Raw genomic sequence first — 72,089 nt, 5'->3', positions numbered from 1 at the left:
GCGGAATCCCTGCGTAGGTAGATACGAGTGTAGAGTATGTAGAGATCGAACACACAAGCAATAAACCAAACACGTTATATTGATAACAAACACGTGACCCGAGGTCACTATTACAGACAATGACACGTAACACACGAAGTGAACAGCTGAAACGAAAACCCTAAACGACCAACACTAACTGTTTCGGCTGAAACAGTATATAAACATGACAACTTCGCCATAGGCGAAGTTGTCAATAACTTCGCTGATTCAACAAGTTCGCCAGAGCGAACTTGTTGACAACTTCGCGTGTTACAAATATAAACATAATCAAAACATAATTGCATTACAGACTCGATTACAAATGCTAGACTATGAACTACTGACACACATGTACCAACAAAGTGTACCTATCATATATGTAGAATAGTATTGGTAAGAACCAAGTATCGATCCATAGACACGAATGATTTCTAATAAATCTTTGTGCTAAATTAACCGGAAGTTATAATCATTAAAGGTTGTTTTTAGACTAATTGTAGTAAAGTAAAATAGGTGAAGAAGTTGAGGAATTTTAGTCAAGAAAATCAATAAATGAATGTTACCATCTAAATCAAGAATCCACTCAAATCTTCTTTGATGATTAATATGGTGAATATGTGATTAACTTGTTTTAAGAATATAAGATAGAATAATCCCTCATTCCTAAGTAAATTACCCTATGACATAAAAGAAAGTAGAATGCATAACTTCATGTCTACCACGAGAATGTCAATTTAAGTAAACAAGTAGTTTTTATGACGTATAAAGATTAGGATTGACTTCGATTTCTCAAATACCAATTCTAACAACTTCGAGTGATTATAGTTTATTCACATAACCTCTCCTTGGTTGATTTAAGTAGATTATAATTACACATTCCTTTAACATATGATTTTTTAATTAGCATGGCAACCTACTCAATTGTGTTAACAATATTATTTCAGAAATACCAAAACTAGAGAAATTGATCATAACTTGTATTTCATCATTTCTAAGTACAACACAAGGAAATATGTTTCGGATAAATTATCAAGATATTCTTTTTTATCATTCCTAGTTTCGAATAACATGAGTGAATCATGAATGAGTGTTAATCACCAATCTTCAATTAGTGAATTATGATAACAAAATATATCTCATCAAAGGATAATTGCAAAATAATCATGTACCTCGCAAAAACTAGATCACATATTCAAAATAATCATCAATTGGAATTAAGCTTCTTCATAAATTTAGATGGTAAATGGAGTTTTTAGCTCATAATGAGCATGATAGCGAACATCAAAGAAGATGAAGATAACAAATACATGATGATTAAACTAGGATAATCTAACCAAATTGGGAAATAATCTCCTTCTTCAATGATGATGATAGATAGATAGATAGATAGATAGATAGATAGATAGATAGATAGATAGATAGATAGATAGATAGATAGATAGATAGATAGATAGATAGATAGATAGATACCTCCAAGCCTTCAAACTCTCCAAAGGATCTTCAATTCAAGTATAAAGTGAGTGTTTTTAAGTGAGAAACTCGTCCTAACCCTCTCCAAGCACACCATTGAAATGAAACATGCAATCTATTTATAGACTGTCTGGGTGACTGGGCACGCCCCCGTGTCCAGCTATCCAAGTGCATTAATTTCTCGTCAGATCGTACATATGATACTTTAGCACGGGGGCGTGTTGGCACAGACACGGGGTGCGTTTTAGATGCCAGATTCTTATATTTTTTGTCTTTTTACTGGGGCATGTTTGATGAGGCATGGCCCCGTATCAACGTCATCAGATTTTGTCTTTTTCTCTTAAAGGTGACCATGGCCCTGTGCTAGGTGAGACACAGCCTCGTGTTAGCTTCATTAAATTTTTTTCTTTTCTTGGAAAAGTGACCATGGCCCCATGCTAGGTGAGACACGGCCCCGTGTTGGCTTCGTCAGATTTTGTCTTTTCTTGGAAATGCGACCACGGAGGTGTGCTAGGTAAGACACGGGGGTGTGTTGATTTGACTGGTACACAATTTCTTCATTTTTCTTCGTGTATCCACTCGTTTCTTCGTTTGAGGCTTGAATAAGCTTGAAAATAAAAATTAACATAATAAGTAGCTATTTGAACTAGATAATATGATAAAAGATGGTATTTTGGAGATTATTTGATTCTTAACAAATGTATATTTTTATATACATCACCTACCCCAAAGGCCGCTATTCACCGCCAAAAATCATTCGGAAGGTTGATGTGCTAGCTCCCTTCCACTTCGAGTGTTTTCTATGTGCTTACAAGGGTAACCACTAGATCCACATGGCTGAAAGCGACCAAGATAAATCCGCCTACCACACCAAAAAGGGAACGTTCCATTACAAGATTATGCCCTTTGACCTCAAGAACGCAGGAGCCAGTGTCAGAGCCAAATGGACCGAGAATTTGGTGGCTAGATTGGAAACAAACTCGAAGTATACATGGACGACCTAGTGATCAAAAGCTATGAGCAAGACCAGATGCTCAGGGATATTGAATATGCATTATGAAACTGAGAGAAATCAGTATGAAACACAACCCAAGAAAGTACTCATTCGGAATGGAAGATGGGAAAATTTTGGGGGTCATTGTTACGAAAGACGGCTTCAAGGCCAACCCCGAAAAGGTTCAAGCAATTGCACAGATGCCATCACCGGAAACTATCAAAGAAAAATTCAAACCTTAATAGCTACTTGGTAGCGCTTAACCCTTTCCTTGCCAACCATGCTTCAAGATCTTTCCCGTTCATATCAACCCTCAAAAACTGCCTCAAGATATAACATCCTGAAAATTTTGAACCGAGTATAACAAAATAGTAAAGATGAGGGATCAAAAATATTCTAAAGATAAGTATTGGGAAAATGAGATAAGGAAATAAAAGCATCCCATGTTAAGGAAATAAGAAAGTTCATCCCATTGAAAGAAAGAAGAAAGTGAAGTCATTACACATGGGTATTATTAGGAAAGAGAAATTCCTCCCACACTGATAAATTACAAAACTTGTTAGCTCTTTATAAGGAAAAGAGTTTCCATTATAATAATCTTATATGACAAAATGCATCCACTGGTCTTATCAAGGGTTCAAATCACCCGACGCGCACGGCACGAGCACGGGCTCGGTCGATGGGCGCAAGGTGGCCCTTTGATGGCGCACTTTGCACTTCGCACACTCGCGTCATCACGAGCAGCTTGAGAGCCGCCTTATTATTTTTGGAAAAATTAAGGATTAAAATGGAAAATTTAAGTTTCAAAACCCATCGCGCCACGCGATGGGAAATAGAATAGCCCATAGAAATAACGATGGAGCCTCACACAAATCGAGATTTTGGGTAGTGTCGTGCTACACGATGGACCAGCCCTAGAGTCCGTCGCGATACGCGACATAGCCTCCACGGCGAAGTGATGCTGTCCCACCACGTGACACGCGTGGCATGCCATATGTCAACACGTGGCAGCCTTTAAAGATAATGGCTCATCGCGCTACTCGATAACCATTTAGAAAGGTCATCGCGATACGCGACGGGTTGTAATTTCAGCCTATAAATAGGGGTGAACGGCATCTCACTTTCCTCACACCAAAACATCTCCACTCTCACACATTTAACCTCGGGAAGCGGGCCAAGTCTCAAAGTATGCGCCATGCTCCCTGTCACACCCCGACTAACAAATGCGGAAGCGTAAAACGGGAATGTAACAGATACCTATGGTATCAACCACATTGTATATAAAGAAACATTACAAACTAATTTACAATATCTTACATTGTACTATCTTCATTTACAAGCTAGGTGATACAATACAAAACCAGTTTGTTAAACTATTCCACTCCTTACTAGTACATTTGCGTCTATTCACAAAGCATCGACCACATTCTGTAACACGTAGAACATCATCATGTATTTTCCAATTTTGTTACACCTGAAAAGCAGGTTAAAACAAGTCAACTACAAATAGTTGATGAGTTTCACGAGTTTCTAGAAATCAGCTATGCCTAATCACAAGTCATAGTTTGTATATACGCATGTAACACTACAAAAAAAATGCCATTTAGTAGCACACTTTTTTTATGGAATTTAGCTATTGTGCCACTATTTTAGGTTTTAATGGCACTTTGCGTATGTCACATTTGCTTGTCACGCATTTTTAGTGGCATTTATGATTTATGCCACTAAATTTAGGTTTTAGTGACACTTTATGTATGTCACACTTGCTTCGTTTGTTTTGTTTATTAACAAAATTCTCGTTGAACAATTTACGAATAGTACTTGGTTAAGCATTCAGTACGTTTACCGGCCTAGAGACCTTACTAACTAATTCCTTATTTTACTACTATGTGGTTTGTACGTTGTTTTTTTTATTAACATGACATTAAAGGTTATATTAGTATGTTATAGTCATAATGTTGGAACTCAAATGAATAACTGATAAGTTTCAAAAACTAGTTATTTAATTTGGTGTGTATATATATATATATATATACATATATATATATATATATATATATATATATATATATAGGGAGAGGATCAAGAGAAAACTCACCTTTAGAGAGAAAACTTAAAAATTCCTAAATAATTATTTTTAATTAAAAATAAAAAAATATTTTCAAAATTTTATTTTAGCCATTATTCTTATATTTTGTTATATTTCACTCGAAAAATATAAAAAAAATAAAAAATAAATAAAAAAACTGCTGTAATGCACATATGTATTATTGTGCGATACCGTTGTATTACACATGTGTATTGCTATGTATTTTTGAGTTTAATAGTGTTTTATTGCATATATTCAATATTTGTGTATTGTATATGTGTAGTAGTGTTGTATTATATGGAAAAAATAATAATAAAATAAAAGTCGATGTGGTGCACATGTGCGTTAATGTTGTATTACACATACGTACTAATGTGTATTCGATGTGTGTATTAGTCTTATATTGCATATATACAATGGTGTGTATCAAATATGTTCAATAGTGTTGTATTCTATGCAATACAAACACTTTTGCATATATGCAATGCACACTATTACACATGCGCACTATACCGATGAGGTTACGGACAAGTTTTTTTTTTTTTTGGAACCAATAACAACATATAAGAATAATGGAAAAAAAGAAACTTTAAAAAAAAATTTAAAAGTTAAAAATAGTTTTTTAGAAGTTTTTAGGAGTTTTTAAGTTTTCTCTTTAAGATGAGTTTTCACTAGAACCCAACCCGGGAGAGGATCAAGAGAAAACTCACATTTAGAGAGAAAACTTAAAAACTCCTAAAGAATTATTTTTAATTAAAATAAAAAAATATTTTCAAAATTCTGTTTTAGCCATTATTCTTATATTTTCTTATATTTTACTCGAAAAATATAAAAAAAATAAAAAAAATAAAAAATAAATAAAAAAAACCGTTGTAATGCACATACGTATTACTGTGCGATACCGTTGTATTACACATGTGTATTACTATGTATTTTTGAGTTTAATAGTGTTTTATTGCATATATTCAATATTTGTGTATTGTATATGTGTAGTAGTGTTGTATTATATGGAAAAAATAATAATAAAACAAAAGTCGATGTGGTGCACATGTGCGCTAATGTTGTATTACACATACGTACTAATGCGTATTCGATGTGTGTATTAGTCTTATATTGCATATATACAACGGTGTGTATCAAATATGTGCAACAGTGTTGTATTTTATGCAATACAAACACTTTTGCATATATGCAATGCACACTATTACATATGCGCACTATACCGACGAGGTTACGGACAAGTTTTTTTTTTTTTTTTTTTTTTTGAACCAATAACAACATATAAGAATAATGGAAAAAAAAACTTCAAAAAAAAAATTTTAAAAAGTTAAAAATAGTGTTTTAGAAGTTTTAGGAGTTTTTAAGTTTTTCTCTTTAAGATGAGTTTTCACTAGAACCCACCTATATATATATATATATATATATAAGCGAAAAAACAAAAAAAAATAACCATAAAACCCAAATAACGTGCAAGAGCTGGATTATTTTTCAAGTTTTCTCACTGTTATATATTGAAAAATAACCATAATATAATAGCGATAAAACTTGAAAAATAACCATAAAACCGGAGGTAGGAAGAATTTGTGACATTCGAGTTAGCAACAAACAACGTGACCATTACATCACAAATAGCGGGTGCAAACGAGTCGAGCGAGCCTGAGCTCGACTAGGCTCGAGCGTGGCTCGTTTAACTTACGCAAAGCTCAAGCTCGGCCCATTTCGAGCTATATTTTCAAAGCTGGAGCTTTGCTCGTGAGTAGATTTTGAAGCTCGAGCTCGGCTCGTTACTATTTATCGTTTATTTTTTATAGAATTTTAATTAATTATATATATATATATTACAATTTGTGTATTGGATACATATTATTTAGTTACTTCTATTAATTTTTCATAAAATTATATATATTATTAAATATATATTTTAACTATTACATTCTCGAGTAGGTCGGCTCGTTTGCACCCCTAACCATAAGCAATACTGGCAAATATGTGTCTTTAATATGGTATATAGCAAAGATGGATATATTTGTTTTGAAAACTTAGAATGAAAAAAATAACATTAAAACAGACTGAAACTTAGAATGAAAAAAATAACATTAAAACAGACTGTTATAAGGTTCGAACTCTTGGCATTTGCTTTGGCAACCAATAACCTAACCATTACACCAAAAGTTGTAATTTGATAAAAGTCAAAAACTGATTATTTTTTAGTTCTTCATCTGTAGCAGGTTATTGATAAGTGGTAACTATTGATGCTTTTATATTATATAAACTTGTTTTTTATATATATCATGTTTATGGGTGGTTTGAGCTTTATGTTTCAGTTTACTTTCTTTGTCTAGTTTTTGTTTGTATTTCTCACTAAGGAAGTACGGAACAAAAGATAATTAGACTCAATTAGTGATCAGGGGCAATTTTGGAATAAGAAAAATAAAGCTAGGAATGTTTTTTTTGGTAATATGGAAGCCAGGGGCCATCTTTATTTATTTATGTATTTGGTTATTTTGAAACAGTTGACTTTTTCGTATTTTTGACCAAAAAGTCAGCAGTAGGGTCAACAGTCAGTTGTCGTTTCAGAAACTGGTATATTTGAAAATGGAGTTGATCATTTGATTGGAATTTGGAAATGGTTAAAGACCTGGATAATTTGAATATGACCGGCTTATTTGCTGCTGCAAACTGAAAATGGTTTATTTGCTGCTGCAAACTGGTTTATTTGACCTTTCGCCCCTAAGGAAATTGTCGTTTCAGAAACTGGTTTATTTGCTGCTTCAAACTGAAAATAGGGTTGAAAAACATGGTCCGGTTGATCATCAGATTCTCTGCTGCATGACACTCTCAATAATTGTACTTTCGCTGCTGCATGGACCGAAGCATAAGAATATTTTTTTCGCTGTTGCATGACACTCTCAAGGAAATTTTGTTTTCATAGTTATAATTGAACTTTATAATTTGTCTAGTTTGAATATGCATTTTGGTTTGACAAACTAAACCACTGTATGATTAAATTTTGTCTAGTTTGAACTCAATACTAATCATTTATTTTTGTTAAGCATGCGTATGGTTTGTTTATCTTTGTCAAAAATGGGGTTTAGTTCGTTTGTTTTTTGTTAAAAGAAGCGGTTAGCTTCGTTGATTTTTGCAAAAAAAAAAAAAAGTGTCCGGTTCACTTATTATCATTAAAAAACTGGTTTGTTTCTATTAAAAAAGTTGTTCGTAGTGTATGTCTTTGTTAAAAAAACATGGTCCGGTTCGCTTGTTCTTGTTAAAAAATGTGGTTTTCGTGTCGTTTATTTTTGTTAAAAATGCGTACGGTTTGTTTATCTTTGTCAAAAATGGGGTTCGGTTCGTTTAGTTTTTGTTAAAAGAAGCAGTTAGCTTCGTTGATTTTTGCTAAAAAAAGTGTCTGGTTCGCTTCTTATCGTTAAAAAACTGGTTCGTTTCGTCTATTTCGGTTAAAAAGTTGTTCGACGCGTATGTCTTTGTTAAAAAACGTGGTCCGGTTTGCTTGTTAAAACAATGTGGTTCTCGTGTCGTTTATTTTTGTTAAACGTGCGTACGGTTTGTTTAATTTTGTCAAAAATGGGGTTCAGTTCGTTTGTTTTTTGTTAAAAGAAGCGGTTAACTTCGTTGATTTTTGTAAAAAAAAAAAAGTGTCCGGTTCGCTTATTATTGTTAAAAAACTGGTCCGTTTCGTCTATTTCTGTTAAAAAGTTGTTCGATGCGTATGTCTTTGTTAAAAAAATGTGGTCCGGTTCGCTTGTTCTTGTTAAAAAAATGTGTGGTTCTCATGTCGTTTATTTTTGTTAAACAGGCGTACGGTTTGTTTAATTTTGTCAAAAATGGGGTTCGGATCATTTGTTTTTTGTTAAAAAAAGCGGTTAACTTCGTTGATTTTTGAAAAAAAAATAAAAGGTGTCCGGTTCGCTTATTATTGTTAAAAAACTGGTTCGCTTCGTCTATTTCTGTTAAAAAGTTGTTCGACGCGTATGTCTTTGTTAAAAAACATGGTCCGATCGCTTGTTCTTGTTAAAAAAATGTGCTTCTCGTGTCATTTATTTTTGTTAAAAATGTGTACGGTTTGTTTATCTTTGTCCGAAATGGGGTTCGGTTCGTTTGTTTTTTGTTAAAAGAAGCGGTTAGATTCATTGATTTTTGTAAAAAAAAAAAAAAAGTGTCCGGTTCGCTTATTATTGTTAAAAAACTGGTTCGTTTGGTCTATTTCTGTTAAAAAGTTGTTCGATGCGTATGTCTTTGTTAAAAAAATGTGGTCCGGTTCGCTTGTTCTTGTTAAAAAAATGTGTGGTTCTCATGTCGTTTATTTTTGTTAAACAGGCGTACGGTTTGTTTAATTTTGTCAAAAATGGGGTTCGGTTCATTTGTTTTTTGTTAAAAAAAGCGGTTAACTTCGTTGATTTTTGAAAAAAAAAAAGGTGTCCGGTTCGCTTATTATTGTTAAAAAACTGGTTCGCTTCGTCTATTTCTGTTAAAAGTTGTTCGACGCGTATGTCTTTGTTAAAAAACATGGTCCGATCGCTTGTTCTTGTTAAAAAAATGTGATTCTCGTGTCATTTATTTTTGTTAAAAATGTGTACGGTTTGTTTATCTTTGTCCGAAATGGGGTTCGTTTCGTTTGTTTTTTGTTAAAAGAAGCGGTTAGATTCGTTGATTTTTGTAAAATAAAAAAAAGTGTCCGGTTCGCTTATTATTGTTAAAAAACTGGTTCGTTTCGTCTATTTCTGTTAAAAAGTTGTTCGATGCGTATGTCTTTGTTAAAAAAATGTGGTCCGGTTCGCTTGTTCTTGTTAAAAAAATGTGTGGTTCTCATGTCGTTTATTTTTGTTAAACAGGCGTACGGTTTGTTTAATTTTGTCAAAAATGGGGTTCGGTTCATTTGTTTTTTGTTAAAAAAAGCGGTTAACTTCGTTGATTTTTGAAAAATAAAAAAAGGTGTCCGGTTCGCTTATTATTGTTAAAAAACTGGTTCGCTTCGTCTATTTCTGTTAAAAAGTTGTTCGACGCGTATGTCTTTGTTAAAAAACATGGTCCGATCGCTTGTTCTTGTTAAAAAAATGTGCTTCTCGTGTCATTTATTTTTGTTAAAAATGTGTACGGTTTGTTTATCTTTGTCCGAAATGGGGTTCGGTTCGTTAGTTTTTTGTTAAAAGAAGCGGTTAGATTCGTTGATTTTTGTAAAAAAAAAAAAAAAAAAAAAGTGTCCGGTTCGCTTATTATTGTTAAAAAACTTGTTCGTTTCGTCTATTTATGTTAAAAGGTTGTTCGACACGTATGTCTTTGTTAAAAAACGTGGTCCAGTTCGCTTATTTTTGTTAAAAAAATGTGGTTCTCGTGTCGTTTATTTTTGTTAAAAATACGTATTGTTTGTTTATCTTTGTCCAAAATGGGGTTCGCTTCGTTTATTTTTGTTAAAAGAAGTGGTTAGCTTCGTTGATTTTTGCCAAAAAAAAAGTGTCCGGTTCGCCTATTCTTGTTAAAAAAAAAGTTGTTCGGTTTGTTTATTTTTGTCCTTCATCAAGCACGTCATTATTCATGTCATCAAACCAACTGGCTAATGCCATTAGTTAATATTCTTGTTGGCGGCCAATAATTCAAAACTAGAGACTGTTGAGGTGCATTTTTTAAGTTTGGCTTAGCCACCGACAAATGGGATTATTAATTTTGTTATAACTATAAATAATATTATAATAATAAAAAATTAATAATATAGTTACAGCATTAATTTGTGAAAAAATTATAATAATAAAAAAATTAATAATAATAATAGGCCTGTTTAGGATCAAGCGTCAACTTTACTCGATAATTTAAGCTCGGGCTTGGCCTCATTTATTGAACAAGCTTATTTGAAAGGCTCGAGCTCGAGCACCAAACCTACTTGCTGTATCACTTTATAAAATATTAAAATCTATAGATTGAGGAGATATTATAATCATATATATTATAACATATTATTTCTTTGGAGAAAATTTCAAACTGGTTCAGGTTCGATTCAATTTTCCTGTCGGTTCAATTAACCAATCGAATTTAGTATACACAATGTGAGCAAAACGAATGAGTTGAGAAGTTGACTTGAATGTAAGCAAAACGAATTAGTTGAGAAGATGACTTGCATAGTTACAGCAACAGAGCAACTACAAGAAACATAGGGAAATAATTTATTTTAAGAAGATATTATTATGTATGTGATTTGTATATCCACCAAACCTACTTGGTGTATCACTTTATAAAATACTAAAATGTATAGGTCGGGGAGACATTGTAATCATATATTATAACATATTATTTCTTGAAAATTATAAATTTGTTAATTTTTAGCAAATGTAAAATACACACTTTTTTTTTTTTTTAAATATGGACACTATATTAATGGATTATATAGTAATCAAATATCATTTTTAATCCTTAATATATACAAGTTAATAGAACAAACCGGTTTAAAACTTAAAACTGGTTTGGATTGAAACCGGTTTGGTTTGGATTAAAACTTATAAGTATGTATGTATGTATGTGATGTAATTATGCTAAGCTACAGTGAAGCCTTGACTGTTCGTTCGTGCTGTGTGCCTCAATTTCCCACGCACAATCAACCGTTGTCGCCCCCTTTCCGCCCACAACATGTCCCAAGTAGCTATGTCTAACACTACATAGCATGTTTGTATTATTATGGTCATGTGCAAACGGGGTAAAGTCGTAGCAAACCATGCCGGCCCGTTTGGGTTTGTCAAACCAATAATACTATTCACAAGCCATCGGCTCGAAATTAATCATTGTGTTAGTGGGGACTTTTGTGTGTTAGCACTTAAATAATTCATATCATCATATGGTATCAGATATACAAGTATAAACAACATGCTTTTCACCCCAAAACTTTGTAAAACAATTTAGAAAAAGGGGTCAGGAAACTCACTGTTTAGTAGGCACTCAGTACTGTATCAGTTCGTGGTTCATCTCGCTCGCTATAACTTAGTCCCTATAATCAATATTATAATAATATTAATATTTCTATAATCAGCATACTAAACTGGGCTGTATATCTAGTCTAGGTATATCTGTCACATCCAGAACATGTCAATAGGCTTAAATTGTGACGTTGTTCCATGCCTAATTCTTAAAATCGAACTTGGCTCAGTTTCACCGTTTCACCTGCTAGGCCAGTTGATCGTTTAGACGCTTAGAAAACTGGTATGATCACATAAACTCGGGAAAACATGTCGGTTAATGAAATGATTAAATTTATAAAGAAAGATCATAGTTTAGATTTCTGGATTCGCTATAGGGCTCATTTCTGTTTATTCCGTCTGGTTTGGACAAAAACGCACACAATTCATCCAAATTGACTAGATTTCTCACAAAAAGTTTGATTTTATTCAATTAACCCAAAAATATTATATTTGATCACTCTTGATGTTCTGATATGCCAATAGGTTCGTCAATCTCAAACCTGTCGATTTTAATCAGAATTGAATTTGTTTAATTTTCAAATTAGCACAACTAATTATTTGTTTATCATTAAATTACGAAAATTTATACACTCACTAATTAAAATATGTAGATTTTTATAAAAATATTTCTGGAATTATTTATTTATTTATTTATAAAAATTCATTTTGTATGCTATATTTAACCCCTAATTCATCCATTAATGCCAAACGATTTCCGAAAAATATAATAAATTTTCTGAGTGATTCAAAACTCCCAAAATAGCCTGTAAAATTTCCAGAATTTAACAATTTTGCCAACATACCTTTTTGAGCCAAAAACGACAATAAAAACTCGAATAAACGCGAATCCAGAAACCATAATTAGGGTTCTCAAATTGACCCCATATTTTATATGTGGTCATAATTTGTCATACCTGAGTTCTCCATAAATTTTCATAATTTCAAACAGTTTAAGTATTTTTCCCAAATAAACGTCTCCTAAAGGTAATAAATTCGCCAAATATTCTCGGATTATCGAAAAATTACCAAATTTGGATAGGGAATCATTCATATGGTCCCTGATATCCCTGCAAAGTTTCATAGTCTAACAATAAGCACGTAACAATAGAATCTTAAGCATCTCCTAAACAAGTGTTTCAGTAATACCTTTGCGGTTTTCGATCGTTTCAACCTTTTTTTTCTCACTTTACCGGGTTCTTGGCCTTCTAGTTAATGTAACTACAGGTCCTATATCAGAAAACCAAGCATGTATCATCAAAATTCCAGCCTTGAAACATAGCGTTTCGGCTAGTGTGTTAAACCTAACTTTTGAACCGTAAAAGCACGATTTAAACCCCCTAATCCGTGTTTATGGCCAAAAAAAATTAGTAATTCTTATTCCTAACCATGTGTAGGATCAAAACATATTTTTGGACAATTTTTAGGGTTTTTGCATGGTTAGAAGTATTTTTTTTGTAATCAAACTATGTCTCTACGTGTTTAAACATGTTTAAACAATCCAATAATTGATCAAAAGAGATGTCTTCACCTTAGGGTGGGTTTGCTGGATTTTGATAGAGCAGATCTTAAGCAGCTGCAAGTGTTGATATTTATGTAAAATAACATGGTAAATAAGCTAGAATTGTTAGTATATAAAAGGAGGGTTTGATCCATTTTGGCAGCCGGACTATTTTGGGCTCCACTTTGGCCCATTAATCTTGTTTTGCATGACCAAACGCGAAATCCTAAGTCCAAGTTTATTTTAGGTTCGGTTTTTGACAAGAAAAATATATTGGGTACGACAAACAGTGCGAAAACGAGTGTTTTTTGGCCAAATTTTTGTAAATTTAGAAAAACATACCATTTTTTGTAAAATCTAAAATATTTTCACAAATCACTTAAAACATCTCAAGTAAGTGTTTTGCAGGTCTTTTTTTGGCTTAACGGATGATACAATGCTTGTTTTAGAAGTAACCTTCGCGTTTAAAGTCATAGCGGGTAGTTAAATGAGTATCTTTTTGTTTTACTGATTTGCTATTGTACTAAGGCCATAATATCAATATGTTAACTTATAATATACGTATATCACTTATAGATGATCCCCCCCCGCGCGCGCGCGTGCGGATATTCAGGTCATAACTAGACCGTTTGGTTGTTCGTTTGTTCTTTACGCAATAACCAGTTAATCGTTTATTCGATAAACAAATACTAAGGTGTACCTGATTTTTTCTCAAATGTCACACTCCAAAGTTACGACGGTTTTAACCATAGAACGCGATATAAAGTAGAAGTGTTGCTCGATCAGTCTTAGGCGTATAACTCCAAATACCCTTGTAAGGCAGAGGTTCCACTTAAGTATTACTTTATTGTTATTGTTGTTATTGTTGTTGTTGTTGTTGTTGTTGTTGTTGTTGTTATTATTATTATTATTATTATATGGATTAGACCATAGTCGAGGGTATAGTCCGAACCTTGATCACATTTAAGTATAATATAACTTTTCATAAGCAAAGGTTGTAGTCGAATACTGTTTCTTCATGATTAAGAAACGTAAGCTTATACACACACACGCAAGAGGTATAGTCAAAATAATATTTCTTGATGATTAAGAAATATAATACTAAATTCAAATGTTACAGTTAAATTAATGTTTCTTCATGAAGAAGAAATGTAACATATAAATGGTAAATAAGCAAATGGGCTAAAGGTCCAAATGTTTTATATAAACATATAAAGTATCAAGGTTTAAATCTATACAAAACAGACTAAAGGTCTGAATCTAGATCATTGATCTAGATATTTATAAAAAGGTTATTTTCGTACTATAGGTCCAGGGTAACAATCAAAATCAGAAATCAGTAGCAGAAACTAATCATAAACAGAAAGGTGGATACGCCCTAAACTTTTACAAACTCTTTAAGAGTCAAAATGTTAACATAGGATCTATGAATCCTTAAAACCAGGGTTCCCTAAGGCCATGCATATCATCAACAAGCCTCTGGAAGTCTACGGGACTATTCAGAGAAATGATATTGTGTATATGATTAATTGTACATATACTTAGGGTAATTTTATCCCAATTGAGTTGGGTGCGTAATGAGTGGTCACAAAGGTATTATTGTTGATTTCACAATGGTACTAAAAAGATTTTATAACATACTCAGTGTCATTCACCAGCTGTGTGTTGACGTATTTTCCAACCCATTTTACAGGGAATCAGAAAGGTTAGAACATATGTGAAGATTGGATTAGAAGATTAGAGATTTAATCAATAGATGCTATCTGATGGCTCAAATATTTTATTCAGAATATTATAATCATATTTTCAAAAAACATGTATTTGAGTTATCAATCGGGTATTCCATCCCGAGTTTTCAATATAATAATATTTATTTAAAGACTTCTACTAAAAAAACGTAACTCTGGTATATTTACAAAACTGGTACCAACTAATGGGTCACACGCCAAGGCCATAAGTCGGGGTGTGACACAAGAAAAATCAGTTTCACTGGACTCAATAGGAAGAACACGCTATCTAAGAAGTTAAGAAATTCTTGATGGAATTACTACCCTTATCGCCCAACGAATGGGAGAATGACTCACTCTATACCTTTCTGCGTCAGACAAAGAAGTAAGTGAAGACCTATTAGTAGATAGAAAGTCAGTGCAAACACCAATCTACTGCATGACCCTCACAGATGCAGAGACTAGGTATTCTATAATGGAAAGATTAGTATTAGCATTGGACTACGCATCCCGCTCCCTCCGATGATACTTCCAAGGACATCTGATCAACATCTTGACCGATTATAAGATTCAAAACGTCCTCTGCAAACATGAAATTTCAGGTAGATTGGCCAAGTGGGAAATTGAACTGGGAGGGCACACGCTACACTACAAATCCAAACCCGCAATCGAAGGCCAGGTCTTAGTAGATTTCGTCATGGAAGTACCAGCTTAAAAGGTTGAAGAATGCAAAGAAGAACAAGAGCCCGTCATTTAATAAGAGGAAAGCTAAGTTTGGGCCTTGTTCACTGACGGAGCCTCAAACGATGAGGGCTTCGGAGCAAGCTTGACATTGGTCAACCCTGATTACCAAGAATTCACATACGCTATCTGTCTAGTATTTGTAAAGCACAAACAACGAGGAATAATATGAAGCTTTTCTAGCAGGACTATGCATCAGAAACAAATTCAGTGCCCGCCACATTGAACCTAATGTGGATTCTATTCTTACAGCAGGCCAAGTGAATGGGACCTACGAAGCAAATGATGAAGTTATGGCTTCATACTTGGGATAAGCCAACCACCTGATGAGTCGCTTCTCCTCATGCAAGGTTATTAACATTAAGTAAAGCGAAACAAGTCCGTGGATGCCTGAAGAAAGCTAGCTTCTACCAATTTCAATCACTTGGCAAAAGAGGTCCACGTGGAAGTACTTGCTGAACCTTCAGTCACGCTACGACTAGTCTGCATCATCCAAACCAGTAATGAATTCTGGATGACACCTATCAAAGTTTATCTGTCATTAGAAATCTTAAAGGATAAGAAAGCAGAAGCCTAGAAGATACTTCATAAAGCAATACAGTGCCAACACTCAGATGGTGTACTATACAAGCGATCCATTTTAGGGCCACTGCTTAGATGTGTAGAGGCGGATGATAAAAACTACCTAATCAGAGAGGTTCATGAAGGCATTTGTAAACTTCACATTGTCCCGTAGATGGCCATGGCCAAAATCATGAATGTAGGGCACTACTGGAGAGGCATGTAACGCCAGTAAATTTTCGTTAAAAGGATTATGTCTTGTAGAGTTTGTATTTTTAACCGATACCCGATTTGGCATTCTTAAGGGACATCCTTGTCCTTCTCGTAAGTCAAATTATTCAAACTTTCATCCAAGTTATTAAATTTTACAAGTCTGGGGTCCTAGATGTAACAATTTATATTAATAAACACTAAAACTCCTTCCTTGTTCACTTGTCCGATCAGTGCCACACCCACAGCCCCCATCTTCAATTTTGTGCAGCTCCAGCCAAGTTCAAGCCATCCCTCATCGAATTCAAGGTCAGTCATACCCTAATACATGTCTTTTTTACCATTAAACCCTTTATTGAACCCTAGAGATTCCATAAACATGTTAGGGTTTGTGTTTTGTTGATAACACTTTGCTAACAGATTCGTATTTGTTTATTGTCTGGTCTATAAATCTATGATAATTCATTGTTTTTGATTGATTCTTGTTTCCATGATGTTCTACTTTGAGTCCAGTTTCCAGAAAGGTATAATTTGTAATTTTTGGACGAGATTTGAATGGTTTTTATGATTTTATAAAAATATGTGTCAAAGCTGATGCGGGGAGTCAAAGTCTGGTCCGTCTTCCCGACATCATAACCTTTTTTTGATAAGTCCAAATTGGTTGATTCCACTTCTGGAAATTAATATTTTGAGTCAAGATTCCAACCCAATTGGAATAGTTTAATTTTGTTTGGTATTGATTTTTAAACAAATAAAACCCTTTCGTTGCGCACTGAAATAGATGCACGTACCTTTCTTTGTTGGAGGAATTTTTATGATTTTTTTGTACACTATATTTTTATAAACCTAAGACATTTATTCAACTCTGGTAAAAATATCATAATTTATTTCTATGATTTTCCTATGTAATAAAATACATCTTTGCAAGCAAAAATCTGTGTATTAGACTCATTATTGATCGATTCTTTCGTTTTAGGGTGGCTGTCCAATTAATGTTCTTTCGGGGATGTATCAATTGAAGTTTTTGCTCCATCATCTTCCTAGGCATGTCATATGCATCATACTTTATTAGCGTGAGAAATGGAGCTCGTTTGGTTAGTCATTTGTTAATAGATTGAAAACTAGGATTTCAGTTGTCTAGCTTGTTGATGGTTGCGTTTAGCGCGTTGTTTAAGGGAATTAATAACCAATTCAAATTGTGTAGCCTTGATATGATATACGGGCTGTGAAAAACTTTATTTTTATGTTAATGAGGCTGAATTGGTTGTCAGTTACTCAAACGGGTCGGTACAACACAAATCCGAGTTTAATTGGTAGTTTATGCGTTGTACAAGCGAATTGCCGACCCATTCAACTCGTGTAGTGTTGTGTGGACTTGTTGGCTGTAATTACACTAAATTTGGTCCACTCGGATACTTTCTTTCATATAACCGTATGGTATACCATAACCTATTCTATCTTAAACATCACAGATATTATAAGGGTCTGGTCCCTAACATCACAGATATTATAAAGGTCTGTCCCTAACATCACAAATATTATAAGGGTCTGGTCCCTAACATCAAAGATATTATGAGGGTCTGGTCCCTAACATCTCAGATATTATAAGGGTCTGGTCCCTTCTGTCTCGAATAACCTTACCTTTATCATACGCGCATACTTTACATATCTTCTAGTTATAAATATATATACATAATCGTTCATAGAATCATTATGTAACAACACATTCAATACACAATCATACATGTATCATACACTCACGAATCAAGTAAGTGTATTATCTACAACATAGGAGTATGCACACAGCCCCGAAAACATAACAGATAAAGGAGCTAGAACTCACCTGGAGTCGGTTTCTCTCGCCGTTAATGGTAATGCCCCTCCTTAGTTGTGCACGGCTAACTGTACAATATATTACGCGTGTCAATTATCTATTACTAGTATCTCTTATATCTATGCTAATGAAACCCTCAACTAACGGGGGTCATGGAATTTCGCATGAAAGAATTTCTCATGAAAGAATTTCGCTTCTCATGGGAATTTCTCTTCTCATGGGAATTTCTCTTCCCATGAGAATTTCTCTTCTCATGGGAATTTCGCTTCTCGTGGGAATTTCTCTTCTCATGGAATTTCTTTTCTCATGGGAATTTCGCTTCTCATGGGAATTTCGCTTCTCATGGAACTTCTCTTCTCATGGAATTTCGCTTCTCATGGAATTTCTCTTCTCGTAGACCAAACATCATTTTTTTATCCTATAACATACCCATGAGGTTATAAATCACCAAGTTTATGTTTTTCTTACATTTCATAGTCCGATCTATCATCCTATTAGTTTGCATGTCGAAACCGACTAAAAACTTAACCATTTAAACCGAAACCTACCTTTTGCTTCGGGTTCAGTTCGGATCCGAGACGACTCGAGGATCTGGACGTGATTCTTGTTGTTCAAACGGTGTTCACACACGAGATTCTTCCTTTTTTTACACGGATTTGGATCCAGAATGTAGAGAGAAAGTGTGTGTTCTTGAGTGGGTGTTTGTGATGAAAGGAAAGAAAGTGGTGAAAGGAAGGATGGGTTGGATTATATATATATAGGGGCTATGGGCCCCACAACCCACTCACAATTCCAATTCTTATCCAAACACTTAACATACGACTAATTTAACGACACACAGTTAATAACTAAACTTTCTGTTATTTACTATTTAACAAAAGTTGGATATTACAAGTCTACCCTCCTTAAAAGAGGTTTCGTCCCCAAAACCTAACTATTACTACTGAACAAATGCGGGTAAAACTTGCGCATCTCTTCTTCAACTTCCCAAGTGGCATCCGATCCCTTACAATGCTTCCATATTACTTTCACCAAGGGAATAACCTTACGACGAAGCTGCTTTTCCTTGCGGTCAACTATCTCAATAGGCTGCCCAACATAATTCAGCTGCTCGTCTACCTCAATGTCTAGAAGAGGTACGTCACACGTATCATCAACGAGACACTTTCTCAAGTGAGAGACGTGAAACGTAGAGTGAATTCCGTCCAGCTCATCGGGTAGATCAAGCTTGTAAGCCATTTCACCCACACGGGCCACGATCTTGAATGTTCCAATGTACCTTGGACTCAACTTTCCCCTCTTTCTAAAATGAATAATCCCCTTCCAAGGCGAGACTTTAAGCATCACGTGGTATCCAACATTAAACTCAATCAGTCTTCGCCGCTTGTCTGCATATGACTTCTAACGGTCTTGAGCAGCTTTCATCCTGGCCTTAATCTGATCAAACTTCGAAGAGGTTTCTTGCACCACTTCCAAACATCCAATCTCCTTCTGACCAATCTCTTCCCAACATACAGGAGTCCTACAACATCTTCCATACAACATCTCGAACGACGGCATACCAATACTTGAATGGTAACTGTTGTTGTATGAGAATTCTGCCAAGTGAAGGTGATCATCCCAACTTCCTCCAAAGTCTAACACACAAGCACGTAGCATATCCTCAAGGGTTTGGATAGTCCTTTCAGACTGCCCATCTGTTTGAGGATGATACGCCGTGCTGATGTTTAGTCTTGTTCCCATGGCTTCGTGGAACTTCTTCCAGAATCTAGAAGTAAAACGGGTATCCCTGTCTGACACAATCGATAACGGCACCCCATGCTTTGTAACCACTTCCTTGACGAACACGTTTGCCAACGTTTCTGACGAGATGGCCTCTCGTATAGGCAGAAAATGAGCACTCTTTGTCAAATGGTCCACAATCACCCATATGGTATCATGATTTCTAGCTGTACGCGGTAGCTTAGTTATGAAATCCATGGTGATGTGTTCCCATTTCCATTCCGGTATCTCCAGTGGCTGCATATTCCCAAACGGTTCTGGTGCTCTACCTTGACCTGCAAGAAAGTCAAGCACTTACTGACATACCCTACTACTTCGTTCTTCATGCCCGGCCACCAGTAGTCCTTCTTCAAGTCTTGGTACATCTTGGTAGACCCTGGATGAATAGAATAACGGGACTTATGGGCCTCATCTAGGATTCGACCTCTAAGTTTCCCATGTCGTGGGATCCACATCCGGTCAAACGTGGTCTTTACACCATGAGTATTATCTATCAAATCGTTCTGCTGCCCAAAAATCCTCTCTTTCTTCATCAACCCTTCATCTACCAACACTTCTGACTGCACCATGCTGATTTCTTTGAAGAAATCCGAATTGATAACCAACTTGTAAGACTTGACCGTCGCGATAACTTCTGCGTTCTTCCGGCTCAAGGCGTCAGCGACTACATTAGCCTTTCTGGGATAGTACTTGATGTCACAGTCATAATCCTTTATCAGTTCTAACCACCTTCTCTGCCTCATGTTCAGCTCTTTCTGCTCAAAGAAGTATTTCAAACTCTTATGATCTGTATATATAGTACACTTGGTACCATACAAGTAGTGCCTTCAAATCTTGAGAGCATGCACCACAGCTTCTAACTCCAGGTCATGCATTGGGTACGTATGTTCATGAACCTTCAATTGCCTTGACGCATAAGCTATGACCTTCCCTCGTTGCATCAACACGCAACCTAACCCCTGATATGACGCATCAGTGCAAACTACCAAATCTTCTTCTCCATCGGGCAGAACAAGGATTGGAGCCTGAGTGAGTCTTTTCTTCAATTCTTCAAACGCCTCTTCCTGGAACCTACCCCAATCGAACACCACAGTCTTTCGGGTCATACTGATCAATGGTGCGGCTATCTTGGAGAAGCCCGGAATGAATCTCCTATAATAGCCAGCTAACCCTAGGAAACTGCGTATCTCGGTTGGGTTTCTCGGAGTCTTCCAATTTTTCATCGCTTCAATCTTGGCTGGGTCCATGGTAATCCCCTCGGGATTGATTATGTGACCTAAAAATTGTACCTCTCGTAACCAAAATGCACACTTCGAGAACTTTGCATACAATTTCTCCTTCTTCAAAACTTCTAATACTTTCCTCAGGTGCTCAGCATGGTCAGATTCGGTCTTTGAATAAATCAATATATCGTCAATGAAAACGAAAACCGTCTTGTCTAACATCGGCCGACATACCCTGTTCATCATGTCCATAAATGCCGCGGGAGCGTTGATTAAACCAAACGACATCACAAGAAACTCATAGTGTCCGTACCGCGTCCGAAACGCTGTCTTAGGGATGTCCACATTTTTCACCTTCAGCTGATGATAACCCGATCAGAGGTCTATTCGCGAGAACCAACTAGCACCATGCAGCTGATCAAACAAATCATCGATCCATGGCAACAGATACCTATTCTTCACAGTAAGCTTATTCAATTCCCTGTAGTAAATGCACATCCTCATGCTTCCGTCTTTCTTCTTAACGAACAACACCGGTGCGCCCCACGGGGAAACACTCGGTCTTATAAAACCTTTGTTGAGGATTTCTTGCAGTTGGGACATCAATTCCTTCATCTCAGACGGCGCCAAACGATAAGGTGCTTTCGCGATGGGCTATGCTCCTGGTATCAATTCTATCTGGAATTCTACTTCTCGCTCTGGTGGTAACCCCGGAAGGACCTCAGGGAACACTTCTGGGTAGTCAGACACTACAGGAACGTCTTTCACTTCCTTCGTCTCGGTCGCAGCTTTGAAAACAGACGCCAGGTAGGCATTGCACCCTCGTCTTAGCAAACCTTCGGCTTTTATCATCGAAATGACTTTAAGCCCTGAATTTTCTCTATCACCATAAACCGTTACTGTACCACCATCCGAAGACTTCAGTCTTACCAATCTACTCCTGCACACTATCTGAGCTTCGAATTCAGACAGCCAATCCATCCCCAATACTACATCAAATCCTCCTAAGGTTAAAACATACAGGGTAGCAGGGAATTCGTGTCCTTCCAATTCTATCTTACAATTATTAACCAATCTCATGATTTTAACTGAGGTCATTAGCAGTTTCCACCATAAAAGTTTCAGGCACACGACTGTTGGACTCGTTATGCCCAAGACACATATTTTTATTGATGTGGCTAGTACGTCATGATCCAAGTCGAGTCATACCCAATAACAAGCTAGACAAACACCAATAATATTTGTTTATATATGATATGATCATAACAAATGAATATTGGCTCCTTGGGTGGTGCCATTTGAAAGATTTTATTATCTTTCTTTCTTTGTTTTCTTCTCTCATAGACAACACAACAAAACATAAGTAACAAAAGCTAGAGAGGAAAAATCCTCTCAACTCTTCTTTCTCTCTTGGTGATTTCGGCCAAAGGAAGGAGCAATAAGGAAGTGCTTTCAAGTGTAAAATCCTAGCTTAATCAAGGTTTATTGTCGGAGGCTTGGGGTATGCAAGCTTGAGGACCTTCCCTTTGAAGTTCTTGCCTTCCACCATCCTCTCCTTCACCAGGATTTGTTATCTTAAAAGGTAGCTTTAACATACATGTACTTTTAGTGACATGCATGTGTTTGATAGTATGTATTTAGATCCGGGCTTGGGTTTTCCATATGTAAAATAGGTTTTATACATATCAAATTAACAAGATTTAAAACTTATTTCCGCTGCATTTTTGGTAAAATAGGGATTTTATCACTTTGATAATCTTGTTAAAACCCAATAATGGCATCAAGAGCCGCTTATACGGATGCATGCTTCATTAGACCCAAAAATTTTTGGGTTTATGGTGGGGTTTTACCATATGGCCGAAAATTTTGGGGGTTTTGGTAACCCCATGGTTTTTCAAGGTTATACTTTACATGCATGTGGTAATATTGAAAAATAAGTCATTTGGATTATTGATTGTGTTGTTTGGACAAAACCCGGAACTTTCGATTTTGTCAAGTTTGGCCGAAAGTTTTAGGGTCAAGGGGAACCATTTTGGGTCATTGTGTTATTACATATTTGGATGTGTAATAGATGTTCATAACCTAGCCATGGCCTTGTGTTTGGTTGAATGTTTGTGTTGTGTAATTTATTCATTCAATATGGTTGTAATATTTATTTGGGTTTGTAATCTATTTCTTTATTTCAATTGGTTTATAATAATAAGTAGATTAGATGCATTTCTTTTACTAGAGAAAAATGTATTAGGATATATTTTTGTAAAAGAAGATGCAAGGAAGGAGGCCCAAATAAAATGAAGGAGACCACAACACGGGGGTGAACACTTGGAGCATTTGGATGCGGGATCAAGTGGGAGTTCACCAACACAAGCTCATGTCCTTTTGAGTCCCTTAGAAGAGACCTTTTGACACACTTGTCTTCGGTCAACAAGTGGGGTCAACATTAGGAGGCTATGGTTATGAACTTGTGGTTGTATGTTTTATGCTTGCATGGTGGATTTACTTTTGTATTGTGTTATTACAATGTGGTTTGCTAAACAACTTAAAATCAACTGGCATAAAATTGGTTCCTTAGAAATCGTTAGGTAATAAAAATTGGTTTTATTAAAGGCTAATGATTTCATAATAAAATGGGTTTTATTAATAGGAACTTTGAAAATGGGTTTTTCAAATAAGTACCATACATTTGAATGCATGCAAATGAAAGGTACATAAAAAGTTTTCCAATCTAGAATTTTGAAAACTAAAATCCCTTTTATAAAATAAGTTGAACACCATCCTTTTATGATTGGCTCCTTGGGTGGTGCCATTTGAAAGATTTTATTATCTTTCTTTCTTTGTTTTCTTCTCTCATAGACAACACAACAAAACACAAGTAACAAAAGCTACAGAGGAAAAATCCTCTCAACTCTTCTTTCTCTCTTGGTGATTTCGGCCAAAGGAAGGAGCAAGAAGGAAGTGCTTTCAAGTGTAAAATCCTAGCTTAATCAAGGAGGATTGTCGGAGGCTTGGGGTATGCAAGCTTGAGGACCTTCCCTTTGAAGTTCTTGCCTTCCATCCATCCTCTCCTTCACACGGATTTGTTCTCTTGAAAGGTAGCTTTAACATGCATGTACTTTTAGTGACATGCATGTGTTTGATAGTATGTATTTCGTATTTGGATCGGGGCTTGGGTTTTGCATGTGTAAAATAGGTTTTATACATATCAAATTAACCAGCTTTAAAACTTATTTCCGTTGCGTTTTTGGTAAAATAGGGATTTTATCACTTTGATAATCTTGTTAAAACCCAACAACGACAACATTTTATCTTAGCTGTCTTACAAAACTGGGTAGATACAAAACTCCTGGTCGCACCTGAGTCAAACAATACGGAAGCGGAAATACCGTTTACTAGAAATGTACCTATCACAACCTCTAGGATTTGTTTGGCTTGTTCTTGTGTCAACATGTAGGCCCTGGTCCTTGGCCTAGCCTGCTCAGCTTCCTTTCTTCCGCTTCCCCCAGCTTCACCTTTAGTGCACTCCCTTGCCATATGATCCGTCTTTCCACATTTGTAACAGGCGGGTTTCGCGTTACATTCATTTGCGTAATGCCCCATATTTCCACACTTATAACAGGCATTTAACCCTAGCCAGCACTCCCCTCCATGGGATTTCCCACACTTGTTGCACACATCACTACTCTTGCCCCACTTGCACTCACCACCACGCATTTTCCCACAAGTCTTGCATGACTTTTTCTCCCACACCTTCTGTTTCTTATCCCTGGGGCTCCACATTTGAGTACCAGGTCGCTTGGCAGGAGCAACCCACTTCTTCTCCTTCTGCTCTTCCACCACCACATCATCCACAGCCAGGTCATCATAAACCATTTCTGCAAGTTCGACAGAAGAATCAAAAGTAGCAGGTTTACTAGCCCGGACAAAGGTGCGGATATTTTGTGGCAGTCCCCTCAAATAGCACTTGATCCTCTTCGCTTCTGTGTTCACCATGTCAGGGATAAGTCTAGAGATACGATTGAACTTGGTGGTGTACTCGCGGTGTGTCATTTTCCCCGCCTTCAAATCCAGGAACTTCATCTCCGCCCTCTCGACTTCAGCGTCTGCACAAAATTTCTTCATAACCATTTCCTTCAAATCTTCCCACGTCATAGCCTCAATCTCCGCAAGGGTCTTTCTTTGCTCAACCGTTTCCCACCAGAACATCGCTTCTTCCTCAAAAGACTGAGTAGCAAAACCCACGGCTTGGTTGGGGCGGCACTCGCTAATTCGAATAACCTTGTCCATTGCAGTTATCCATTGGAGAGTAGCGATTGCATCCCCTGTACCAGACAGCTTTGGCAGGTCACAACCCTTAAACAACCTGTAGCTGCACCCACCTCGGCCTCTCTTACCATTATTGACCTTCTCAGACCGATCTTCACTTGATCCCTCTTTCTCAGTCTCTTCGTCCTTCTTACTACCCTCCCCAGTCTCCTCGACAGTTTCACACGGCTCCCAGTTGGCTTTTCCTGATGAAGTTGTTGCACTGCAGTAGCTACTGCTTGGGCAATAGCAGCTTGAATCACTGGGTCGAGCTGATTTCCTTCGTCTCGCACAGTCACGCTCCTCTCTTCATCAGACTCGAAAATCGGTTGCTCGGGGGCTATTTGGGTAACACGTGGTCTACCATGTCGACTCGTGCGACTTCTTTGTCCAGCAGTCTTCTTAGCACCAACCATTCGTATTCTATAAGAAAAACGTCATCACTTCAGGAATTGTTTAGTACAGGGATAGTTAGGCTAACAGGTAATAACAGTGGCAAGTTGTGATTAGCTGATCACATTACTCTCCGTGTCTTACACACTTCCCTTTGTGAGTCCACTTGTGCTAGTTCCTATGTATAATAGTTGGTTGATCACACGTTTCACATCTTCACACATAAACAAGCAATTCTATATCTAGCTATTAAGTTAGCTTTCTTACTCATTCTTTACTATACACAAGATCATGATCAACATACACAATATGATTACTTCCTAAACTTTCTTGGGAGACACATGGCATTCTTGAACTGGCATCTTCTTTCTTTTCTTCCTTAAGTCCCATTCTCTATTCGAGTCTAAGCACGTGGGATGCTTATTTCTCTCGAACTTATGCTCTAATACCAACTTGTAAGGCCCCGTTCCCAATAACCCTACTTTGGTGTTGGATTTACTCATAAACACAATTCTAAAATCAGAGTTAATTAAAACTTTCGCGGAATAACTTAAAACTTCAAACATCACATTACAAAACGTTCATTTTTGTCTTAACATACAAATTGTCTTTCCATAACATTAATTAAAACAGTCATGACACTTCTTCGTAGATGCCGGTCTCTTCCATTCACGCCATGTGTCCCCCTCCTCAAGCCAGCTGCCTCAACCTATTTGCTTGCGTGCATATTAAAATTCAGCTACGCTAAGTGAGTTCTAGTTAATCAATCATACATTAAATTCATATCCTTACTCATACGTGTCCGAAGATACGTATTCATACCTTACCTGTTATTTCTTCTTTCATACATACTTTACATACATGCATACGTTCTTACATACTTTCTTTCATATAACCCTATGGTATACCATAAGCTATTCTATCTTAAACATCACAGATATTATAAGGGAACGGTCCCTAACATCACAGATATTATAAGGGTCTGGTCCCTAACATCACAGATATTATAAGGGTCTGGTCCCTAACATCACAGATATTATGAGGGTCTGGTCCCTATCATCACAGATATTATGAGGGTCTGGTCCCTAACATCTCAGATATTATAAGGGTCTGGTCCCTTGTGTCTCGAATAACCTTACCTTTATCATACATGCATACTTTACATATCTTCTAGTTATAAATATATATACATAATCGTTCATAGAATCATTATGTAACAACACATTCAATACACAATCATACACGTATAATACACTCATCAATCAAGTAAGTGTATTATCTACCACATAGGAGTATGCACAGAGCCCCGAAAACATAAAGATAAAGGAGCTAGAACTCACCTGGAGTCGGTTTCTCTCGCCATTAATGGTAATGTCCCTCCTTAGTTATGCACGGCTAACTGTACAATACATTACGCGTGTCAATTATCTATTACTAGTATCTCTTATATCTATGCTAATGAAACCCTCAACTAACGGGGGTCATGGAATTTCGCATAGAAGAATTTCGCTTCTCATGGGAATTTCTCTTCTCATGGAATTTCTCTTCTCATGGGAATTTCGCTTCTCATGGGTTTTTCTCTTCTCATGGAATTTCGCTTCTCATGGGAATTTCCCTTCTCATGGAATTTCTCTTCTCATAGACCAAACATCACCTTTTTTATCCTATAACATACCCATGAGGTTATAACTCACCAAGTTTATGTTTTTCTTACATTTCACAGCCCGATCTATCATCCTATCTGTTTGCATGTCGAAACTGACTAAAAACTTAACCATTTAAACCGAAACCTACCATTTTCTTCGGGTTCAGTTCCGATCCGAGACGACTCGAGGATCTGGACGTGATTCTTGTTGTTCAAACGGTGTTCACACACGAGATTCTTCCTTTTTTTTACACGGATTTGGATCTGGAATGTAGAGAGAAAGTGTGTGTTCTTGAGTGGGTGTGTGTGATGAAAGGAAAGAAAGTGGTGAAAGGAAGGATGGGTTGGATTATATATATATAGGGGCTATGGGCCCCACAACCCACTCACAATTCCAATTCTTATCCAAACACTTAACATACAACTAATTTAACGACAGACAGTTAATAACAAAACTTTCTGTTATTTACTATTTAACAAAAGTTGGATGTTACATTAAAACTTGAACTCACGCAGTTCTAGCTGACTTCGTGTGTATGTTAGTTTGATTTTTAGGTTAAGGACTAGAGATTGTCGTTTGGACATGCTGGAGACTACTCGGACGGTTGAAGGCATTCCTAGTCAAAGACTTCCAAATAAAACGAATATTTTTATTTTATATTTAACTTTGGCCACCTTTTCCCATTTTTGGGTATTTTGATACTTATTATTATGATGTTTATTACTCTGAACTGGTGTTAATAAAATGAACTTGTTTTTTGTTTTGAATTTTTGAGAATTTTGGGTATGATTACCAACTGTAAAATTCCCAGGTTTTGGGTCTTACAAGGCATGCACATAGATGCGATCAAAGAGACCCGTAAATTTGATTCGTATCAGCGCCATGTGCTGAATACTCCCTACCCTACGAATGATCTGGTGCCAATCATCACTGCTTGGTCGTTCAAACAATGGGCTCTTGGCATCGTCAGCCCATTTCCTGAAGCTCCCTGCCGAGTGAAATTATTGAACGTGGCAATCAATTATTTTACAAAGTCTGTGGAAGCCAAACCTTTGGCTTCCATCACATGTGCATGCATTAAGAAACTCATTTGGGATTTCATTATTTGCCGCTTCCGGTTGCCCCAAACAATAGTGGATGAAAACAAGACATACTTTGCCGGCAAGCATCTCCAGGAATGGCTTGAAGAATTCACGTCCACCAAGTCTTCACATTGGTGGCTCACCCGAAAAGAAATTGGCAAGTTGAACATGCCAATCGAATCATACTTGAGGGAATCAAGTCTAGGTTAGGAGCCAAAAGATCTAGATGGGTAGATGAGTTGCCTCATGTTTTATGGACTCATCGGACCCTTAAAAAGACGAGCAATTATGATACACCTGTCAATCTTGAATACGAATTTGAAGCCATGATTCATGCAGGGATCGGCTTACCATTCGCGAGGGTACATCTAGTTGATGTGGACAACAAGTCCAAACTGCAGCTTAACTTAGAACTTTTTGTAGAAAGATGCAAGTTAGCGGTCATCAAAGAAGAAAAATGTAGGCGCTAACTCGAAAAATAATATAACGAAAGGGTCAACGTTTGCAAGTTCAACGTTGGAGACTATGTCTAACGCAGCCGCAAGGCCTCCAACGAGGCGTCTCCATGGAAATTAGCTGGAAATTGAGAAGAAACCTAGATTGTCGAGGATGTCCTAGGCAAAGGAGATTACGCATAAAAGATGCTAGATGCCTAGATGACACATTGGTCCCGTGAACTTGGAGCGCGGCACAATTAAGAAAGTGTTACAATTAAGTCATGTATTAAGCGGGCCAAGGGACATCTCAATGTGATATGTGAATGTCATATTTCTTATTGTTCACATTGTAATGTTGCTTCCAACAAGAATGCTACACACACTCACACATACAACATGGGAAAGAAAATATGAAAATGTAAAGTTAGAACACTCACAATTAAAAAGAGTTCCATTCATAAAAACTATGAAGTACTTACAAAAGGCCGGGTACCAACACCCGCCTTAAAAAGTCATCCAAAAACAAAAGGAAGATAAGCGCGCAAGTCAGGGAAAACTAAGTATAATCTACTTCTTCTTTCCCCTCCTCCTCCTCTACACCCTCATCTTCAACTTCACCATTACCGCCACCTGCCCAGGAGGAAAATGTCACCTCCGTTTCTGGCTGGTCCGTAGGACCAAAAGTCATCTTCAATTGTTTAACCCCGTCGTCTTTCTCCACTAACTTAGCAACAACAGGAACCACAACGAAAGTTAGATCATCATACACTTGTTGCTGCTCTTGAATTCATTGTTGTAGTCGATGCCACGGGGCTCAAAAGTAGACAAAGGATGACCTTCTTCCACAAATCGAAGGTCCTCCAAAAAACCCTCCTGGCAACCAACCCACACAGTCACGGATAATAACTTTGCCACACACACAATCAATTCTGGACCATCCTTGATCCGCTCCACAACCTGTAAATAAAAACAAGAGTAAGTGACAAAATAAAGGAAAAACGAGGAAAGAAAACAGAGAAGGCTATTCGCCCCACAAACCCGCAGGTCATCAACCACTTCTTATCCTCCTTTAGCATGGCGTTGGCACCCGCATTCGCTACTAGATCAACCTTGGATTCATTGTATCCTTTGACAAGATTAACATTGTGAGCAGTAAGGTCTTCAATTAGCTTGTCTTTGGTAGCAGACACCACCTCTAATTCAGTAATTCAGGTATCCCGCCCTACCAACTCACTAGCATAACTTTCAACCTATTGCTGTCGGCATCTTCCCAACTCTTTTAGGCATGTGCCCTCCTCTTCTTGGCTTTCTCCAAAGCCTTTCAGGCACCCTCCAATTCCTACTAGGTGGTTTTTTCCTTCGTCCTTTACCTATCATCATCATCATCAACAACAACAACTTTTAAGACTTGCTTCTCATCCTCCATAGATCCCCAGTATGCTCTCATCGCTTGCCATTCTCAGGTGATCTCTTAACCAATGGTCATGACATTTAAAAAACTGTTGGCGTGATCATCAAACAGATCTCCTGGGGATGACCCCGTTGGAAAGCCCACTCACAAGGCGGAACAGCAACGCCCATGAACTGGTGGCAAGTGTCGATGCTACTAAAATTGAGCGCCCCGAGTCACATGCTAGTTAGGTAGGCAAATCAAGAAGTCCATAGAAGGGTTAGCCTGACCATAGAATTGGTCACCAGTCATCAAGACATCACCACTATCACCACCACCAAAACCGCCCCTACCACCACCGCTACCTTCACCAAAAACATCCCCACCACCAGAACCTATGTCACTCCCACCAGCATGGGCGGTAAAACAATCATTGAGGTTATCATGAGGAAACTCATGGGAGAGGTCAAAAAAACAACTTCAATGACAGTCAGAGATGCAACCTGGTCTCCTGTAAAACGGGAGAGGATGATATCTCCCCCTCTTATTCCACAAATAGTTCCGGCTCAACCCAAGTCCTCGGTTCCTGAATAGTTTTTTTTTTTTTTCTTTAGGTAAGGGATCGACAACAAATTGAGAAGCCTGCCTTTCTTTAAGAGGAAGATCGGTCGCTACCTCTTTCTCAACAGACCTGACGGACTTATTCGCTCTATCTGGAGAAAGTTAAACAGATAAACAAGGAAAGTCTCAATATGAAAAATAACGGGAAGAGTGTAAGTGTTACATGGCGAGGTCATAGTCTTTAACAAATCCTTCGAACTCGGTTTCTTCTAAAGGGGTTGCAGAATCCCCAAGTCAGTCATGGCTCTTGATGCAATGAGCTACACCAAAGGCCCTGTCTTACCGCCTGCAAGCAGGTCGGTCCCAAAAACGTCCACATAAACATCACTAGCGCACAGTTTTCTCTTTCCCTTACCTTTTCCTCCTCCCACAATTGTTTTCTTCCCGCCACCCTTTGTCTTCCGCCGACATTCCAAATTGAAAACAGCATATACAACCTCTGCAAATTCGTGAGCAGAGACAATGATTCAGTAGGAGCAAGTGATTCCTCACTTGAAGTAAAGATCACGTAAGCACGATTAGAATCTATTGCAGATAAGGGACATGGGTTAGGAATAGACGAAGCTATATCCGCCAGTTGGTTGTTAATAAAAAGCTGGCTCGCTTGACTCCCAACACGCAGAAACAGAAAGTTATCCCGAGTTTGATCGAAGATCGGGGCTTCTCCATCAGTAGGAGGATGCCTCGCCATCTCCCACTTGTACCTTCAACAAGGGTCAGCAAAATGCTTACAACCTCTATGCTCAAAGCATAATAAAAAAATGTATGCAATATATAACAAATAAGAAACACAAAACCGCTAGGGAGAAGAGACTCACCATCATCCTCTCAGTGGTAGTAAGGAATCTCGTTGGTATTCTTCCAAGCCCTAATCATATCGGTAGCCACCAGAGCCATTTTAGAAATAGGACACAAAGGGGGTAAACACCCGCTTCATGTGTTCAAACCATGGCTACCTAGAGTAGGGACCCGTGCGCACCTCTGGAAACTTGTCCCTGACATTGCAGAAGGTCATAGAAATAGGAATAACATCTGTACAAACATAGAAAAACTTTTATCTCCAGTAGTGGTGGCTCTGCGATGTCTCGCCCACGACCATATTCTCCTTGGATCGTCGAACACCATACCAATTGTCCTGGCCAACTAACTTGTAAAAAGACATTGAATCTGTCCAAGGTTGGAGCAATACCATGGGCGCGACACCAATACTCAAAGTAACAGACATGCATCATACACATAGCGTGGATCTGGGTGACGTGGATGTCGTGGGTGGACAACAAGGTCCCAAGAAACTTGGTGATCTGAAGCCTGAAATTTCCAGTGAGAGAAATCCGAGTACAAAGCGATTTTACCGGGAGGAGGAGCCATAGCCATCATACCGTCAGCTGAATACTCTGGTCCCACTCCGACAATATTCTGTAACCTCGAACTAAGACGTTGAAATCACCCAGATGCCATTAAATTCGGATCAAATCCATGGTTAAAGAAGAATGTTTCTCAGAGGTAGTAGACGCCAACATACAAAGATATCAAGCTAAAAGTTAAATGAACAGGAATATCAAAGAAATCAGAGAATTCAGGCAACAGAAATAGAAGCTATGAGAGGAAATTTGGATAGAAGGGAAGAAGATGTGAAAAGGATGAAACTAAAAACCCCTGAAGTGGCCTATTTATACCCATTGCAGTTAATGCGATGGGGAGACGCAAGTGGAGAGAGAAATGAACGGCCAACAGAAAGGCGTAACGTCAAGCGGCAATAACTGTAGCAGCAAATTTGCAAGACATGTAGCCGAACACGCCTGAAAAAGCAAAAAAGCGACTGCCATTGTGTACGTCACCAATTGTATTGCAGACGCCCTTTCAACTTTTCAAAAATCTTATCCACTTCCCTCCAAGAATTTAAAAAATGATTCCTTCTTTGAGAAGCCTCTAACAAACATCTACAAAAATACACACCTGCATGAAATTTCACCCGCATGAAATTCCACTCACGCACGCACCTTACTCGTCCAGAATTTTACCCGCTTATTGGTAACACATTAGAAACAAATGGACTGTGGGGCTTGAAGAGATAGGGTACCAAAGGCACCCACAAGCGCATTTGGACCATAGAATAAGCTCAGGTCACATTCGCTTATCTAACCCTATCAACTTACTAGTAGCCCTAAATTCATCTGCGGAGCCAAGTAAACCACTAGGTATTGAGACACACCCGCGGAAGGATCCTTTTCACAGGTTGCCAACATTGTATCTCCATAGGATTAACGTCTATATCCACCAGCTTTCACAAACAATCAGAAACCTCATATGTGCTCCCCATAGGAATAGGCATTCTACTGATAGCGACAACCTGGCTAATTCTTCTCTACCTCTACGGCTATAAATACGTTACTTGGACCAATGGTTTAAGGATCCTCACTCTTTTACTCTTAGAATTACTCTCTCCATACTCATATTGATTGTTTTGCCAGTTGAATTGGTCCTTACTCATGGTGATAAGATTAAATATAACCTTCGGCTAAGATATTAGGTTAACCCCTAAGATTGAATTGGTGTTTCTTCATCTTTAATAGTGGATTTAGTTTATTAACGAACACGTGCAAGAATAGTTGATTGAGAGTTTTAGAGACCGCTCACTAATAAGTGTAAAAATTAAATTGGATGAACTTTAATTAGTACTAAGAGATATTATGATGTGGTCTAAAATCTGATTGATGGAGAAGTTGCCACATTTGGCCTTAGTTGTAAACATAATCATGGTTGTTGTAAGTTGTTAATATATTCAAGGGGGGAGGGTTATGTAGTGTGCCATAAACTAAAGACAGAATAAGTGATCTAACTTTGCATGCCAAAGGAGCATTTCCACCTATATATATATATATATATATATATATATATATATATATATATATATATATATATAGAATGAATATATATATGGTAAGAATCCTAAGAGAATCATTGACAAATTGAGAACTTTGAGAACCATTTTAGACCACTAAAAAAAACCTCTAAAAAATATTTAAGAAATTATAAAACAAAAAAAAACGAAAATTTTAAAAAAGTAAAAAAACCAAAATTCTTATATTTCATTCCGGTTTCATTAAAAAAACGAATTTTTTTTTCTTTTTAATTCGTATTATACCTATACACATATGTATACTTTCATTTAATCTCTAGTTACGAAATGTACACATATGTACATTATCATTTACCTTAAATTATACATATGTGTATAGGAAAAAAAAACATGTGTGTACAAATATGTACATATTATACATATATGTATAATTTAGCTAAACCGAGAATTTTTATTTTACGTTTTTTTTAGAAACCGTAATGATAAATAAGAACTAAGGTTTGTTTTTACTTTTTTTATTTGTATTTTATGATTTTCTTTTTATTTTTGGGTTTTTTTTTTGTCCAAATGGTTCTCATAGTTCTCAATTCACAAAAAGTTCTAACATAATCCTAATACTATATATATATATAGGATCAGGATCATGTGAGAACGTTTTGGAAATTGAGAACTATGAGAACCATTTTGGACCACAAAAAAACCCAAAAATAAAAAAAATCATAAAACAAAAAAAAACACAAAAATAAAAAAAGTAAAAAAACCAAAGTTCTTATTTATCATCCCGGTTTCTAAAAAAATTCTCGGTTTAGCTAAATTATACATATACATATATGTATAATATGTACATATATGTACACACATGTTTTTTTTCTATACACATATGTATAATTTAAGGTAAATGATAATGTACATATGTGTACATTACATAACTAGAGATTAAATGAAAGTATACATATGTGTATAGGTATAATACAAATTAAAAAGAAAAAAAAATCGGTTTTTTTTATTATACATATATGTATAATATGTACACACATGTTTTTTCCTATACACATATGTATAATTTAAGGTAAATGATAATGTATATATGTGTATATTACGTAACTAGAGATTAAATGAAAGTATACATATGTGTATAGGTATAACACGAATTAAAAAGAAAAAAAAATTTGGTTTTTTTTTTAATGAAACCGGAATGAAATATAAGAATTTTGGTTTTTTTACTTTTTTAAAATTTTCGGTTTTGTTTGTTTTATAATTTTTTTAGAGGGTTTTTTTAGTGGTCTAAAATGGTTTTCAAAGTTCTCAATTTGCCAATGGTTCTCTTAGGATTCTTACCATATATATATATATATATATATATATATATATATATATTAATTAGACTATTGCGCACGCGTGTTACGTGGGCGTAATTGACGACTTCTATGTTTAAGATCGTTAAATGAATGATTATTTGGATTTTAACTGATTATAGATGCTTATATGAATCGTTCACAATCGGTTTTGCAAGTCCACATAGCATACTACTCTCATCTCGCCATAACCCAAATTAACCCTGTAAACAAATTAAAGTTTGCCATCACTTGTATGCTTTTAGATGTCTCAAGATCAATCGTCCATAATCGAATTTTGCAAGTCTACAACAGACACTTGATCTACAATTATTAAGAAAGAGAATCATGGCTTGTGTAGTAAAAGTTCTGAAAATAAATACTAATCAGCAACTTGCTGACATATTTTTACCAAATCATTGGAAACTAATCAACATAATATTTCTGTCTAAAAAATTATGTTTGGTTGGTTGTCTGAAAAATTATGTTTTTGGAAATTCTGAATCATTGGGAACTTATTGCAATAACAGCCATCTGGAGTCGTTGATTTAGAGCTAAGCATATAATATACCATAGAAGGCTCACATGAACTAATATATGTTGTAACCGACTTCAAAGAATGGAACGGTCATTGCTACCCTAATTAAATAGGTAAGTGTAGTAACTTATCGACGTTAAAGAAGCTATAACTTTGTTTTCAGTATAATCGGGTTTACCTTTCAAAAGGGGATAACGACGCAGCTTGTTGCTCGCTTACATGTCTCGCTGTTGTAATTGGAGTTCAGTATAAATGCTTATATTTTGAATCTTGGTTGATCAATAAATGAGAATTGGCTAAAAAAAAGCGTAGTATAACCTTATAATTAAATTAAAAAGAGGTAATAATAATTAAGTGACCCAACTTATAAAAGGAAACATAGATTTATATATTTTACAAATACTTATTCAAGAAAAACATATTCCGGAAAACCGATCGTTTAACATTTTATTCTTATAGTTAATGTGCATTCTAGTTTAAACATTTAATGCGTATATATTATTGATATCGACCTAAAAAAAGATGAGCATACCCAAAATCAAACAAGTAAACATATATAAAACATTTGGCTTCAATTAAAAAACTGATTTATTTAAATAAAAAGATTTGCACGAGCAAGAGCATGAGAGAATGTTTGATTAAAATATTCGACTTTTCTGTTCTACGCACATCTTGATGTGACATATAGCCACGCCGTTATGTTTAATGAATTATTTTTTCATAGGGAAAGTATTTATGAAAATAAATTTAAAGTTTTAGGTATTGTTTTTAAAAGAATTCTAAAAATATGTATTATAAATTTATCGTGACAAGTTGATTATGTTAACACACAAGTAGTTTGCAGAGTCAATTAAAACATGTCACATGGCTATAAACTAAACGTGACGAGCATGTTCATTAACCATTTAGTCTCTATGACTAAAGAAGTTGCGTGTCTCATAATCAACGCCCACGAGTATTGCATAAATCGTTTAGTCGTGACGAGTAGATTACAGCTTTTAGAGACACGAATAGTTTACTAAACTACCATGACGAGTTTTTTTGTTTACCAAATATATCGATCCGGTTAGTTTTACAAGAAACTAATCGGACCGATTAGTTTGAAAGCTCATTTAGTCATTACGAGTAGATCTTGGTCAACGACTAGTTTTTCCGGTATACATTTCATATGCAAGTAGTTTATTACCAGTTAACTCGTTACGACTAATTTAACCTTACAATGTACTCGTTGCTACTTGTTTTAGCGGTAATCCGATTTATTATATAAAAATATTATGTAACCCCTTATTTTTATGTTATTTTTAAAAAAAAATTATTATGTCATGTCCTTATTTTATATGATTCTCTATTTTTATGTCATTTTTCATTAAAAAAATTATGTCATAGTGATCCCTTATTTTTATATCATCTTTTATAAAAAAACATTATGTCATGTCCCCTATTTTATGATCCCCTTATTTTATGTTATTGTTTATAAAAATTATTATGTCATGTCCCATATTGTTTGTGATCCTTATTTTTATGTCATATTTTATAAAATTTTACTAGTAATTAAGTTAAAATTTTATTATATTTTACTAGTAATTAAGTTAAACTTTTATAAAATGTAATACTTTAAAATCTTTTTAGTCATTAAGTTACTAGTTTCATTTTATGAACTTTCTTGCACTGTTTTATTTGTAAATATAGTATATATCATTTACTAGACTAAAATAATTAAAAAAAATGATACAACTTTTAAAAAAATTGAACATAGCCAGTAACCGTAGTTATTGAATTCATTCACAAATTGGCATCTACATATGAACTTTAATTGACATGTAAACAACACTGTTGGTATAATTGTAAAGACAAGTTTTTCAAATTAAATTGGCATAATAATATATTAAAACACTTAAAATTATTTAACATTTTGTTTTTTATGTATATTTATAAAACATGACCTAAAAATAAGGATCTTAAAAATCGGGGACATGACATAATAAATTTTTATAAAAGATCATATAAAAATAAGTATCACAAAAAAAGGGTACATGACATAATAATTTTTATGAACAATGGCATAAAAATATAGAATCGCATAAAGTATGGACATCACATAATAATGACATAAAAATAAGGGATTACATAATATTTTTTATATATTTTAATATATTTTTTTAAATAAATCGGATTACCACTAAAACGAGTAGCCACTAGTAGATTGTAAGGTCAAATTAGTCGCGACAAGTTAACTGGTAATAAACTCCTCGTTTTGGAAATGTATACCGAAAGAACTAGTCGTTGACTAAGATCTACTCGTAATAACTAATTGAGCTTTCAAACTGACCAATCTAGTTAGTTTCTTATAAAACTAACAGGTTCGATGTATTTGATAAACAAAACAACTCGTCATTGTTAGTTTAGTAAACTACTCGTGTCTCGAAAAGTTGTAATCTACTCGTCGCGACTAAATGATTCATGTAGTACTCTTTGACGATGATTACGAGGCATGCAACTTCTTTAGTCATGGAAACTAAATGATTAGTGAACGTCTCGTCACAGTTAGTTTATGGCCATGTGGCATATTGTAATTGGCTTTACAAACTACTCGTGTGTTAACATAATCTACTAGTAACGATTAGTTTATAATACTTGTTTCTGGAATTCTTTAGAAATGATACCTAAAACTTGAAATTTGATTTCATAAATACTTATTTTGGGATTTTTCCCATTTTCATACTATGTGTATATAAATTAAAGAGTTAAGTGTCATTTTCATACATGTGGTATATTTAATTACGCAAATTTAGTGTCATTATCGAAAGCATTGCAACTGAATACCTGACAGTAGGAATGAGATCAGTATCGTAACACAACCAAAAATCCCGATCCAGAAAATCGCAAATTTTTGTACCAGCACCGGTACAAAAATGTTTGGTTCGGTACCGTACCGGTTCGGTATCGGCATCGGGACGGTACAATATTTAAGGTAAAATTCGGGAAACAAGTACCGTACCGTATCGGTACCGAAGACTCAAAACTTCGATACCGATTCCGTACCAAAGGTACTCAATCGGTACCAATTTCGACACCGGTAACAATTGGTACCAATACTGAATTTGCTTATCCCTACTTGACATTTCAAAAACATGTCATTTTAGTACTTTTTTCTAACCTTGTCTATCTTGTCTGTTAAGTCAAGGGTAAATTGGTGATTTCGTTTATTTTATTTATTTTCTCTTTTGAGTTAAATGTCATTTTTTAACATTTGTTAATTTTCAACCCCGAAAACTCAACCCGTTTTAAATGTTTTGGATCTCTGTTTATTAATAAAGTTGAGTATTTATTGAGTATTTATGCATGTTATGTTTTGGGAATGTGATTTAATCATTTACAAGTTGAATTTCATGTATTTCGAATCATTATTAAGTTTCAACCAATTTCATGGACCAAATGTATCAAAATCCAAAATATGAGAAATATGGGCGCGTTGCGTAGCGCGATGGACTCTAAAATCTCAACGGATACATTTGGTCTCGCTACGCGACGGAGCCACCCCAGGTTCGTTGCGATACGCGACCAAAGTCGCTATTACGAAATTTTGTTTAAAAACGAGTATTAAATCCAATTCTTGGCCTATTTTTTTATTGCCCTTTTTATGAGTTCATTAAAACCCATTGATCATGTCTTATTTGTTACAATTACAAATTGATGATTAAATTCAAAATTTTTAAAGACTTTGAATCCAATTTAATTCATTGACTAACTTAATCAAGTTGAAACATCATTGGCACATTTTTCCTTATAGCTCTATTTGGTGTTTTGAATAAGTTTGACTTCAAAAAGTTAAACCGACCCAAGTTCTAAGTTTTATCTTTTTGTCTTGTGTTCACTCCTCGGTTAGTATGCTAATTTTTTCTGCAAGTTTAGTTTGTATAGTACGTTATGCCATTTTAAAATATTTGTCAACGGCATTCGTCCGACCGAAAACAAACTCAACTCGGTTATGTTCATTTTGGACAAAGTTTGATTATTTTTCTACATATAACTTTTAATACATAAACTACTAAAGTTTTAACCAAAGAATAATATTTTTATCATGACGGAAATGAATCCGACATAAAAACCTGGTTCGTGCTCGACTAAACTGTTTTCTGAATTTTTAGGCTCGTTTCTTGAATAGCCAGTATGTGACATTCGTGACAAAACCGGATACACCTCAGTATTCACAAATCAAATAAGCGTTTAACTACTTATTGCGTATCGAACAAACGATTAACCAAGCGGGTCTGGTTATGACCCAGATATCTCGAAAGGCCATGTATAAGTGATATACGTTTAATATAAGACAACATATTTATATTATGGCCTTAGTATGATAGCAAACCAGTTAAACGAAAACTTACTCGTTTAACTACCCGCTATGAACTTAAACGCGAAAGAGAGTTACAAAACAAGCATTGTATCATCCGTTAATCCGAAAAAGATTTACAAAACACTTGGTGGGAATGTTTTAAGCGATCCGTGAAAATATTTTCAATTTTTACAAACAAATAGTATGTTTTATAAATTTACACAAAAATAGCCGAAAAACACTCGTTTTCGCACTGTTTATCGTACCCGATATATTTTTCGCTCCAAAAACCGAACCCGAAATAAATTTGGACTTGACTTTTCACGTTCAAGCACGCAAAACAAGGCATGGGGCAAAATAAGGCCCAAGGGGGCCCTTGTTTGGTCTTTCGTACGGTAAAGCCCCCCCCCCCCCCCCCCCCCTAAGTCTTTGTTTTTTTATATATAATACTTAGAAGATATTTTTGCATCATTTTGTTCACAAAAATCTGGAAGTTACTTTGATCCTCATCAAAAACTCAAGAAACCCAAGGTAATTCTTATAATTTTGATCATTAATTCATACCTTAAGCATGTTTAATCATACCTAAACATAGTTTGATTACCAAAAATTATTTCTAACCATAAAAAACCCTAAAAATTGTCCAAAAATATATTTTGATCCTACACATGATTAGGAATCAGAACCATACTCTTTTTTGGCCATAAACACGGATTAGAGGGTTTAAACGGCGTTTTTACGGTTCAAAAGTTCGGTTTATTGCCCTAGCCGAAACCCTAAGGGTATGTTTGGTATGACGTAATGGAATGAATGAAAGAATGGAATGGATGTGGGAATGGAATGGACCAAGGAATAAAATGGACAATTACCATTTCATTGTCATGTTTGGTTACCATATAGGAATGAAATGATCGTCCCTTTATTATTATTATTATTATTATTATTATTATTATTATTATTATTCCACTAGTAATAGTAATAAATAATATATTAATAATATGAATATTCGTATTAAGTCATTTTTAAGACCTGCGCGTTTCAACAAGACCACTAAAATGAATAAAAATAATCATAAAAATGTTTAATCATGTATACGTGTTATGAATCGTTGACTTGTCAAATAATAATTTTAATAATATTGATAATGCGATAATAACTCTAATATAATAATTGTTAGATTATAATATAAAAAATAACGATGATATAATAAAATTAATAGCAATAATATAATAATCCGATAATGCAATAATAATTATAATATAATAACAGTCATATTATTATTGTTGTTGTTGTTGTTGTTGTTGATTCCATTCCTTGAAGGAATGAAAAAAAAGCACCTACTCCTTACGGAATGAAAATCCTATAGTTTGAAGGAATTTCATTCACTATGTAATGATTCATTCGATTACCATATGACAACCAAACATGGTTTTTTTCATTCCTTTGGAATGACACATTCCATTCCGCCTCTCATTCCCTTATACCGAACGCTACCTAAGTTCTAAGGTTGCCATATTGATTAAACATTCTTGGTTTGTTATATAGTACCTATACTTAGCTAATATAGAAGCACGATAACCCGTAAATTGGATTAGGAGAGCGAAAACAGCAAAGGTATCGAATTACTCGATTACGGGCTGTTTAGCATTCGATTGTGATGTGCATATTTTTAGATTATAACATTTTTCAGGGATATCAGGGACAATATGATTGAGTCCCTGTCCAAATTTGGTAATTTTTCGACCATCCGAGAATATTTGGCGAATTTATTACCGAATTGGGACGTTTATTTGGGAAAAATAATTACAATACTTGAAAAATTATGAAATTTTGTAGGGAACTCAAATTTGTTATAATATGATCACATATGAAATTTGGGGTCATTTGGAAAACTCTAAGTATGTTTTGTATATTCGCATTTATTCGAGATCTCATAGTCGTTTTTGGCTCAAAAAGGGTATTTGGTGAGGTTGTTAGTTTCTGAAAATTTTACAACTTGTTTTGGGGAGTATTTTTTATCACTCAGGAATTTTTTGGATTTTTCGGAAATCGTTTGGTATAAATGAACAATTTTCGGACTAAAAATAACATATAAAATGAATTTTTATAAATTAATAAATCAGTAAATAATTTCAGAAATATTTTTATAAAAATATACATATTTTAATTGATAATTGGTAAATTTTCATAATTTAAATATTAACATATACTTAATTGTGCCAATTTAAAAAAATAAACAAATTCAATTCTAATAAAAACCGACGAGTTCGTGATTAAAGAACCTGTTGGAATATCATAACATCAAGAGTGATCAAAAACCATTTTTTTGGACTAATTAAGTAAAAAAGAACTTTTTGTGAGAAAGCCGAACAATTTGGGTAAATTGTGTGTGTTTTTCTTCAAACCAAACTGAATAAACGGAAACGAGCCCCGTAGCGAATCCGGACCTCTAATTTATGATCTTTCTTTATAACTTAATCAGTTTATCAACTAACATGTTTACCCAAGTTTATATCTCCATACCTGTTTTCTAAACGCATAAACGATCAACTTGGCCCAGTTGGTGAAACGGGGAAACTGAGCCAAGTTCGATTTTAAGTATTAGACATTGAACAGCATCACAATCTAAGCCTATTGACACTTTCTGGGTGTAACATCTATACCCAGACTAGATATATAGCCTAGTTTAGTATAAATATTATAATAATATTAAAATATTAGTATAACTATAATATTGATTATAGGGTTTGAGTGCTAGCAAGCAGAACGAACCACTATCCGATACCAGATTGAATATCTACTAAACCGTGAATTTCATGACCTCACTTTTAAACTGCTTTTACGAATTTTTAGGGTGAAAAACATGTTGATAAATACCTATATAATCTGAATTGTTTGATGATGGGAATTATCTAGGTGCTAACACACAAAAGTCCCCACGAACACAGTGATTAACTTCGAGCTGGTGGCTTGTGAATAGTACTATGGTTTGACAAACCCAAAAGGAATCGGCTTGGTTGTCGTGTCATACTTAACGTCGTTTGCACATGACCATAATTATACAAACACGCTATGTAGTGTTAGACATAGCTACTCGGGGCATGCTGTAGGCAGAAGAGGAGCCACAGTGGTTGATTGAGCATGGAAATGGAGGCACGCAGCACAGACACTCAAGGCTTCACTGTAGCTTAGCATAATTATATCATAAACATACAAACAAACGTGTTTGCGAATGTACATACATGCATACTTGCATATTTACAAACTATGATTGGTATACGCACAACTGATTTCTTGAAACTCGTGAAACTCACCAACTATTTGTAGTTGACCCGTTTTAACAGGTTTTTCAGGTATACCGAACTTGGATTAGGAAGTCAATGTGCTACGTGTTTGACTTGCGATCAATGCTGGGTGAATTGTTGCAAGTATGCTAGTAAGAAGTAAAGCCGCTTAACGGGTTGGATTTAGTTTGTATCACCTAGTTGTAAACGAAGTTAGATCGATGTAAAATACTGTAAATTAGTTTGTATTGTTCTTTATAACCAATGTGGTTGATACCAAATGTGTCTGTTACATTTCCGTTTTACGCTTCCGCATTTTTGTTAGTCGGGGTGTGACATAGTGGCGGAAACAGTAATTTTTTCCAATGGGTTCGAGGTTTTTTGATGTTTGATTTTTTTCGTCGTCAAAGTTTTCGGGCTTTGATGGGTCGGGTCGGCCATTCGGTCAAATAAATAAAATACAATATCACTATCATAACAAAAGTATATCGTTAGCATTCAACAAAATACGAATTAATATTAAATAAAAACAATATTACATATTATTATTATTCCATACATGATTTTTCTTTGAAAACAATCACGACTTTAAAAAATAACTCATGTTCAATGTACAAATGCGATTCATATAATCGAGTGAAGCCTTAAAGTCTTGAAAGCAATCAAAGAAAGAGTTGATCGATTGTTGTTGTCTGGTTGAAATTTGAAGGTGGGGTGATGGTTGAAGCCTCGAGGCGAACTGGCGAAGAGTCGAAGACGATAGAAACAGAAAATGATCGTCATTCTTTTTTTTTTTAATTTTTATTTAGTTAATATGTTTAATTAAGAGTGTTAATTGGGTTGGGTTTATTTATCCATCCTGTGAATAGTTATGGGATTTTTTAATAATCTATATATGGTCTATTATTGGCTTATTTGTAATGGCTTTTTAAAGCTTTTTATACTTATAAAAAAATATTCATTGCTAAAAAATTAACTAAATTTTTCATAATCAATGTTTTCGAATGTTTTTTTTTTAAATTATACTGGGTTCGCTCGTCGAAAAATAATGGGTTCGGTCGTTAATTCAATATCATACGTTGAATGTTCTTTTAAAATGATATTGGGTTTGTTCGCCGAAAAATAATGGGTTCGGTCGTTAATTTGATACCGTAGTTTATATAAATTCGAAAAAACACCGTTTCGGCCGAATCCGGTGCATACAATGTGGCTCCGCCAATGTGAATGGCCAAACTCAAAAAATTGACTAACAAGTATCACAACCCAATTCTTGAATAAAATTTACCAACTTGGATACTTTTACGACAAAAGCATAATTAAACCAATTATAGAGGAAAAATATATTTTTCGTTATAAAATCTAAAACTCCAAACTTTGAACAAAGCCTATCGCCGTCTTTGATATTTTATTTCATGTCCATTATTTTGAATCAATAACTTATTTCCTAGGACCGCTCGACGAACCGAACGTGTCCGGTTCAGCATGCTTATACGCTTAGTTCGCTTTAACATGTGAGTTTTCCATAACCTCTTTTTAACTTTTAACATTTTTAGGGTGTAACACGTTACCATGTTTTCTAGATGACTATTATTTACGAACCGATTCGCAATTATGTCATGCATGCTAATAATATTTCTTTCGTATTGTTTATATTAATTATACGTGCATTATGTTCAATGTGTTTATCGCTTTATGGTTGGTATATCAAACATCAAAGCGGGAGGGTCCGACGGGCATACCTGTGCTACCAATTCTTCAACTTCAATTGTTGAGAATGGTGGTATCATTATCATTCCCCTATGTTGGGGCGTTATTTTTTGCTGCATTTCATTTACTTTATGTTTGAATATATTGCATTCATGACATGGAAATCAACAAACATTTTTATATTATATGTATACCAACTTATGAAATCTCACCAGCATACGTGTTGACAAAAAAATATATTAGTTTAAACGTGTCGCGGGTTGAATTTGATGATGTGCTTAGGACGAAGATAACTAGATTACCTTAGGATATATTAAATAAGACTTATGTGTTATCCAGTGAAATGTCCTTTGTTTTGTTCCCAATTATGAAAAGTTATGTAGTTGCTACCTTGTGAAAGTTGAATAAATATAATTATTGTTACTTTAATAGTGTTACGAGCTTATAAGTGATTTGTACGTTGCATCTAGGCATATTCCGCTTAAAGCCGAAATGTTACAATTTTCATACATGTGGGTTGTTCGATTATGCAACTTTAGTACCTTTTTTGAATTTTTTGCAACTGGATATTTGGATTAGTTTTGGATACATAAGCAAGCCAAAATAGACATTACATATTACACGTTACACATTACAAATTAAAGGTCGCCAAAATACATGATAGAAAACGAAAAACATCCATGAAATGCAACATAATTTTTTGCCTTTTGTTCTTAATTGGCATTCTTTCGGTAGCTTCAAGATATCTGATTTCATCTTAACCATTGTTCTTGCATTTTCTTCATGTGCATTAATTTTTTTCAAATGTCCGTGTATGATAACAGTAGCTCTTTGACACATCGAATGATCAAGCCAAATAACAAACCCACAGCTTTGCATCTTTTACTATAACATCAATTAGGTCAGAATTTGGAGGACCAACATGGATTAATTAGGTCAGAAGTGAAGAAAACTAATATTTTAACATACCTTTCTACCACAGCAATAAAAACGTTGACCATGGTTACATGATGTCCAAGATGTTTGAACGATTGTTAGGGTTTGAAGGATTGATGAGCAGGGGTGATATGTTCATTTAGGGTTAGAGATGACCTTTTAATTGTAATATCTCTTTTGGTTTTCCTATATATCTAAAACTAATCCAAGTATCCAGTTGCAATAAATTCAAAAAATGTACTAAAGTTGTATAACTAAACAAAACACAGGTATGAAAATGACACTTAACTCAAAAGACAAAATAACTAAAATAAACAAAGTTACCAATTTAACCCTGAACCCTAATTTAACGGACAAAATAGACAGGAGTTAAAAAAAAAGTACTAAAATAACGTGTTTTTTAAATGTTAGGTATTCAGTTGCGATAAATTCAAAAACAATATTAAAGTTACGTAATTATGCAAACCACATCTATGAAAATGTCATTTAAGTATAAATTAAATATTAGATTTGCTTAATAGCTTTTACACGTAGAAAAAAAGTGGTGTTTTGGTGTAAAATATAGTATAATATAATATTCAATGTTTATTAAAAAAAAGAGATATGTTTAATCTTTGAAGTGAAAAGAGAACAAGAGCACGTATGGGGTCCTCGTCTCAACATTGTCTCAACAAACTTGGTTAAAATTTGGGACAAATGGCAAATGATGTCATGTAGTTGCATATAAATGTCCTTCATGAATTTAATTATAAACACCCACGCCTTTGTTTATAATGCATGCATAAAGTACTTGTTTAGAAAAAAAAAACATCATGCATATAAAACAAATATAAACTGTACGGATTTATATGTTAGTAAAAAAAACTTTGTTATACAGAATCTGACAAATATTTTTGTGATCTAACAGTCAAATAAAAATAAAATTAATTTATCAAACATTACATATATGTATAATGTATTTAACAGCGAATGAAACTAGTTCCATTAGTCAAATAAAATAAAATTAATTTATCAAACATTACATATATGTATAATGTATTTAACACCGAATGAAACTAGTTCCATTAGTCAAATAATATAAAATTAATTTATCAAACATTACATAATACATATATGTATAATGTATTTAACACCGAATGAAACTAGTTCCATCGAACATGTTTGAAAACCACCATCATCATTACATGTGTCTATACTCGAATGGAGTTAATTTATTAAACTTGTTTAAAAAACACAGTAAGATTCATTGTATAATTGCTTTGGTCCCTCAGTTCTTTTCTCATACACTCATAATAACTCGTTCCATTCCGTCTATCATACCCACATACCAAACACTATTTTACTTTTGTTTATATGCTTCAATCCAATACTAATATATGCTTCTAAAATTAGATAAGTTGCATTTATCTAATAAAATAACTAATCTTTTCTTTAAACGCAATTTTTAGAAAATGGTTTATTACAATTCTGAAAATATGTAATTTGATGTTTTAGATCTTTTTGGCAAACATATGATATTTTCTTTTTTTCATGGAAAAAGTACACAATGATATGTTAAATTTTCATTCCATGTTTAAGACCAAAAACAAAAACATTCATCCACTTATTACACCCAAATTTCCACAATTATTAACTCTAGGTTCACAAGGTCATGTTGGTATATACTCTATTATTTGATATAACATTTATACCTCTTTGTATTAAACAAATCACAACTTCAACTAAAACCGAGCCGAATCCAACCTTGTAACCCTATTAAGTTTTCAAAGATCCACACAGAGGTAGGAGATGGCGGATCCTGCACGCCTTCGGGTCCTCGCACTAACCTTTGACTTCTCGATTAGAACCTTCTTGATATTGACACATGTGGATACGACAGTGGCCACCCCAGCTGCAGTCACACCAGGGCAATAAACCATGTAGCAAGACTCGAGCGATTTGCATCTTTTAACTAGATGGGCTAGACCAAAATCGGTAATCTCACGGCAATGTGATAATATTATATCCTTTAGCAAAGGACATCCTTCACCTACTTCTGCCAATGCCATATCCCCCAAATTCTAACAAATTTGTAAGACAATACGCGCACGATTTCAGTATCTTAACAAAATGATAGAAAATGGTGCACAAATGGTCCTTGTGATTATAAAAAAATAAAAAATTGCAAACTTAGACCAAAAAATCTGTGAAAGGGTTGCACGTTCAGTCCCCACCATTAATCCCACAAACTTTTTAACGAAAAAGTGATGCAATCACCTTTGATCAGTGCAAAATCAAAAGTTCTAATTGAAGGTGATGAAGTCGACGTTAGGGATTATGGATTTTTTAGAATTCCAAATTTAAAAAGACACAATTACCTCTATATAAATGGCACATGACATCAGTTTGCAAATTTTTATAAAACCTAGTGACCAAACTTGCCATATGCTCAGACTACAGGGACCATTTGTGCAATTTTCTCAAAAAGATATGAAGGTAATAAACTAGTAATCTAATTGTTTAATCATTTGGATGTTACCTGAAGAACACTAACATCCAAATAAGTTAGTTGAGGGCAGCCTCTGGCAATAGCTGTTATTCCTGTATCTCCTATTTGATAGCAGCCGCTAACATTTAAATGACATAATAAGGGGCAACCATTACCAATAGCCACCAAAGCTTCATCCCCTACCCTGTTAATAAACATTCAAAATTAGTTGTAAAAACAATTGAGAATATATATGAGCATGGTAACCCTAGTGGAATTGTTTCAAATTTTCAATGACGTAAAATAAACTAAAATACACAAAATTACAATGAATTCTCTTTCCAATGGATGACATTAGGCTTGTAAATGAACCGAACGAACACGGACAGAGCATGTTCGTGTTCCTTCGTTCAACTTTAACCGAACCAACGATCGAACATGAATAGTTTTATGAACGGCGTTTTCTTGTTTGTGTTCGTTTGCTTAGGAAATGAGTGTGTCCTTGTTCGTTTATGCACGTTCGTTAACAGTATAAACGAACGATTCACAAACATAACTTGACTGATTAAAAGTAAATGCTAATAACAATGTGTTGGGCCTATAATGTTACTAAAACTAGACTAAACTGTAACGTGCCTAAAAAAACACATGAATACATTAAAGACAGCACTTAAAAAAACATATATATTAAGCACAAGCAAACTAACATAAATGAACGAATGTAAGCGATCATTCATGAACACAAATGAATATACGAGATATTTGTTCATGTTCATCAATTTAACTAAATGAGCATGTTCATTTGTTTTTTTAAATAAACGAACTTCATGACGAATGGTTCATTGAACACTCGGTTAGTTTACAGGCCTAGATGATATGAACTTAAGCATGTGTGCATGCATATTAATATTGTACATCAAATGTATCCACATTTGAGATGATTATCATAATACATAAAAAGGAAACAGAAAAGTATTACCTATCACAAAACCGAATGCTAAGATCTGTAAGGTATTTACAGTTGTCACCAATAGCTATAATGCCCTTGCTCCCAACCTATAAATTTAAAAGCAGCATTGTACATAAGAAATGTCACAGGGAAACTGATATGCGTATAGGAATACTAACAAGATGTATAATACCTCATAACATCTGCGTATGTGAAGTTTTTTCAAATTCTTGCAGCCAATAGCAATGCTGCATATTGCATCATCTCCAATGACAGAGCAATCCACTAAATGAAGAGCTTGTAAATACTTGCAACCTTCGCCAACTTCATATAAGGCTTCATTACCTACTTTTTGACAGTATAGTAACGCTAACTCTCTAAGACGCCTGTAAAATTACCATGCTAACCACATAAATCAAGATAAAGAACAACTAAATAGAGGTTTGTTTATTGGGAAATAGAAGATTATTAGTTTTATTTATAACTTACATGCAAGACCGTCCAATGGCTTCTAGACCATATGTGCTAATATTATGGCAACCGTTGATTTCGAGGCGTGAAAGTTCGGGGCAACCAGCCGCAACTGCCTCTAATCCCTTATCACTCAAGAAATAACAATCACTCAGCATCAAGCTTTTTAGTTTTTTACATCCTTTCCCAATGGCATAAAGGCTCCTGCATAAGTCAATCAACATAGAAAACATGTGCATCATGAATTCCAATTCGTGTTTCTCTTCTATGTCTTTAGGTAAAAGACCAAAAAAATCCTTCTGATACTTATGGCAATGACTTGCGGCCAAAGATATGTAAATGTGAAAGAAAGTTTGTAAAATACACCATTCAACATAAGAAATTCACCAATAGTAACCAAGTGTTCCACTAAAGTCACTCGAAACTGTTTTGCTTCTATAGAGTCACTCAATTTTCATTAGGCATTCCAATCTTGTGAACCTTTTTTTATGCATGTCAAAATCTATAAAATTGAGGCAAATGAAACATATATAAATCCTGGTTATTATTTAATGATTTTTTTTAATTAACCTGAAGGAGGAGGTAATAGTGATTAGTGAAAAAAAAAATCACTAAATCTTAACCAAGTTTCATAATCATAGCCAAGGTAACAGGTTTAGCTACTAACCTTGAAAAGTTGCGTGTTTATGGTTCATGGTTTTAATTTTGTCACTAGTGTAGGTATCAGTCATTTTTTCTGCACTTTTAAAATAAAAGTTTAACAGAAGTTAGCGTTAATACCTGAACTCGTGACAAAATTAAAACCAAGAACACAAAACATTCGACTTTTCAAAGTTAGTACCCTAACATGTTACTTTACCAAAACTACATGGATCATCAATGTAATTAAATCTTGTTTAATTTAAGTCAAACTGGAAAATACATTCACAAAGTAACCAAGATTGGAACACCTAATGAATAAAAGAAGTCCTAAATCTGAATGAGTGGCTTAAAAACAAGTATTATGGAAAGAGGATATAAAGAATGAATAACTAACTTGTCTGAAAATCTTTGAAAACTATGAAGTGCAAGTGACTCCAACAACACACAAAGTCTACCAACAGCAGTCAAAGCCTCATCTGTAACCATGATGCATTGCAGATTCAGGCTCTTGAGAAGAGGGCATCCTTTAGCAACAGCTATTACCCCTTTATTGTTGACATACTCCGAGTCCAATGATAAAGTCTCAAGAACTCTGCAATGAGACCCAACAGCTTCTAATGATACATCAGTTATTTTAGCACATGCAGCCACACCTAGTGATTTCAAACTCTTCTCACAGCCAAAGGCCAAGTCAACTAAACCAATGTCGGTCAAACCTTCACAAAATCGCAAGTTCAGTACTTCAAGTTGCTTGCAATACTTGCCGATAGCACGCAGGCCTTGATCTCCAACATAGCAACCCTTTGGAAATATAGAACAACATTAAACATAAATAGCAAAGAAGCATCAAATATAAATGCCAGAATATTGAGTGGTTACAGTTTGCGGTTTGACCAAAATAACCATTTTAGATTTTTAGTTCAATAGTTTGTTTTGGCTTTTTTAGTCTTTAGATTCAATTTTGTCTCAATGAACTCCACATTTTCAACTCCGTAAACTACATGTGCATTTTAGTCATTTGTCTTAGGTACAGATACTAATGCACATGACACATACATAAATTAGAGATTAAAATTATCATTAGCGTGAACGGGACCCGCTTGAAAATATAATAAGATTAAAATTAATACTGATTCTTTATTGATTATTGATAAAACTAATGATGGGATCCAAACCCAACCCCACTCCCATCAGTATTTATTTTTAATCTTATTATAATACTTTCAAGTAGGGCCCATCCACTTAAATAATAATTCATATATGTACCATGTGTATTAATACTTGTACCCAAATTAAAAGGCTAAAATGCCCTTTTATGTAACAAAAGTATTTAACATAGCTAAAAACGAGCAGCAGATTAAGACAAAAAAGAAACAAATGCACTAAAAAAAAAAAAAAAAGACACAAAAGCTATTGGACTAAAATGGTTACTTGGGTCAAACCACAAGAACTAAAACCGTATTTAACTCCAGAATATTTTACCTGCAAATCCAAACATTTCAAAGATTTGCATTTCTGAGCTACAAATGTGAGGCCAGCATTTGTTGCATTAGAGCACCATATTAGGGTTAATTTCTGCAGTTTTGTAAAACCATCAGCAACAGCAGCTAAACCAGCATCCGATAAACAATAAGGCTCATATCTGTCTGCCATAAGGTGAAGCCTGAGCCATGTAGGTTGATGCCTAACACTGCCCCGTCTTCCCTGCATTTCACAAAAAAGATTAATAAGAATAGTAAATATGCAGTCTCTAATATGAGCTTGACACATGTTTCATAATATTATTACCAGAGAAGCAATCAAACAAACAAACAACTAGTGTTTGTTTAATGCTACAATGAACTTCAGATGGAAACTCATAAGTAGGGCGAAGATTTTCATTCCTCTTCGCTAATACGTGAAAACTTACTCATTTGTCAAGAAAATATAAGATATTTTTTATTGGCCCTTTATGCATTATTCCAAAAAAGTAGTCAGAGCAGTTTTGCATATCCATATATTAAAGATCAAAATCTTAAAACCTCAGTTAACAAAAAAAACTAAGGAAATTGGAATCTATTTCCCAGCACTTTCTGAAAACAACAGTGTAAAGCCAGTGCCACATTTTTTTTTATCAATTCCATGCATATGTAAATGCCTAATCATAAACGAATATGCCAAAGTTCTAAAGAATTTCCTTCTCCTGGCTGAAATCAACGATTTAATTATGCAACCCTCATCTGGTTTTCACGCGTTTCCAAAAAGTTACATCCTAACAACACAGTTTTTTATGCCTATAGTTTATATTGAAAAAGGGCATATAGCCAAGTCCATCAACATTTACAATAACTTTATAGCCATAACTTCATTATTCATTCAATCAACTTAACACACCATAGACAAAAATTTCGTAACACTCCGTCGTTATACTCTCTAACACTACTTAACTTCCTTGTTCTTGTAGTATTTTATACTTATTTTCCAGTTTTGTATGCTTATTTAATAAAACTTAAGTTTGTATATTTGTTATATGGATTATTCGGATAATTTCGGATTATCCGAATCCGATCCGAATCCTTCCGAATTCAATTCGGATCGGATAGGAATGTCCCTAATTCGGATCGGATCGGATTTCGGATAGGGTTCCAAAATTTTCAAATCTGAACAATCCGAACCGAATAAACCAAATAACCCGTTATCCGATCCGATGAACACCCCTAGTTCCACGTGAAGGATTAGTTACACTGCATGAATTTTGGTTCCCACTTTCCCATATTTTAGTTTTTTGTTTTCAAAGTTTAGCATAGCAGTACTAGTTAACCTTCCTATATATACGTAATTTATTTTTAAAAATGAATTATCCAGAAAATGAGTTAATGAAAGTTTTGTCTCCCTCTAATATTCTCTCAAGTTTCCATCTATTTTCTCTAACCATTTGATTAACGATTAGGTTTGTATCAAATTCAAAGAAAAAAAGACTTTTCCTGCAAAAGTTCCTAAATTAATACAGGCTTACTAGCTTATTTGCTACAAAATGTTAAACTAATGCATCAAAAACTGATAGAAAGTGTAGCCAATTCAACATCTAAATGCCAAATACCTCATTTTGAGGCAACAAATCAATTATAAAAATTACACATCTTGTAATGAATCCGAAGGCCAATACAAACTTGTTCAAATTCCAATTCAAATTGATGCTCATCAACCAATAAAAAAGCCCCAATTCCCTAAATTTCATCTTAACATTAACAAAACAAGCAACAAAAAAAAAAAAAAAAACCTGAAACCTAGGGCAAAAAAGGAGCTTACGAGAACGATGCAAAAAGACTCCTTTTCTGCAAAAAGTTCCTAAACTGATAACAGATTTACTAGTTTATTTGCTACAAAATGTTAAAATTAATACATCAAAAACTGATAGAAAGGGTAGCCAATTTATAGCATTTAAATGCAAAATCCCTCATTTTCAGCAGACAAAATCAATCATTAAAATTACTGCACATGTTGTAATGAATCTGAAACTCTTAGAATACCTACCAACACTACTGTAAATGTCCCTAATTCAAATTGACACTCAATCAGCCAATAAAAAAGCCCTAATTCCCTAAATTCCATATCAACAATAACAAAACAAAACCTAGGGCACAAAAGGAGCTTACTTGATCGAACGGGTGAGTCCCGGAGACTCGCTCGTCAATAAAAAGGTTTGTAACATTAACGAAACGACTGGCGATGAGGTTAACGAGCGAATCGGGGCTCCCGGAGCCACCGATTCGGATGGTGTCACGGCTGAGGCGTTCTAGGGTTTGCCAGCGGCGGCAGACGAGAGCGCAGGCGTCACGGCTGGACTTGGAGTCCACGTGGCGGAAGATCTCGATGAGTAACTCGTCTGGGAGCATTGAATTGATCCGATCATGATGATGATGGCCTCTCATTTGCATTCAGTGTTGATTGAATTGAAATGAAATGAAATGAAGGAGATTGTGATGAGTTTTATGGTGACTCGGTGGATTGGCGGTTGGTTGGATGGTTTCAGCTGATGAAAATGGGGTTAGTGGGCCCACAGATTGTGTTTAGAAAGATATAAATGCTGGGAAAGTTTGGGAAAGTGGAAAACAACGTACGGAAGGAAGGAAGGAAGGAAGGAAGGAAGGACTTGTTAACTTTGTTATTTTTCTTTTTAAAAAACTTGTGATTGTGATTGCTTCTTTGTTTGGTTGAAGGTAGCATATTGTTTGTTTATTTCTTATGGTGTTTTTTAGCGCTAGATACGAATCGTGGATGGTATGTCAGAGATTTTTGTGTGTGATAAAAAAGGAGTTTGGAGTCGTTACGAATGACGTTTAATGTAGTTAATGATGGATGGTAATGAGTAAGTCGTTATGATCAAGTTGGAGGCATTACGGTATTGTGATGATAATGACGAGAGTAAGTAGTTTGGGTATTGGTGGGAGAGTTTGATTGAGCAACTTGTGTAGATGAAATGTGATACTGGGTATGGGGTCGGGCATGGATTGTCAGAAGAGTTCCATCCTTAGGGGGAGGTACCTTTGTTCCTTACGTGTGTTCATGTACTTTGTCATGTCCGTACATGGTTACGTTGCTAATAAAAGCATTCAATGGTATTTCTGTTGAACACACGTGTTTGGTGAATGTTGCATTCCAACTTTCGAGTGTTTTGTGTTTACACATTTTAGGCTCGTGAGAATTATATTTGTTGTTCGTTTTGGGCGATTGAAGTTAAGTTGTGTCGATACAAATATATGGGATTTAAATAAACACGTGTCGAACAATAATTTTAAAACTTGGGAAGCAAGTCAATATTTAATAGTGAGTAACCCATCAAAGATGTAGCATGAGAGTTATACCTTTACTATGTGACATTAAGGTGGTGTTTCTTTTCTGAAAAAAGCTCTACGGGCGCTCTTTTGTCAGCGTCGCGCAGGAATGAGCTTCTGTAGAGTGTTTGTTTCCCATAGTCGTTTCACTAAAAAACATCCGTGCGGGCTCTTTTTTGTGCTGATCTGGTCCAACCTCTTTTTTACCTCATCTAAGCTCATAAACCATCGTTCGCCTTCACAAACTTTCAACCTAGCCACCACCCCTCGCTTCTCCACCGGTCGTCGCCTCTCCACTGCCCCTGCTCCACCTATCGAAATCCAACACCCAAAGCATAAACTTACTGTACCCTGCTTCGCTACCTCTCGTCCCCGCTGCTCTCTGCCACCCCCTGCCGTCTCTTTCGAACTTCGACGTTTAATGTAAGTGATATTAACAGTCTTCAAATTTTATATTTGCTAAAATTTGCTCGTGATGAGATTGAAATCAGTCATTAGGTTTTCGTATTTGAAAGTTGAAATCAATGTATATAGCATTTGAGAACTCATATTGAAAAGACCTAGGTTTAATTTTTGCTTGAGAAGGTTGAAAAGACCAAAGGTTTGAATGTGCTAAAATACTTTAGCATGATGCAGAAGTTAAAAAACTAACAGACTTCTTATTACAAACTGCAGACTTTTGGTCCATCTCTTATGTAACATTCGTTACTTTTCAAACCCGAAAACCATACCCGTTTTGAATTTTCGAATTTTTGTTTTCAAGTATTGTGTGTGTGTGTGTGTATAAGGATGTATTCCCAAGATTTGTTTGACGTTCGTCAATGTTTTCGACTCGGTTTCTCGTTCAATGTATTTTGTTCATAGTTTATATTTCCGACGTTTAATGTTCAATGTGCGTTCGGATATTATTTCATTGATTCGTTTACAAAAATCTCGAGCTTTATCGTTAATAAACTTTCGGGTTAAAAAACAAAAATATAAATATTAAATCTGTTTGAATAAAAGTTAATAATTCAGGGGCTGATATTGTAACATTTTTAAAATATATTAAGTTAACCCAACCCACCCCCGCCCCCCCCCCCCCCCCCCACCATCGCCGTAGATCGTTTTTCCGTTGGCCGGATTCCGGCGCCGGAAAATCCGGAAACACCCCAAAACCTTGTTCTTTGACCGATTAATTTAGCCTAACATCTTTAGATGACTATAACTATCGTTAACTGATAATTTAATTGAATTAAAACGTCCTAGAATCTTCAATAAGTCCTTGACCATCGTTGGATAATCGGCTTCAAGAAATTAATACTGACTAACGAGTTACATCGCAATTTCTTGTATAAATAGGATGCACATCTTCATTCTAACTCATCCCAAACCCAATCTTTCATTGAAAAACACTCTATAATTCATAGATGATCCGTCCAAGTTAATAACTCCAGCGAGTCCCATTCACCTTCAATCCATAACTATACCAGGTAATCATTATATGGAAAATACCGATTTTGATACGATAAACAAAACCCCATGCTAAATCCATCGTAATTGGAACGGATTATTCAATTGGAAACCCTAGGGTTCCAAATGGAGAAGACGAATCTAAGGTCTGTTATTATTATTTTGTTTCAATGTGTAATGAATGGTACAAATGGTTCAGTGGATAAATCGTTGGCTTGTTAAACTCAAGACCCGGGTTTTGAAAACCGGGTCAACCATTTTTGTAATTGTTTTTGTTTTTATTAACAATAATTAATCTCTCTTTAAAACTAATAGTATATATAAACAATAAAAAATCATATCTAAACGAATGTCTTCTCCAGATCAACTGGTTAACTCACTATGTTCATATTCTTGAGACCCGGGTTCGAAACCTGGGCCAAACCTTTCTTTTTTTTTATTTTATATTTTATTAACCTATATATTCATTTATTAATAGATTGTAATTAATTAAAAATCATAAAAATCATTTTAAATTAAATAAAAATTAATTATATAAATTAAATATAAAACATATTTCACCATTTTACACTTGAAAACCAACTTTCGTTTTCGTAAACCATGAATTAAAAATCGTTCGTTAATAATAAACGTAAACTTTAATCTACTATAAACTATTTTGCTAAATCGTTAGTTATAATTTCGAATTATAAACCTTAGTTCAAGTTTTTCGAACGTGAAAGCCTCGTATCTTTGCCATTAAGATAATTCTATCATAATATTAATCAAGGTGTCGTTAAAACATAAATATTAATATAATAATAAAAAGCCATAAAATTAGTAAAATAATTCCTAACTTTCAATATAAGCTTATACAAGATATAACCCCGTTAGATTATCAATTGAGTCTCATAATTATTTATCCTAGCTAGTTCGGATCGTTTAAATTGGCTTTTGTGACGCTTTCGGTTCGTTCGCCGTTTAAAATCTTTTAGACGCTTTTAATTATCCATAACATCTCAATTCATAAGGTGAGTTTCTCACACCCCTTTTTTAAACGTTTTCATATTTTGGGGATAGTATATGTATCCTATCAAATCTCAAGAATTACATTTTTTCCTTACAAATTACAATTCATATCATGGACTTGTGTGCTTACTCGCTTATTTGTTTTATACGTGGATTTCAAGTGGCTGCCTCAATAGGTATGATCATATGCCTCTCTTTGCATTCAAGTCCATTTGTATCGAGTGGAAAAGGGACCTCATATCCGAGTACGTTGGTAGCCCCAACTGGAAAGGACCTTCGTTTGGTCTTTACACTCAGGTCCATTACACTCAGCCCCAACTGCAAAGGACCTCATCTCTTTGCATTCAAGTCCATTTGTTCTTTACACTCAGGTCCATTGCATCGAGTGTAAAGAACCTTTATGTACTCATTTCACAAGTTTCATGGAATTGTATAATTATTACGTATTATATCAAACTGTGGGATTCTCACCAGTTATGTTCATAGCTGACTTTATTTTATACATATGATACAAGGTGTAGAGATATGAGGATGAAGGTTAGAAGACACATAGCATGCTTATAGATATGCTTATTTTATACATGTGATTTAAGAACAACTTATCATTTCATTTATTTATTTGTTTACAACTTATATTATTTGATAAACCTGTGTTACATGAAGATTTAAATGAAATAATGTTATTATGACCACCTAATAATGTCACGTGTGTTTGAGTAATATATGCGTCACGCTCAGACGTTTCCGCTTTAGCCGGGGTGTTACATCTTGTCTACAGAGATCTGCAGATGTGATCCGCAGACTGCAGAAAGTTTACCTTTTAAAACAAACTGACATAAGTATAAACACTAGTAGGAAACCCGCGCGATGCGGCGGAAAGATAAAATATTGACTTTTCATAGTCAAACTTATATTGTAAAACTAAAATAATTGTCATTTTTCTATTGCGTAAGTGTTAAATCGGGTTTGTAGGTCAAAACAAGCTATTTTAAAAAAAATAGTCCTTTTGAATGGCGGTTTAGACTGTCCAACCAAACTTGAAAATTAAACACGGGTCAAAATGGGTAGTTTTGAAAACGGGGCCGAAGGTAAGAAAATTTTGGCTTCTAAGATTAAAATTAAATTGTGTTTTTTTGCCTGAATTTGTCATTTGTTTTTCAAGTTCATAAACAGCTTTGTTTAATTAATAAATAAAAATAGTCAAACAATAAGTTGTTAGAAGTTTCGTCCTTATAATTTGGACACATATGACATAAATTTGAATTTGAGAGATGTCTTTTCTATATTTTCGGCATATACACAAACATGAAAAAATATAAAATAAAAACAAAACACAAAATAAAACTGTGCATACATAAATGAGATTCGAATACCCAAACTCCTGGCCACCGTTATATTCATATCATCATCTTCGTTTGAACAAATGATCCTCTCTAGTTAGTCTCCAGGCATGTGAAGGCACTAATGTTGAATATATTTTGACTTAATCTTCATATTATAAAGTACAGCAGCAGAAGAGTGTTATGCTTTTAACCAGCTGCAAGATTGTTATGCTTTTAACTCAATATAACTTTCATATTCTACACCATGAGTAACTCTTCAAAATTAATATTGGTAGTAAATAAATATGAATGAAACAAAAATAATTGCACATAAACAAATGCAAATGAAAGAACAAAAACGAATATGTATAAACGAAAGCAAACGAACGTTCGCGAATTCTAAGGAATGAATGATGCCTTCATGTTCGTACGTTTAATTAAACGAATAACAGTTTGACCGACACGAAATCAACCGAACCAAACAAGTTAAAACGTCTGTAAACCAACAAATAACCCGTAACTCATTGTTCCGAAAACAAAACTGAACCATAACTAACAAAATCACATCCAACACAATAACTAAAACGCCCCTTTTAACTAATCTGCGACCAATAACCAGTTAATTCAAGTTTATCCAAGGCTACACTTTGGCTAATAAAACTAACAATTTATTTTTACCAGCTTACCCCTCGTACCTTTGTTACATCATTCATATTGTACTTTCATGTATACACAAAACAGTGGACAAAATAGACCTTCTTAAAACCATAAATTCACATTGGACAAACCTAAATGCCAATGTGAAAAAAAAAGAAATAAAAAAAAAGTAATATGGGCCACCAAAGCAATAATTAACAACTAAGAAAAGTGCAGCCGCTAGGTATTGAACCCGAGCTATCACCAATGCTAAAGTTAAAAAAACATAGTTCAATAAACTCACCATCAAGTTTAATCATTGCCTTATTTACCAGGCATCCCCTCGTCGTGCTTTAGTGAAGTCACCAGAGTTCCAACAAGCGTCCATTTTACAACCGATCCATCTTTAATGATCTGGTGATTATCAACCAACGATGTTTCATCCGCGTATCTCAACCATTGTAGTGTTTCGTCCATGAATTTTTATGCAATGCTGATTTCTACATCTGCAACAATAAAAGAAGACTTGTAAGGTGACTTATGTCACGGCTTTTCAAAGTTAACTGGTTGATTTTTAAAATCAAAAGTTGACTACAACTATTTTGATATTGTTTTGTGGAATGAAAAACATACGAATGATAACATTATTATATATAATAATTTACAAGTTTGGTGCCGCAAAGCCCCTATCGAGTCACTTTACGGCATCCTATTGGTAGTAACTTTTTTTGTTTTTTAAGTATCAACCCATAATGAACGTAATGAAAACCTACCGAATGTGAATTTGTTTTTGTACTTTTTTCATTAATTTGTTTTAGTTACGGTATCGTGTCGATCGCGATGAAAACCGATTGAATTCGTGTAGACTCACCATGTTTTGTTTTAGTTCCAGTACCGTAACGAAAAATGCCCAAACGCTGATTTTTGTTTTTTTATTTCTCGTACCATAACGAACATGATGAAAACCGACACGCGTAGACTCAACTGCCTCAACGCCCAGGATCAATAACGGTCTGGTTTTACCAACGATCAAGTTTTATCGACCGACGCCGCGCCATTGGTCCACCCCAATTTTTATAATTTATTTTGTTTTATTGTTGTCTTAGTTGCAATACAATGACGCACGTAACCAAAACCGACCAAATTTGCATCGACCTACCGTATGAAAATAGTTTTACCACCGCCCGATTTTTGTCGACCAAATTTTGAAAATAGTTTTACCACCGCCCGATTTTTATCGACTTGCCCGGCGCATCGCGCCGTGGGTTTAGCATTAATGGTTTATAAATGGTGTACCGCATCCTGCCAAAAAAACAAAACAAATGCAACAAAGATTAAATTCTTATTATCTCATTTCTAGCCACCGGAATCCAAGCATGAACCAAACCACCAAATTAAAGACATTAACTCATTAGACCCTAATCTTTTTACATAAAACAATGGAAAATTGAAGAATTGAAGAAGAAACTTACTATTGGAGACGATCTTGTACTGTCAGGGGACAGAAATTGAATACACAATCAAGATATTACAAAAAAAGCATAGGTAAAACCACCACTGTGAGTTGAGGTGGTCGCCGGAAAATGCAGTTTAATCAGAACCCTAGCCGCCTCCAGGAGAACTATCACCTAAAAACCGAGTTTGGGCTTATAGGTTACAAGAAAAACTTACACCACCTTCACCGCCTATGTTTAATAGATCCACCGCTGGAGGCCGCCAATTGTGACCATGAACCGCAGAACTGGGACACCATTTTCAAACTACTTAGCCAATTAATACCTATAAACACCACCTGATCTTGAGTCGCCCTAACACGCTCATCGCCAGCCGTCAACGTCATACGAGGGGGTTCACGGGAGGGTGAGGGGGACTGAATTTGAATTTTGAATGAAACACGGGGTTTGAGATTGGCGATTCAAGGTTTCTATACTAACCCAATTAGTAAAGGGTGCAATATGTGGTTGTATCTTATGCATTTTAACTTGTAAATCTCTTACATTTTCAACATTTTAGATTCTCTTTCCAATATGTATTATATATAGTAATTTATATATATATATATATATATATATATAGGGAGAGGATCATGAGAAAACTCACCTTTAGAGAGAAGACTTAAAAACTCATAAAAAATTATTTTTAATTAAAAATAAAAAAATATTTTCAAAATTCTGTTTTAGCCAATATTCTTATATTTTCTTATATTTCACTCGAAAAAAAATAAAAAATAAATAAAAAAAACCTGCGGTAATGCTCATACGTATTACTGTGCGATACCATTGTATTACACACGTGTATTACTATGTATTTTTGAGTTTAATAGTGTTTTGTTGCATATATTCAATATTTGTGTATTGTATATGTCTAGTAGTGTTGTATTATATGGAAAAAAATAATAATAAAATAAAAGTCGATGTGGTGCACATGTGCGTTAATGTTGTATTACACATACGTACTAATGTGTATTCGATGTGTGTATTAGTCTTATATTGCATATATACAATAGTGTGTATCAAATATGTGCAATAATGTTATATTCTATGCAATACAAACACTTTTGCACATATGCAATGCACACTATTACACATGCGCGCTATACCGACAAGTTTTTTTTTTTTGAACCAATAACAACATATAAGAATAATGAAAAAAAAACTTCAAATTTTTTTTTTTTAAAAGTTAAAAAAAGTTTTTTAAGAGTTTTTAAGTTTTCTCTTTAAGATGAGTTTTCACTAGATCTCACCCCTATATATATATATATATATATATATATATATATATATATATATAGGGTAAGGTTAAAATGAAAACCCACTTGAGTTGTGAAAACCCACGAAAACCCTATGTAACATCGTTTTTTTTTGTTACATGTAATATATGTTGTAACATTTAATACAAAACATCGAAACATAAAAAAAAATGTTTTGCTATTTTTTAACTAATTTTTACATATGTTTTCAGGAGAAAGAAAAAGTTATATATATATTTACATTTTTTATTCACTTTAATTGTGGACTACAAGATTTAAACATTAATTAAAAACATGTAGTTGAGAATGAGTTTCTAGAGTTTTCACAACTCAAATGGGTTTTCATTTTATACTTAGCCTATATATATATATATATATATATATACATATATAAACATGGGGAAATCTATTCGGACCCTTGAAGTAGATCGGTTATAAATAATGAATAAATAAATAAATAAAATAATATTTGTTTCATAGTGTTATATGTGTGTGTGTGTGTATAAATATTATATAATATATATATGTTTAAGTGTATATATGTATATATACTTATGACGCAAAGCCATGGCCAAATTAACACTTTCGGGGTTCGGTTTTGTTAAAACAAAGTTTATTTAATATTATATTATGATTATAATAAAAATAAAACCAAGATTTAAAGAAAATAAAAATAAATATGAAAAACTAGGTCAGGGGGGTTCGAACCCGCGCCTGGACCGGTCTTGTGTCTTAACTTTCACACACCAGCCATCGTGTTAGTGTGTTAGTTTGTGAGGACTACCAGATCTTAAATTATATAACCAGATACACCTAGCACCCAAAGTCATATTACAAACCCAAGATCTTAAATCCGTTTAATTAATTGATTTTGATTAGAATTAGGTTAGGGCTATTGATTAGCAGACAGAAACGATTGTTAAACATATTTCAGTTACCATAATTGGTGATCAAACAAGGGAGAATGATGACTAGACTTCACGGTCTGGACTCGGACCCAAATCACGACTTAACAGCTTCGTATAAGGCAATTAGGTTAGGGTTTATGATCGCGATGCTATGAGGGATGTGTGTGCACATTAAATTGAATTTTCATGGTGTTTATATAGTATTTTAGAGGTTCGGTTTAGTCGTGGGTTCATACGCGTAATTCGCTATCAATTCTGATTCGTTTTTCCAATTTTAAAGTGTTAGCGGGATCGTTTTTGTATAATAAACGATTTGGTGAAATCAATTTCTTGATTATGTTCAGGGATTAAGGTTCAATAAAAGTGGGGGGGGGGGGGTATACGGCGTGAGGAAGAAGAAAGATTATTATTTTATTATAAATTTGAATATTATTTGCACTTAGGTCCTTGTTCTTTGATATTGGATACAAAAATCGGATTTTAGTTGTTTAAGGGCCGTTTTTGCACATCTTTGATAGTTAACATGAATTAACAAATAAAATATACTAAAAGTGCAGAAGTTTATTAATTATTTACCCGAATACGAATCGGTTCGGGTAATGATTTCAAATGCAAGAAAAAACGGAAAACTGAAATGTTACAGCATTCCCTACTTTTAGAAATTTCGTCCTGAAATTAGAAAGTAAGCCGTAACGAAGAGGTGCGGGTACTTGGCTTCCATTTGTTCTTCTCGTTCCCAAGTGAACTCGGGACCATGCTTGGATTCCCAACGAACTTTGACAAGCGGAATGTGGCTACGCTTTGTTTCTTTGTCCATACGATTCATGATTTCAACGGGTTTCTCGATCGCGCGCATAGATTCATCAACTTGTACTTCGTCGAGGGGTATGTGGAGATTCCCCTCGGCCAAGCACTTCTTGAGGTTGGAAACGTGAAAAGTCGGATGAACATTGGAGAGCTCTTCGGGGAGATCGGAACGATAAGCAACTCGACCAACCCTTTCAACGATTTCAAACGGACCAACAAAACGAGGAGATAACTTGTTTCTTTTACCAAAACAAACTACTCCCTTCCAAGGAGATACTTTGAGGAGAACTCGATCACCAATATTGAACTTGTCACACCCCGACTAGCACAATGCGGAAGCGTAAAACGGGAATGTAACAGACACCTCTGGTATCAACACATTGTTTATAAAGAAACATTACAAACTAATTTACAATATATTACATTTCCTTGTTTTGTCATCATTTTACAGTCTAGGTGATACAAACCAAACTAGTTCGTTAACTATACGATCTTACTACTAACTTCCTTGCTTCTATTCACATAGCATCAACCACACACATTGGACAAGTAACAGATCACCAAATCATTCCGATTTAGGTACACCTGAAAAGCAGTTTAAAACGGGTCAACTACTATAGTTGGTGATTTTCACGAGTTTCAAGGAAACAATTATGAATATTCACAAGTTAACACTTGTAATTATGATATAAGTATGTATGTATGTAATTGATGTAATTATGCTAAGCTACAGTGAAGCCTTAACTGTATGTGCTGCGTGCATCCATTTCCCACGCTCAATCAACCACTGTGGCTCCCCTTCCGTCCACAACATGCCCCGGTAGCTATGTCTAACAGTACATAGCCTGTTTGTATAAATATGGTCATGTGCAAACGACGCTATGTGACACGGCAACTAGGCCGATTCCGTTTGGGTTTGTCAAACCAATAGTACTATTCACAAGCCACCGGCTCGAAGTTAATCACTGTGATCATGGGGACTTTCGTGTGTTAGCACTTAGATAATTCACATCAATACATGTTTCAGGTATGTATATGTAATCAAACATGCTTTTCACCCCAAAAGTTCGTAAAACTGTTTAAAGAGTGGGGTCATGAAACTCACAGTTTAGTAGATAATCAGTAGCACGTCGGTTCGAGGTTTGTGTAACTTGAAATCACGGTTTCCTATAATCAATATTATAATAATATTAATATTTTAATATTATTATAATCTAAATACTAAACTGGGCTGTATAACTAATCTGGGTATAGCTGGAACGCCCAGAAAGTGACAATAGGCTTAGGTTGTGATGTTGTTCAATGTCTAATACTTAGAACTGAACTTGGCTCAGATTCCCGTTTTCCCAGCTGGGCCAAGTTGTTCGTTTACGCGTTCAGAAAACAGTTATGGGAAAATATGCTTGGGTAAATGTATTGGTTAATAAAATGATTAAGTTATAAAGAAGGATCACATACTGGGGTCCTGGATTAGCCACGTGGCCCGTTTTCGTTTATTCAGTTTGATTTAAGAAGAAATGCGCACAATCCACCCCGGATTGTCCAGGTTTCTCATAGAAAAGTTCGTTTTTACTTAATTAGTCCAAAAATATGATTTTTGATCACTCTTGGTGTTTTGATATTTCCGCAGGTTTGTTAGTCGCGAACTTGCCGGTTTTTATAAAAAACTGAATTTGTTTAATTTTTAAATTAGCATAATTAATTAACCGTTAATCATTAAATTATGAAAATTTAGCCACTTATCAATTAAAATATGTGTATTTTTATAAAAATATTTCTGGAATTATTTACTAATTTATTAATTTATAAAAATTTATTTTATCAGCTATATTTCGCCTGAAAATCGTCCGTTTATCCCAAACAATTTCCAAAAATTCCACCAAAATTCCTGAATACTCAAATCATGTCCCAAAATAACCTGTATCAATTACAGAATGTAAAAAGCTCGTGCAATATTCTTTTCGGCCCAAATTCGGCTATAAAAATTCACACGAACGCATATACACAAAACACCTTTATACTTTTCCAAATGATCCCAAAATTCATATGTGATCAAAATACATTAATTCTGAGTTCCCAGAAAAATTTCATAATTTTTGGAGCATTTTAACTATTTTTCCCCATTAAACGTCCCAATTCGGTATTAAATTCGCCAAATATTCTCGGATGGTTGAAAAATTACCAAATTTGAACAGGCACTCAATGACATGGTGCCTGATGTTCCTGAAAAATTTCAAGTCCTAATAATATGCAGATCACAACCTTAACCTAACTAGCCCGTAAGCGAGTGTTTCGGCATTACCTTAGCGGTTTTGGTTCGTTTCCGCCTTTCTAATCACAAACCAAGCGAGTGTTTCGGCATTACTTTTCAAGCTCTTGTGCTCCTATTTAGGCTAGATACAAGTCCTATATCACAAACCAAGCAAGTTTCATCAATAGAACAACCCTTTAACTTAGGGTTTCGGCTAGTGCACAAAAACGAACTTTTGAACCGTAAAAACGCCGTTTCAACCCTTTAATCCGTGTTTATGGCCAAAAAAACTATCAAAACAGGTTCCTTACCATGTGTATGATCAAAACATGTTTATGGACCATTTTTAGGGTTTTTACATGGTCAGGAATGATTTTTGGCAATCAAGCTATGTTTATATGGTATTAATCGAGTTTAAACGAGCCGAAAATCTATTATTTATGACATCTTTACCTAGTTCTTGCTAGGTTTTGAGAAGACCAGGTTGATATCCAGATTTTTCACAAGAAAATGACTTCAAAATATCTTGAACTTGTTTAATATTTAAAGGAAGACCAGGGGGTTTCCCCTTTTGCGGCAGCCCCATAAGGTGGGGTCCATGGGCCCCCCTCTTGCTCATTTGTCTTTTTTTTCATGCCCTTACGTGAAATCCTGACCCCAAATTTATTTCGGGTTCGGTTTTTTGCGCTAAAAACTTATCGGGTGTGACAAACAGTGCGAAAACGAGTGTTTTTCGGCTAGTTTTGTGTAAATTTATAAAAACATACTATATATTTGTAAAAATCAAAAATATTTTCACGGATCGCTTAAAACATTTCAAATAAGTGTTTGGTAAGTCTTTTTCGTCTTAACGGATGATACAATGCTTGGTTTCTAACTATCTTTCGCGTTTAAATCTATAGCGGGTAGTTAAACGAGCATGTTTTCGTTTAACTTGTTTGCTATCAAACTAAGGCCATATTACTAATATTTTAGCTTGTATTAAATGTATATCACTTATAGACGCCCCCCCGGAATATCCGGGTCATAACCCGACCCGTTCGGTTAATCGTTCGTTTGTTACGCAAAAATCGTTTATTTGCTTAATCGGTAAATACGTACTGAGGTGTACCTTGTTTCGGCTCAAATGTCACAGAACTCGAGAGGTTTACGGAGTTTATCGGAGTAGGTCTTTTGACGGCTACGAGCGGCAAGAAGAATTTGACGAATAAGAGCAATCCGGTCGGAAGTTTCTTGAACAAGCTCGGTACCGATGATTTGCGATTCACCAATCTCGTTCCAACAAATCGGGGAACGACATTTTCGACCATAGAGAGCCTCAAAGGGTGCCATGCCAATACTAGTGTGAAAACTATTATTGTAGGAAAACTCTACAAGTGGTAAGTGAGTATCCCAATTTCCACCAAAGTCTAGCACGCAAGAGTGGAGCATGTCTTCGAGCGTTTGAATCGTTCGCTCGGATTGACCATCGGTTTGCGGGTGATAAGGGGTGCTTAGATCAATACGGGTACCCAAGGCGGTTTGCAACGAATTTAAAAAATGAGAAGTAAATTGGCCATCACGATCGGAGATAATGGTTAACGGTGTTCCATGGCGACAAATGATATTCTTGACATAGAGTTGAGCTAGTTGGCTCACGAAGAACTTTTCTCAAATGGGTATGAAATGAGCCGACTTGGTCAACTGATCAATAATTACCCAAATACTATCATTGCGTCTTTGAGTAGTGGGGAGTTTGGTGACAAAATCCATAGCTATGTCCTCCCATTTCCAAACGGGGATCGGCGGCTGCTCGAGCAAGCCAAATGGCTTTTGATGCTCGGCTTTGACCTTAGAACAAGTGAGGCATTTAGATACATATACCGCGATATCTTTCTTCATTCTCGGCCACCAATACATGGGACGAAGATTGGCATACATCTTATCCGCACCGAGATGAATTGAGTATCGTGACTTATGAGCTTCATCGAGGATGAACGTACAAATACCGTCACGATCGGGAACCCATAAACGGTTCAAATAATAAAGCAAACCATTACATTTGGTTTCAAGTTTGAGTTCGGCACCACACGACATCTCGTCGTATAAACTTCCTTCGGTGACGGAGGCGTGTTGAGCGTCGAAGATGCGGTATTGAAGGTCGGAGTGCATGGTGACACAATTGAGCAAAACGGATTTAATGTGACTCTTACGACTAAGAGCATCAGCCATGACATTTGCTTTCCTGGGGTGGTAGCAAATCTCGCAATCGTAATCGCTTAACAATTCGGCCCATCGTCTTCGTCTCATGTTGAGATCTTTCTGGTCGAATATGTGTTGCAAACTTTTATAATCGGTGAAGACCACATATTTCGTGCAATAAAGATAGTGTCTCCAAATTTTCAAGGCAAACACGACCGCACCAAGTTCGAAATCGTGCGTCATGTAATTTTTCTCGTGAATCTTGAGTTGACGCGAAGCGTAAGCAATGACCTTGTCTCGTTGCATAAGAACACAACCGAGACCTTGGATAGAAGCATCGCAAAACACAACAAAATCATCATTGCCCTCGGGAAGAGCAAGGATAGGAGCATTGCAAAGCATGTCCTTTAGGGTTTGAAACGTTTTTTCTTGTTCGGGACACCATTCATAAACCTTCCCTTTGTGGGTTAGTACGGTAAGGGGTGTAGCAATCTTCCAAAAGTTGCGGATGAAACAACGGTAATATCCCGCTAAACCAAGAAATGAGCGAACCTCCGTTGGAGAGGACGGGGTTTTCCAATTTTTAACCGCTTTGATTTTAGCGGGATCAACATGAATACTCTTGTCGTTGACAATGTGGCCCAAAAATTTAACTTGCTTTAGCCAAAATTCGCATTTGGAGAAATTAGCATAAAGTTGTTCTTTTCGTAACAAGTCAAGAATGGCACGCAAATGATCTTTGTATTCATCCTTGGATTTAGAATATATCAAGATGTCATCGATGAAAACAATCACGAACTTTTCGAGGTAGGGTTTACAAACGCGATTCATAAGATCCATGAAAACGACAGGAGCATTAGTCAATCCAAAAGGCATAACTCAGAATTCAAAGTATCCATAACGAGTATGGAAAGCGGTCTTGGATATGTCATCCTCGTGGACACGAAGTTGGTGATAACCCGAACAGAGATTAATTTTGGAGAAACAAGCGGATCCTTGAAGTTGATCGAATAGGTCATCGATGCGCGGAAAGGGATAACGGTTCTTGATAGTAAGCTTATTGAGCTCTCAGTAATCGATACACATACAAAGAGTACCATCCTTCTTCTTGACAAACAAAACGGGTGCACCCCATGGCGACAAACTCGGGCGAATGAAACCCTTGTTAGTGAGTTCTTGGATTTGATTGGAGAGTTCTTGCATCTCAGGGGGTGCAAGACGGTACGGTGCTTTGGCTACGGGGTTTGCTCCGGGTACAAGATCAAACAGAACTCCACTTGACGTATGGGAGGGAGTCCGGAAACGTCTTCGGGAAAGACTTCGGGGAAATCACGCACAATTGGAATATAGAAAAGTTGCTTTTCGTCGTGGGCCTTTGTGGTGACATGGGCTAAGAAGGCGACATACTTCTTGCGCAAATAACGATGGGCTTCAAGGCACGACATTAGGTTTAACTTTGAGAATGGTCTTTCTTCGGCGACGTTTAGAATTACGCTACCTTAGATAGGAATACGAATAATCTTCTCGAAACATAGAATTTCGGCATGGTGCCAATCCATACCAATGATGACGTCGAAGCTACCCATTTGCATTGGAATAAGATCAATGGAGAACTTTTGTCCATTAAGGGTGACCGTGCAATTATGGACGACAGAGTCAATAACGATCGAACTACCGTTAGCTATCTCTACCGTGAAGGGTTTAGACAATTTACTACGGGGCACATCAAGTATGTACTCAAAATCAAAGGAAATGAAGCTCCTATCGGCTCCCGGATCAAATAATACCGATGCATGACACTTGTTAACTAGAAACGTACCGTTCACCACATCGTTCGAATTTCGGGCTTAATGAGCATTGATGGTGAAGGCTCGCCCTTATGTTCCTTGAGGTGCTTGGGTTTGAGAAGTTGAAGCTTGAGAGGTTGGAGCTTGGTAGGCTTGCATGAGCATGGGTTGAGCTTGAGGGTTTGGAGGAGCCATGAGTTAGGGTAATTGGGGTTGGTAAGTTTGAACTTGGTCGGCTTGGGAAGTGTAGTAGGGTTGTGGGGCAACAAAGGCTTGATGGGCTTGAGCGAGTCGAGGACACGCGTTGCAGATGTGGTTTGGATCACCGCAGTTATAGCAAGCCCTAACGGTGTTAATTGATGGAGCACAAGGGATGGCTCGGTTGGGTTGGTTTGACGGTGCGAACCGCGGTGGAGCAGCTTGCACTCGGGGTGCTTCTTGGCAGTATTGGGTGAGGTGGCCGAATCGGTGGCAATTGGTGCACACTCGGCAAGTGGATTGGGCCGGATGGTGACGTTGACAGGTTTTGCCATACGGGTGTGGGCCGGTGTATGGTTTCTTGGTTGGAGGGGCTTGTTGGGCTTGTGGTTGGGCTATAACAAAATTTTGTGAATTGGGCTTTCGTTTGTTATTGCGGTAATAAGAGGAGTTGTGGTTGTGGTTGTGTTTGGAGGATTCAGGCTTTGAGGATTCGGCTTTAAGGATGTGGGTTTGGACTCTTTAATGGGCTCAGATGCAGGCTTATCATTGGGCTTCTTGGAACTTTTCCGCATCAAGGTCCCGGCCTTACGTGGTTTTCAGTGAAGGTGCCAGCTAGGGTGATGGCATCATGAAGTTCCTTCGGGTCACAACTAAGGACGGAATCTTGGATTTACATCGACAAACCTGTGATATACTTATCAATGGCACGCTCTAAAGGAGTAACCATGTGCGGGATAAGGACACTCAATTCATGGAACCGATTGTTGTAAGCAGTATTGTCACCTCCCTCTTGCTTCAAATTCCAAAATTCTTCTTCCAACTTCCGGAGTTCATATTTTGGGCAGAATTGGTCCAACATGAGCTTCTTGAGGTCATCCCATGGCGAGGCCATGGAAACCTCAGCCCCAAGGTCTCTCTTTTTGCTTTTCCACCAAGTAAGGGCACTAGATCTGAAGACACTTGATGCATACGTGGTCTTCTTGTCATCCGGACATGCATAGTGGAGGAACACACTCTCCATGTCTTCGAACCATTGAAGAAGGGTTGTAGCACCCTCAGTTCCAAAGTAATCGGTCGGGTTAGCGTTGGTGAATTGCTTGATAGTGAAAACATTAGGGTTTGCGGGAACAGTTGCGGCATTCACGGCTTGGAGTTGAGAGATGACCATACGAAGGGCTTCCACGATTCCCTTCGTAATGCGAGACGACATGCGACTGCCAGAGTTGTCGGCGTGACGGGTATGGTTGATGAGACGGGCAGACATACTGCAAGGATCAAATGTGTAAATTTATGAGACTTGGGTAAATGTTGTAAATGTATGAGTTTGTGTAAATTGATACTTGTGAATTCTATTTAACAATTTAAGGTTGAGTTTATGGTTGAGGTTGAGAATGAGGTCATTTATGAGACGTGATTTTATAAGTGTTGACGTAATGAGGAATAATAAATAAAATAAATGCATAAATAAA

The 72,089-nt window shown here is 35.5% G+C and overlaps 1 protein-coding gene across 1 annotated transcript; it reads right to left on the bottom strand.

Moving 5' to 3' along the window:
* Nucleotides 1-47,709: 47,709 nt before the first annotated feature.
* LOC143632728 (uncharacterized) lies at nt 47,710-54,415 on the bottom strand. Its single transcript, XM_077101162.1, has 8 exons — nt 54,140-54,415; nt 51,987-52,208; nt 50,899-51,305; nt 49,881-50,066; nt 49,585-49,777; nt 49,422-49,498; nt 48,494-48,647; nt 47,710-48,035 (listed from the first exon to the last, which is right to left on the bottom strand). The coding sequence occupies exons 1-8, from the start codon at nt 54,413-54,415 to the stop codon at nt 47,739-47,741; spliced, it is 1,812 nt and encodes a 603-aa protein (XP_076957277.1). The 3' UTR covers nt 47,710-47,738.
* Nucleotides 54,416-72,089: the final 17,674 nt, after the last annotated feature.

This window comes from Bidens hawaiensis, unplaced genomic scaffold, assembly GCF_021521415.1.
Source record: "Bidens hawaiensis isolate Kalapana, Puna unplaced genomic scaffold, B.hawaiensis_p1.1 tig00006521_1, whole genome shotgun sequence".
In the NCBI taxonomy this organism is placed as follows: domain Eukaryota; kingdom Viridiplantae; phylum Streptophyta; class Magnoliopsida; order Asterales; family Asteraceae; genus Bidens; species Bidens hawaiensis.
Note: the sequence above shows the minus strand (reverse complement) of the source record. Positions and strands in the feature narration are given on the sequence as shown.

Bases quoted from the DNA above. Each gene is read 5' to 3' on its own strand.
- LOC143632728 (XM_077101162.1), bottom strand. From the start codon at position 54,415: ATGAGAGGCCATCATCATCATGATCGGATCAATTCAATGCTCCCAGAC. The intron at 52,209-54,139 runs GTAAGCTCCTTT...TGTGAAATGCAG, and splicing joins GGACTCACCCGTTCGATCAA to GGAAGACGGGGCAGTGTTAG. The intron at 49,778-49,880 runs GTAAGTTATAAA...GTAATTTTACAG, and splicing joins GCCATTGGACGGTCTTGCAT to GCGTCTTAGAGAGTTAGCGT.